The 72,089-nt window shown below is 35.4% G+C and overlaps 2 protein-coding genes and 1 non-coding gene across 3 annotated transcripts; all 3 read right to left on the bottom strand.

The window, feature by feature from the left end:
• Nucleotides 1-32,904: 32,904 nt before the first annotated feature.
• On the bottom strand, nt 32,905-34,251 carry LOC113737690 (G-type lectin S-receptor-like serine/threonine-protein kinase LECRK3). Its single transcript, XM_072084349.1, has one exon. The coding sequence runs from the start codon at nt 34,249-34,251 to the stop codon at nt 32,905-32,907; it is 1,347 nt and encodes a 448-aa protein (XP_071940450.1).
• A 4,959-nt stretch (nt 34,252-39,210) lies between these two features.
• LOC140038850 (uncharacterized) lies at nt 39,211-40,662 on the bottom strand. Its single transcript, XM_072084343.1, has 2 exons — nt 40,299-40,662; nt 39,211-39,956 (listed from the first exon to the last, which is right to left on the bottom strand). The coding sequence occupies exons 1-2, from the start codon at nt 40,660-40,662 to the stop codon at nt 39,211-39,213; spliced, it is 1,110 nt and encodes a 369-aa protein (XP_071940444.1).
• Nucleotides 40,663-61,596: 20,934 nt separating this feature from the next.
• On the bottom strand, nt 61,597-61,703 carry LOC113743794 (small nucleolar RNA R71). The gene has a single exon (XR_003461207.1). It is a non-coding gene; the product is annotated as a small nucleolar RNA R71 (small nucleolar RNA).
• Between the last annotated feature and the right edge of the window lie 10,386 nt (nt 61,704-72,089).

The raw sequence follows: 72,089 nt of genomic DNA, 5'->3' as shown, positions 1-72,089 counted from the left end.
TACCTTCTTAGATGCTAAAGGTCAGATTTTTTACCACAAGAAAGCTCCAAGAAATCGTAGAAATGAAGCTCTTCTCCTTGCCTAAGTGAATCTCCAAGTGGTCTTGAGTTTAAGTTGCAAGTTTGGAGTGAAATGGATGGTTGGATTGGGAGAAATGAAGAAGAAAGTTTCTTGCTCCTTCTTGCTTGAGAGAGTCGGCTGTCTTGAGGGAGAAAGGAGATAGAAATGGCTGGTGGAAAAGCTTCTTGAAGAAGCTTAAGTGTGTGACCAAAAATGTTTCAAATGTCAACCAATCAATAGTGCGCGTTCGCACGCGTTTCATGCTCGATTCCTCTCGGATTCGTTTCACTAGTGCACTAAACCTCTAATGCACTTCCTTCCATACTATTATTATTCTCTTTTAATAGTCTAAAAATAAAGGTCTAAAGTCTCTCAATTAATTGCGCACGCAAAAACGCGTATTTCCGATTTGTATGCGATAAAGTGAAATTTTCAAGAAATTCTTATAACGATAGTTTCACTAACTAGTAATTGAACACTTAAACGTAAAAATACCTATTTCAAGACTAATGTACAAGTCTCCAATTTTTCAAACTTATTGTATTCTCGAATCGATTATTGTCTCCAAACGCGTATTCACTATTCTCACTTAACGAGATTTCAAAAATTAAATTTTGAAACGAGTCATTTTAAAAATATAATAAGTCATAATTCCATGTATTTGGGTCTAAAAAGGTTGAAATAAAATATTCGGAGTAAACGGGCATTTAAATATTTAAATAAGCCAGTAATAGGAATTTAAAATAAGTAAATTTGCGAATCCTCACATGTTATTTATCAGAGAATTAATCACAAAATTTCAAGAGTTTCTTCTCTTGATTTCTACGAAAGCTTCTTGAACATCTTAGAGCAACCTTAGGTGTCCATCAACTTATCAATCAAAGATTGTGTTTGATTGTGGTGTCTTCTACCATATACCAAAGTTTGTTAACCATGTGATTAACGGGTTGAGGTTTTCCACTTCTAAACTTTGATACTCACTTCTAGATCTTTGGACTTGTCTTTTATAGGTTTCGTCACAAGATTGGCAATGTTCGTATCACTATCTCCTTGCAATGGAAATACTCAGACTATGAAACCCAGAAAGCAGATTTTATGGGCTAATAGATTGTTCTCTTTCATCTTTGATTTCCTATTTCCCAAGGAAAAGAAAAAGAAAAGCCTACATTCCTAGGAAACGTATTGGACATCATAAGTTGAATAGGGACAAAATCATATCTAGAAATTAGTTTTTTATATAAAAATGCCTTGGTTGGGAGATAATACATGGTACGGCTGAGAATAATCTGATGGCTACCCATCATTTTGGGGAAAAATCATTGATTTTGTGAGGGAGCAATAAACCTAATATCACAAAAAGTCCCACAATTGACTCTTTCAGAGTACAATTATCATGTAGGCAACCAATTTGTGTAAAAACAATTAAAGAGAAATGGCTTTGATTTGACATCGAAGAAACAAGAAAACATTGAACTATGTCTGCAAGAGTAGTTCATCTACTTTGTTTTTAGTATGAGACAACAGTGGAAGAAAGGAAACATGCAGAGGAACAGAGAAGGAGCATGTGTTTTTCTATATAGGTAGGATATATCATCCTACAGAAGATGTTAGTAGTAAGTTTTATTACAATTATGTTATTATATGCATATTGTCTTGGGATCGAAGATGCAAAACAAACGACTATTGAAATATCAAGTATACAACAATTTAATAACAAACAAACCACAAGTATGAAAGATAAATGACATATAAGATTCAATGTGGTTCAGCTCTACCATTGAGCTTCCGTCTATGGAGAGGAAACCTATATAAGAATACAACTTGAACCCGAGTCCAACCCTTGTATACCATCTCCCATCTCTCATCTCTCAAGAACTCTCTCTTACCCCATGTATAACGTTACATGTTGCCCTTGTGTGCTCTTGTGTGTCATCTTATAGTATGCCAATCCCATCTATTTATAAGTTACATTACTTGGGCAAAATCCAAGTAATAACAAAAAATAACTGCTATTTCCTTATCTCCTACAAAATTACTCATACACATAGGAAATTTCTTGACTACTATTTCAAGTAACTAAAACTAATTATGAAATTAATTACTTCCACACAAAACAAAAACCTACCTAAAAGAAATTAAACCAATTTCCTTTAGCAATCATTTGTCTTCAACTACCAAATAATATGATACAAAACTACATATCCGAATCAATGAAATCCTGATACTAAATTGATTCAATTGGCAAATGAACATATGTAATTATCCCGAATCTAACCTCCTATTGACTCAAGAGAAGGTGTCTCAATTCACAATCTCCCTTCATAGAATTTTTTCTTACTACCGCTTGCAACTCAGGATTCCCTTCTATTAGTTCTATTTCTAACTTTAAAAATAATGAATCGTAATATAAATAGAGTTCAGGATTGAATTCCATAATAAATTCCATAGAATTGATAATAGAGATGGGATTATCTATAATGATATATAAATGAAAGACCTTCTCAACTATTATGAATTCCATTGATTTCAGTTATTTCAACTACATTAAATAATTTTTCAAATTGGTCAAGACTCCCTAGTTTATGGCCACTTCTCTACGGTACCGGTTGTTGTTTCATTGAATTTGCTTCACTAATAGTAATAGAAATACATGTCCTATTGAGACAAAATTTGTAACTTGCTATTCTCTTGCCTAACAAGCAAAGATTTACCTTCGTGGAAAGGATGATTCATTCAGATCGACATGAGAGTCCAACTATATTACATTGCCAGAATCCATGTTGTATATTTGAAAGAGGTTGACCTCCTTGCTTGTTTTATGGCACACCCCTCTTCCCGTCAAGCCTTCTTTCTCCTTGGTCCCCAAAGATAAAATATAGGATGGGTGCCAACACTTCATCACGGAAGAAGGGACTCACTAAGTCAGGATTACCACTAATACTAATCTAATAGAATATAAAATACTAATAGAATAGAAGAATAAAAAAGAGTTGTATTTTCTGTATACTTTCCCCGATTCTGTTGCTACTGCGGGCCGATCATCGAATTAGATAGACATCCCTTCAACATAGGTTATCAAAAGGATTTCGAAAACCCACCAAAGTATGAAATTTAGGATCTTTCAAAAAATGGATTCCTATTCAAAGAATGCACAACCACATGGATAAACTCAAACTAACCCAACAATTTGGAATCCAATTCGAGATTTTCCTTGGGAAATATCATGAAAGAATTGGAATGGAATAATAAGGATTCATATAGAAGAAAAGATTCTCTATTAATTCAAACACTGTACCCATGGTATAAGGATAGAAGGAGAGGAAAAATCGAAGATTTCATATAGTACTTTTGATCGAAAAATCAATCTGATTTATTTCGTACCTCTTGTTGAATGATAAATAGGTCAAATTCTACAGGATCAAACCTATGGGACTTAAGCAATGATATAAAAAAAAAGAGGAAAAATATTAAATTTAAATAAAAATGTTAAATAAACATAAAGTAGAAGAACTTAGATTTCAAATGAACAAATTCCAATTTGAAAAGGATCTTTCTAATTCTCGAAAGAATAAGGGCAAAGATCTCTTGTTTTTATTATAAGATTGTGATTGGATCCGTATATGTTTGTTAAAGAGAATAATCTTCTCCTTTGAGAATAATAAAAGATGGAAAGTGTTTAATTGGAACATGAAAAGATGATACAATTGGTCCTAGTTACTTTACTCTTCAGGACGGAGTGGAAAAAGGAATGGTGTGATACCCCAAATTTTAGAATACTATTTTTGTTTAATCTCAAAAGAAAAGATTACGGTTTCTTTATTTTATTTTTATTTTAAAGCATTGTTTTATTTTAAAGACTAGAAACCCTACTTGTACTTTAAAACCCTAGTTTACTTGTGACTAACAGGTTGTGTTTAAATCCCTCATATTTGACTCAAAACCCTAATTTTATTCCATGGAATTGTAAAATTAATCACATTTTTCCTTAAAATTCCCTTTTATTTGAAATACATTACCTTATTATAGCTACACTACTTATTTACATCCTCAAGGGTTGGAATAAAGAATAGAATTAAGAGTTTTACCCTTAGTTTTATAGTTCGGGTAAATTAGAGTTTTCACGTATTTTGGTAATATGATTAAGTGTGGAGGGTTGTGTACTAAATTTTGTAATTAAGAGTGAGTTTTAGATGAGAAATAATATGAGATTAGAAGTGAGAATAATAAGTTAGTAAATTATAAGTAAAAAGCCTAGTACGTGCGAGTTAAGGAAAAATGGGTAGAACCGACGTGCACCGTTTGTTACCGAGTGAGTGCACAATGTGAACACCACTTTATTACCTTAATACCCTTGCTATTAATTGAGTTAAATCAGCCCCAAAATATCTGATAAAGCAGCCGAAAAGTTGGACAAAAAAACAAGAGAGAGAAAAGAAAATTTTGACCACCAATCAAATTGTGACATGTGTTAAACTTTGACCAAGCCTTTTTCTTGCTTTCTTATCTTTCCTTGGGCTGCATTTGTGAGAACCCGTAAATTCCTCTTAATAATTTTCCTAGGGTTTATCCCCTTTAATGGCATGTTTTCTGCATTTTCTGGCTTAGGAAAAATTTTTCCTGGTGAATATTATGAGTAATTATGTTTTTAGATGATTTTTCTAGTATTGGAGAGTTTTTGAAAAATTAAGGATATATATCGGACGTGGGACCCACTAGTGCGAAAAGTTCGAAAAAATTCGGCCAATTAGGTTAAATTTCGGATACTGGTTGAAATTTATCGGGTGTTAAGAGATAAGTAGAGGATGTGAAGTGATTGATGTGAGAGGAAAAGAAAGGGATAGGAATGCATTTAATAAAGTGACAAGTGTCACTCTTCCATTGGTTGGACTTGGTGGACAACTATTCACCTTTTGACTTTTTTTTTGACTAATTGATTAAATACCCCAAAAATCACAAAAAATTCACTCTTTTCTTCTCCTTGTTGGTCAGCTCTCTCTCTCTAGCAAAGGAAGGAAGAAAACTCTTCAAAGGTTGGCATCCATCTAGCTCAAATCATCCCAAGCAATCCCTTAAACTTGTTTCTACTCCATAAAACCTCTTCATTTGGTGTTGTTTAGTGGTTTGGTGAAGTTTTTGGAGGAGTTAAGGTGTCCTACAACTCTCCCTCTCTTGTTTACTAGGTGAGTGGTGATTGAACTTCCTCCTACACTTAATGAAGCTTAAGTTATGCCTAGTGGGAGCTAAAGTGCTGAAATTTGTGGTTTATTTCTTCGTTTGAGATGAATTGGTGAAGTTTTTAATTTATTGATGATTTTTCTGGTTTAACTTGATCATGATTGTGTGGCTATATATGATGATTGGAAATGGTATATAATGATTCTAGAAGGTGGAAAAAGTGGAAGATTGCAAGTAATTTCTGTTTTGGAAGAAATCTGGAAAATTAGGGTTCCTTGGTTCTTCATTCTGTCCGAAATTTTAGGTCATATATAGAGGCCGAATTGGCCTTAGCTCAAAACATGAAAGTTGTAGGGAATGATATTTTATAGAAGTCTACAAAATTTCAGGTCAATCGGAGTAGTGTAGAATGAGATAAGTTGAAATTACTATTGCTGTTCTGGTTTTACCCGAAATTGAGATGTGCGACTGTAATTGGGTGTTTTGGTCTGAATTGCTTCCGAATTGGTTGTTGAGGACTTCTGATGAAATTTAGCCCTTTTTCTTAGCTTTCAGCTGGTTTTGGAATTTTTGGATTTGGACTTGTAGAGCCTGAGTTATGATGTTTCCGCTAGAATGCGTTTTGGTGAATCTGTTTTACGTTTTTGATGTGGTATCTAGCATTTTTGACCTGTTTGCACTCAAAACTGGGTTGAGTGACCTTCTGTGATGTTGTAGCCCTGTCTTTTAGCTTCGAAATGGTGGGTCTTTTACCTTCATCCGATAATTCTAGGGCATTTGGTGCCATTACCGCAAAAAGAGGTCAAAAACTGTTTTTTTCAAGGCCAAAGCTAATTGCATTTCCGAATTTTCTGGTTTTCTCTAATGTTTGTATATGTTTATGGAACCCTATTGGGGTCATATTTGGCATTGATTTATGATTAGTTATCGAGTCCCATTGTACTTGTTTGTATGTTTTAAGGCTTACTTTTATTCCGGTCATTTCCTAGTTAACTTTTACTTTGAGCCTAGTGAATGGCTTTTGGAAATGAGGTGAATTTTGTGTGAGATGTTGTGACTGATTCGAGGAAATAATGAAGCCTTAATGGCTGGAAAAATAAGAAATTTAGGGGAAGTGCTGCCCGATTTTCTAGGCCGTTTGGTTCTTTTAAGTTGGATTTGCCTTTTGGCAGAAATAAAAGGGCTTTTGGGTTGTTGAACCTAGGTCTTTATGCTATCTTTTTGTTCCCAAAAATCATGTTTTGTACCCTTGCATTAGTAATTATTTGGCGAGGCATACGACTAGTAGTCGAGCCTCATGTGCATTTTGTTTACTCGATTATGGATGTGAAACCTTCAATTGGTTTATTTTGGTTATTTTAGGGTTTCTTGGCGATTAAGGCCAATCTGAAGTGAAACTTTTTGAAGTTGAGCCTGTGAGTGTACCACTCCCCTCCATTGCTGTTTAACTTGATTTCTGCTCTGCAATCTGTTTATTTGTTTGAGACGAGGGTGTACTTTATCACACTCGTTCTCTTGTCTGTTCATATGCCAATTTACTATGCAAAATTTGAATCTGTTATCTGTGTCTGCATCTGTTCGGATTTCTATGACCTATGAGTTCAATCCTGTGGCTAAGTTATTCGAGTCGGACCGGCAAGGGCCTAGACGATTAGATAACGAACCACGGTAGTCTGTTCGGAGATTTTGGGTATTGAGACCCTTGATTCCGGGTATACTCGAGTATTACCATTTTATTTGTTTGAGGTGAGCGGGCCCGGTAAAGGGGTGTTTGGTGGACGGAATTCGGTGCGAAGTGGGTCTACGGACGCATTGGTTTTATATACGTTGACGGAGAGTCAACCGGTTTGGATCAAGTACTGCGCTGGAAATTTGGCTCCTGAGAGCCACCTGTATCCTTCCTATGTGAATCATTAGTTACTTTACTTTACATCTGGCATGTGTATCTGATTTGTTAAATGTGAAATGCCATGATTTTTCTGCTATATGTTTGGTACCTCATTGAGCGCAAGCTCACTCCTTTCTGTTCCTTTTGTTTTCCTTACAGGAAAATAAATACTTTTGGACTGGATTTGACAAATGGCTGCCAAATTGAGCAAGTTGAACATATCTTTTGTATAGCTCATGTATTAAATTCTTAAATGTACTTTTGGGAACTGTTTTCCTTTTGATTTGGCAAACCAGACATGTATCCACTTTTGAATACTTTTGTATGCCACTTTGGCTTGTAAATGCTAAGTTTCAAGATGGGAATGTTTGCTTGGTATTTGGTTGGGTTCTGACGGGTCGGTTACTATTCATAGCCGACTTCGATTTTATTTTATTATTTTATTTTTTTACCCTCGTTGGTAAGTTTCAGGATGTATTAGCTCGTTTTATACCGAACCGTTAGTCCTGACGAGAGCTGGGCAGGCGACCCGCCGAACCCTCTGGTTCGCCTTAGGGGGAGGTGGGGCCGTCACAGCATTTCTTCTTCATTTTCTGCACATTTGGCCGTGAGAGTGAGGAGAGAAAAGGAGAGAAAGAAACACTTCATTCCATATTGATTTCTTGCTCAATCTTGCAAACTAACCGATAGATTCACCAAATAATCCATGTAAGTTGCTTAGGAAGGTGGATTGCCATCTTGGAGTGGAGAGTTTTGGTGGTTCAAGCTTCCTAGAGGTTGTTGTGCTTCTCCACTACTAGGTAAGGAAGGTATTAGTTCATGGTTGTACTACTTAATGGTTTACAAGTGAAAGTTATGGTTTGTTGGGTAGATCTCATGGTTTAGTAGTAGACTTGGTCAATTCCAGCTTTGTAATGTAAAATTTCAGCTTTGGGTTTGAATGATTTTCTTCTTATACTTGCTGTATGGATGGTATATGATATATATAAGCTTGTATATGAGGTTGTAGTGCTGGTTTCAAGCTTAAAATGAGAGTTATACCTTGAATGGAGCAAATTTCCAGAATATCGGTTTCTTATGCTTCAGTTCTGTCCGGTTTCAGTGCCCTATGTTAGAGGCCGAATTAGGCTTGGTACAAAACTTGAAAGTTGTAGAGAATGATATTTTATAGTAGCCTATATAATTTCAGCTCAATCGGAATAACGTAGCTTATAAAAAGACTGAAATACCCCTGCTACCCTGTTTCTATCCGAACATACTAATCAGCTTCTATAATTAGTTGTTTTGACCAGGAATACTACTGTTTTGGCTGTCGATGTCTTCTTAAGACTTATAGCCTTGTATCTTAGCTTTCAAATGGCTTTGAAATCACTTGAATTGGAGTTGTATATTCTGAGATATGACTGAATGAGTCAGGACTGCCATAATAAACTTTGAATTGGAAAATCTGGAGTTGTTTTGTTAAATTTGACCTAGATACATTGCAAACTGGACTGAGTGGCCTTCTTCAACCGTGTAGTCCCCTATCTTAGCTTCGAAATGGTATAAGTTTACCTCAATCCGATAAGCGTAGCCTCGGATGTGCTCATTCCGCAAAAACCCGTCAAAACTATCTTTTGTAAATTTCGTTTCCACACTTGTTGTTAGCTTAAATTTTGTCCTTGTATTGTCTTGAGCATATTGAGTGGCCGTTTATGTTGTGTGTAATGTTGGGATTGATTGAGAAAAATAATGAAGCAATAAATGGCTGGAAAATAGGTAAATACAAAGGGCGTGCTGCCCAAATTTTCGCTCGAGGACTAATTTTCTATTTGAACTTGTATATTTTCGTTTGGCAAATACTATGACCATTTTTCCATCTTAAAACGTGGTCCTTCTTCAATTGGAAACTCCAAATGTCTGCTTACTCTTACCAAATAAAGAGAAGTTGTTTAGGGTTTTCTTGGGTACTTTGTTCTCCTTTTTACATGAATTTCATTAAGACTTTTAGTTTATAAAATCTACTTGAATATGAGATGATTTTGAACCATATAAACGATTTCGAAAACAATATTTCTTAACCTATCTAGTTGGATTCCGACTTGTCTTTAGTTTAAGTGTTTCCATTAGAAAATTTTAAAACCCTTTTAAGTTTGGTTTTACGTTTGGTCTATGAAACCCTAGTTATTTTTGTCCACGGGTCCAAATGTTCTCGTTTCACTTTAAAGTCTTTTTATACGTTCTACTCATCATTTGTCGAGTTTCTTTGATTTCACCTAATTGTTTGTGCTAGATGAGCTGTAATATTCTTTTCGTTTAATCTTAGGTTTTCTCGGTGACTAAAGATAATATCCGGAAGGATATTTTGCACGTTGTTTTGCGTACATAGGTGAGTGTTCTATATACGTTTTGTTTCTATGACTATGTGGATTGTTGTGACTATGTGATTATTTGTGAATATTTGATTAAATGTTAATTGTTTTCTATGATTTCTAAAATGAACTTTTGCTAGGTGAGTGTGTACTTTACCGCACTCGACCTAAATAAATATGAAATTTTCGGTGATTAAATGTTGAAATACTAGTTGCGCATGAATGTAAGTCTTTTGGTTGAACTGGACCCTTGCCCTTGTTACTGATCGACTCAAGCCAGAAGCGGATTCGGTCGGGCGATTTGGTGACTTAGGTGAACATTTGGTATTCCCAAGTATTACCTTGTAGTCCGGACAACGTTCGGATGGGTGGAACATGGCCAATGGTCGGGAAGGGGGTGAATGAACGAACGAAAGAACAAACGAGGAATTTTACTTACAAAAATGCATTTTTAAACGATTGGAGGAATAAGGGGAAATGTCAGAAGAACGAACGAACAAACAAATTGCTCCTTGTGAGCCGTATCCTTTTAATGAATGTGTTACTATCGCTTTCCATTGTAAATGTTTCTTGAATTATTGATGCTCCATGTTTCATATATTGAAATGATTATTTGATTATGTATTCGGAATCTCACTGAGCTTTTAATTCACCCCTTTAGTTTTGTTTTCCTTAACAGGGGACGGCGAGCAGGATGAGAGTATAGACTAGCCTAGTCTAGTTCTTTTGTTTTTTTTTTTGTAATGGTTCTCGCTCCAGTGCTTGGCACGAGCTGGACGTATGAAGGATTGAGAATCTTTGTATATTCGATGTTTATACTCTCTTTTGGGTTGGCAATGTATATAAGTTCCGCTTTAAGTTTTGGATTGTTGTATGTTATTCCTTTGGTTGTATTCCGAATTTGATTAAGGAACGACTGAGTCCCGGCAAGAGTGTGGCAGGCGACCCACCGAACCCTTTGGTACGCCTTAGGGGAAGGTGGGGCCGTCACAGGTGGTATCAGAGCATGGACTTCAGATCTCTGTGTTGTATCCTAGGCTAAAATTTAGGATGCCGGACTGTGGGGTTTGATTTGATTTGAAAGTTAAGTAATTGAGGGATAAAACATATAGCTGCTTCGCGTGGTCTCTGCGCGGAGTGAGCTTGGGCCAAGTGGTGAATAAGTACGAAGGATTAAGTGCTCGTTGAGTTTAAGCTATGGAGTCATGAATTGTTATTAGGCCTTAAATCTTTCTTGTGACATGTGAGGTCAATGGATAGGTACGTCAGGAAGGAATTTCGATTGAAGATAGTTTGCTCTTGGGACTGGCCAGCTCGAGATGTGAATTATCTTATTTCGGATTCTCGTGCATGAGTATTTCAGAGTTAAGTACTTGAAACTTGCATTTTGGGAACACGAACAGGATTTGTCTGGCTAGAGTGAGTACAAGAGATCAACGGGCGCCTTGGGAAGTGGAGTAAGGAACCAGACGGGGGTGATTTCCATTGAGTGTGGGACGACAAGTTGCGTTTTCTTTCATTTTGCCCTTGCATTGTCCCTACATGTCATTTACTTGTGGTATGTTAATGCCAACATATATAATACTTGCTGTACTTAACCTTGTCTAACTTGAAATGTCTCTCGGTGTACATGGTGCTTTATATTGTGTATATGTCTCCTTGTGTATTTGGTGTGTTATATCTTATTGTTTTAGTCAATTTACTGTGTTACATACTAAATCACCTTTTGAAAAAAAAATGTCGAGGACGACATTCCTTGAAGGAGGGGAGATTGTGATACCCCAAATTTTAGGATACTATTTTTGTTTAATCTCAAAAGAAAAGATTACGGTTTCTTTATTTTATTTTTATTTTAAAACATTGTTTTATTTTAAAGACTAGAAACCCTACTTGTACTTTAAAACCCTAGTTTACTTGTGACTAACAGGTTGTGTTTAAATCCCTCATATTTGACTCAAAACCCTAATTTTATTCTATGGAATTGTAAAATTCATCACATTTTTCCTTAAAATTCCCTTTTATTTGAAATACATTACCTTATTATAGCTACACTACTTATTTACATCCTCAAGGGTTGGAATAAAGAATAGAATTAAGAGTTTTACCCTTAGTTTTATAGTTCAGGTAAATTAGAGTTTTCACGTATTTTGGTAATGTGATTAAGTGTGGAGGGTTGTGTACTAAATTTTGTAATTAAGAGTGAGTTTTAGATGAGAAATAATATGAGATAAGAAGTGAGAATAATAAGTTAGTAAATTATAAGTAAAAAGCCTAGTACGTGCGAGTTAAAGAAAAACGGGTAGAACCGACGTGCACCGTTTGTTACCGAGTGAGTGCACAATGTGAACACCACTTTATTACCTTAATACCCTTGCTATTAATTGAGTTAAATCAGCCCCAAAATATCTGATAAAGCAGCCGAAAAGTTGGACCAAAAAACAAGAGAGAGAAAAGAAAATTTTGACCACCAATCAAATTGTGACATGTGTTAAACTTTGACCAAGCATTTTTCTTGCTTTCTTATCTTTCCTTGGGCTGCATTTCTTCTTCATTTTCTGCACATTTGGCCATGAGAGTGAGGAGAGAAAAGGAGAGAAAGAAACACTTCATTCCATCTTGATTTCTTGCTCAATCTTGCAAACTAACCGATAGATTCACCAAATAATCTATGGAAGTTGCTTAGGAAGGTGGATTGCCATCTTGGAGTAGAGAGTTTTGGTGGTTCAAGCTTCCTAGAGGCTGTTGTGCTTCTCCAATACTAGGTAAGGAAGGTATTAGTTCATGGTTGTACTACTTAATGGTTTACAAGTGAAAGTTATGGTTTGTTGGGTAGATCTCATGGTTTAGTAGTAGATTTGGTCAATTCCAACTTTGTAGTGTAAAATTTCAGCTTTGGGTTTGAATGCTTTTCTTCTTATACTTGCTGTATGGATGGTATATGATATATATAAGTTTGTATATGAGGTTGTAGTGCTGGTTTCAAGCTTAAAATGAGAGTTATACCTTGAATGGAGCAAATTTCCAGAATATCGGTTTCTTATGCTTCAGTTCTGTCCGGTTTCAGTGCCCTATGTTAGAGGCCGAATTATACAAGGTACAAAACATGAAAGTTGTAGAGAATAATATTTTATAGTAGCCTACAAAATTTTAGCTTAATCGGAGTAACGTAGCCAATGAAAAGGCTGAAATACCCCTGCTGCCCTGTTTCTATCCGAACATACTAATTAGCTTCTATAATTAGTTGTTTTGACCCGGAATACTACTGTTTTGGCTGTTAATGTCTTCTTAAGACTTATAGCCTTGTATCTTAGCTTTCAAATGGCTTTGGAATAACTTGAATTGGAGTTGTATATTCTGAGATATGACTGAATGAGTCAGAACTGCCATAATAAACTTCGAATTGGAAAATCTGGAGTTATTTTGATAAATTTCACCTTGATACATTGCAAACTGGACTGAGTGGCCTTCTTCAACCTTGTAGCCCCCTATCTTAGCTTCGAAATGGTATAATTTTCAACTCAATCATATAAGCGTAGCATCGAATGTGCCCATTCCGCAAAAACCCGTCAAAACTATCTTTTGTAAACTTCGTTTCCACACTTGTTGTTAGCTTAAATTTTGTCCTTGTATTGTCTTGAGCATATTGAGTGGCTATTTATGTTATGTGTAATGTTGGGATTGATTGAGAAAAACAATGAAGCAATAAATGGCTGGAAAATAGGTAAATACAAAGGGTGTGCTGCCCAAATTTTCGCTCGAGGACTAATTTTCTATTTGAACTTGTATATTTTCATTTGGCAAATACTATGACCATTTTCCATCTTAAAACGTGGTCCTTCTTCAATTGAAAACTCCAAATGTCTGCTTACTCTTACCAAATAAAGAGAAGTTGTTTAGGGTTTTCTTGGGTACTTTGTTCTCCTTTTTACATAAATTTCATTAAGACTTTTAGTTTATAAAATCTACTTGAATATGAGATGATTTTGAACCATATAAACGATTTCGAAAACAATATTTCTTAACCTATCTAGTTGGATTCCGACTTGTCTTTAGTTCAAGTGTTTCCATTAGAAAATTTTATAACCCTTTTAAGTTTGGTTTTACGTTTGGTCTACGAAACCCTAGTTATTTTGTCCACGGGTCCAAATGTTCTCGTTTCACTTTAAAGTCTTTTTATACGTTCTACTCATCATTTGTCGAGTTTCTTTGATTTCACCTAATTGTTTGTGCTAGATGAGCTTTAATATTCTTTTCGTTTAATCTTAGGTTTTCTCGGTGACTAAAGATAATATCCGGAAGGATATTTTGCACGTTGTTTTGCGTACATAGGTGAGTGTTCTATATACGTTTTGTTTCTATGACTATGTGGATTGTTGTGACTATGTGATTATTTGTGAATATTTGATTAAATGTTAATTGTTTTCTATGATTTCTAAAATGAACTTTTGCTAGGTGAGTGTGTACTTTACCGCACTCGACCTAAATAAATATGAAATTTTCGGTGATTAAATGTTGAAATACTAGTTGCGCATGAATGTAAGCCTTTTGGCTGAATTGGGCCCTTGCCCTCGTTACTGATCGACTCGAGTCAAAAGCGGACTCGGTCGGGCGATTTGGTGACCTGGGTGAACGTTTGGTATATTCGAGTATTACCTTGTAGTCCGGACAACGTTCGGATGGGTGGAGCCTGGCCAATGGTCGGGAAGGGGATGAATGAACGAATGAAAGAACAAACGAGGGATTTTACTTACAAAAATGCATTTTTAAACGATTGGTGGAATAAGGGGAAATGTCAGAAGAACGAACGAACAAACAAATTGCTCCTTGTGAGCCGTATCCTTTTAATGAATGTGTTACTATCGCTTTCCATTGTAAATGTTTCTTGAATTATTGATATTCCATGTTTCATGTATTGAAATGATTATTTAATTATATGTTCGGAACCTCACTGAACTTTTAGCTCACCCCTTTAGTTTTGTTTTCTTTAACAGGGGACGGCGAGCTGGATGAGAGCATAGACTAGCCTAGTCTAGTTCTTTTATTTTTTTTTGTAATGGTTCTCGCCCCAGTGCTTGGTACGGGCTGGACGTATGAAGGATTGAGAACCTTTGTATATTCGATGTTTATACTCTCTTTTGGGTTGGCAATGTATATAAGTTCCGCTTTAAGTTTTGGATTATTGTATGTTATTCCTTTGGTTGTATTCCGAATTTGATTAAGGAACGACTGAGTCCCGACGAGAGTTGGGCAGGCAACCCGCCGAACCCTTTGGTACACCTTAGGGGAAGGTGGGGCCGTCACAAATGGGATTCTCGAACACGGAAAGGGATCCAATGAATTCGAAAGAATTGAACAAGGAGCCGTATGAGGTGAAAATCTCACGTACGGTTCTGTAGAGTGGCAGTAAGAGTGGCTTATCTATCAACTTTTTCACTATTATCCCCAAAAAATCAAACTCTGCCTTATATAAAGTTGCCAGACTAAGATTAACATTTGGATTTGAAACGCTGCTTATATACCTGGTTTTGGCCATAATTTACGAGAATATTCTATAGTCTTAAAGGGGGAAGGGTTAAGGATTTGCTCGGTGTGATATATCACATTGTTCGAGAAACCCTAGATGCTATTGGAGTAAAGGATCGTCAACAAGGGCGTTATAGTGCATTGTAGATTCTTATCCAAGACTTCTATCATTTGATGATGCCATGTGAATCGCTAGAAACATGTGAAGTGTATGGCTAACCCAATAATGAAAGTTTCATAAGAGAACTGGAGCAAGCTACCATGAGACCACAAATCTTCTTTCTAAAGAGATTCAATTCAGAACTCTTATATGTCCAAGGTTCAATATTGAAATAATTTTAGAGGCTATCCTTGACTTTGTCCATGTCAACAAACAATTCGAAATACCTCGACCTTTTTCGAATCGGTCTGAGTCAAATAGCAATGATTCTAAGCACTTCTTTTTACATTGTTTCGGAAACCTAAGGATTCAATCGTATGGATATGGAAAATACAGAATTTCCAATCCTAACAGAAGATAGATACTCAATTTAAAGTGAGTAAATAGAATTCCATACTCGATCTCATAGATGCATATAGAATTTTGCAAAAAGCCGTATTCAATGAAAGCGGTATTCCGATTCAATTTATCGCAATCGTTGTTGGTTAACCGTATTCTAAAACACGAAAAAAAAATCATTGGCTTATCAAATTATCTATCGAGCCATGAAAAAGACTCAACAAAAGATAGAAACAAATCGACTATCTATTTTACATCAAGCAATATGTGGAGTACCTCCCAATATAACAGTAAAAGCAAGACGTGTAGGTGAATCGATTCATCAAGTTCCCATTGAAATAGGATCCATACAAGGAAAAGCACTTGCCATTCATTGGTTATTAGCAGCATCCCAAAAACATCCGGGTCGAAATATGGCTTTCAAATTAAGTTCTAAATTAGTGGATGCTACCAAAGGGAGCGGTGATGCCATACGCAAAAAGGAAGATACTCATAGAGTGGCAGGGGCAAATAGAGTTTTTGCAAATTTTCATTAATCCATCAATAGGATCTATACATATTGACCGGAAAACAATCAAGAGAAAAAGAAAGAATCAGAATTGATCGATAGATCTCTTGAAACAAATGAAAAGGAAACGAAAGATGAAACATAAATCATGGATCAACTATGCCCTATCGGAGACTTTCTTAAATTAAAGAGGAACCATGTAAATACCATGGAATAGGGGTTGATCCTATTCATGGAGATTCCATAAATATTCCATTCAAAAAATGGAAAGTTTGACATAATTGGGATTTTTTTTGAAAATTGGATGCAGTTACTAATTCATGATCTGGCATGTACAGAATGAAAAATTCATTCTTGATTCTACGAGAATATCTATGAAAGCCTTTCATTTGCTTCTCTTCGATGGAAGTTTGATTTTCCCAGAATGTATTCAAATTTTTGGCCTAATTCTTCTTCTGATGATCGATTCATCCTTGAATCAAAAAGATATACCTTGGTTATATTTCATCTCTTCAACAAGTTTAGTAATGAGTATAATGGCTCCGTTGTTCCGATGGAGAGAAGAACCTATGATTAGCTTTTCGCGAAATTTCCAAAAGAACAATTTCAATGAAATCTTTCAATGTTTATTTTACTATGTTCAACTCTATGTATTCCTCTATTCGTAGAGTACATTGAATGTATAAAAATGGCTATAACAGAGTTTCTCTTATTCGTATTAACAGCTACTACTCTAGGAGGAATATTTTTATGCGGTGCTAACGATTTTATAACTATCTTTGTAGTTCCAGAATGTTTCAATTTATGCTCCTAACTATTATCTAGATATACCAAGAAAGATGTACTGTCTAACGAGGCTACTATGAAATATTTACTCATGGGTGGGGCAAGCTCTTCTATTCTAATTCATGGTTTCTCTTGGCTATATGGTTCATCTTGGGGAGAGATCGAGAATCAAGAAATAGTGGTCTTATCAATATACAAATGTATAACTCCCCAAGAATTTTAATTGTGCTCATATTAATCACGTAGGAATTGGGTTCAAGCTTTCCCCAGGCCCTTCTCATCAACGGACTCCTAACGTATATGAAGGAGTGCAATTCGTTCGAGAAATTTCTACCTCTCTATCTATTTCTAAAATGTTTGGATTTTTCAAAACTCCATGGACATGCAGAAGAGAGATGCTATCCCTACTCGAACCAAGACAGAACTTTTACTTGTTCAAATAACAATTAAGGTGAAATAGGGTCAAGAACGCCGAATCTCTTTATGATAAACAGATACATTTTGTAAATTCATTATTGCGGGTAGTTCCTACAAAGGATTGGACTAATGATGTATGCAATACTTGAATTCCCGATGTAGATGCCACATAATTGGTGCTCATCCTTTAGAGATTACGAGTGTAATAGGAGTATCCGTTGACAAAAGGAGCACCTTAAGATGATCATCTCATGGCTATTCAGAACGAATTAAATCAAATGGTTCTATTTCTGCATCTTTCTGACTTGCTTTGCTCTTACAGAACCAAGGTCGAAAAGATTGAAAAAATAAATTAGGCATTCACAACCACTGATGAAGAATTCCTCGAAAAGTTAAGGATTAGTAATCCTTTTTAGAAAGTTACAAATCAAATGGATTCAGTCTTATACATATGCGAGAAAGGTAATAAAAAAAGAACGAAGAATTCTTAGGACTGTCTTGCCATGTATGGTTTCAGAACTCTAGCTAAAATGAAAAACTTGAAACTGTCAAAGTCTTCTAGCACTTGGAAATTAGATCCATTTGTTTCTTTATGACGCATGCCACACCACCTAAAGAACATAATGGGGACATAAAAACTATTCGACATGAAGTATCAACCGTTGGAGTTATAAGAAAGTCTCCATCGATTCTGTGACGCCCCGAAAGAATGAGTGTGAGAACCCGAAAATTTTTATATATTTTCGAGACATTATTTTGTTTCCTTGTCTATAATTTTATGCTTTTCTTTAATATATTAATTTCCTATACATTTTTATAAGGGAATATAGTTTTCAAATCATTTCCTTGATACAAGTTAGTCCACCTTAAGTTTGAAGTGTATTATGGACGTGGGACCCGCTAGTGCGGTAAATACGATATATTTTTTACAACTTATTGGAGTTTTGTATTAAGTGATATTATTTTATAAGGTGTTAAGAGATAATTAGAGGTTAGCTAGATTAATTAGTATGGAGAGACAAGAGGATAAGATTAAACATATAAGGTGCCACATGTCGCGTTTCTATTCGAGGGTGGACTTTTGACCAAGATATTTTTACCTTTTTAAAACTAATTTTGACCAAAATATTTCTTCATTCTTAGCCCCTTTGGACGAGCTTCTAGGGAGAGAAAAGAAGAAAAAAACCTCCAACTTTCTTCATCCAATCTTGCTCAATCTCACAATCCAACCGTTAAAACCTTGATTTGCTCCATAAAAACCCTTCTCTTAGTAGTATTGAAGTAGTTGGTGGAGTTGTTTTGAGAGAAAGAAACCTAAGCTACTATCTTTCTTGAGTTGTAAAGGTAAATTGCTAAGAAATTTCCTTTTTGTTCTTAATAAAGATAGATTAGTGATTTCTAGTGGCTTAACATGTTAATTTGTGGAAGACTTCATGGGTTTAAGTAGTGTTTGTTAAATTTCTGATTTAATGGAGATTTTTCTGATTTTATATGATGATCATGTATTAATCATGGTATTAAGGCTTGTAATGGTGTAAACTGAAACTTGTATACGTTAGTTGCGATTATTTGCGGAAAATTTCAGTTTTGTGCGGAAAATTTCAGGTTAGGGTTTCAAATCTGCCCTGTTCTGACCGGATTTATTTGAGCATGTTAGAAGCCGAATTAGGCTTAGGTTAAAACATAAAAGTTGTAGAAAATGGTATTAAATAGCTACCTGCAAAATTTCAGCTCAATCGTAGTACTGTAGCATGTAAAATGACCAAAATACCCTTGACTGCTCATGAGCCCTGTTTTGCGCCCAGATTTCTGTCTTCATGGAGTTTTCCATTTTTGACCATGAAAATACATGATTTGGCTTTGGAGGTCTTCATAAGAAATGTAGGGTTATGTTTTGGCTTCGAAACGCCATAAGATTTGTTTCAATCCGATAAGTGTAGCTTCAGTTATGGATATTGTGCCGAAAGGTGTATTGGATAGTCTATGATGTGTATGTGATTGATTTGAGATGAAATGGTGTTGCTTGTAGGATGGAAAAGTAAGGAAATGTAAGGGAAATGCTGTCTGATCTTTGAAAGCATTTGATTGCTTTGAGTTTGAGTTGAAGGCCTTGGATTTGATCGAGGAAACTATCTATGATGGATGAAGATTATGAGCCGTGGTTGGTGAGTGACCCCTCAACTATTTCCAAAGTTACTTTTGAATTATTTCTTGCATCGCTTACCTGATTGCATAACTAATTCTTGCATTGGTCGCTCAATTTACATATCATTTGTGTATGCGTGTATGTCATGACATAACTTGACTCCGATGGGTTCTTGGGAAATCTTGTGATTAGAACCAACGTCTCTACTACTGTTTAGTTGGAGCAATCGTCTCCCTTGTACTATTTGACTTTTCTGGATCCGTTGGAGCGTTGGAATTCTAAGTACAATGATTTCACTAGTTCACATGAGCATTAAATGTATATTTGATCACTGATTCATGTCATCATCTAAATGCACTATTGTGAAGTTTATTTGATTTCTGATTTTACGGGTTACTCACTGAGCTTTTAGCTCACTCCCAATTATTTTCTTCTCCCCATAGGGATTGAGACAAAGGAAGAACTTGTATTTGGTTCTTTGTGTGACTGGAAGGCGTATATCTTGTATAGTTTAGATTTGGATTTATTCTATGTACTAGTTGGACTTGTACAAATATTTGGATTTGAAATGGATGTATGTGTACGTTCCACGCTTAGAATTAGTTTCCGCTTCACTTATGATATGTAATTCTTGGGGAATTTGATGTAATATTTGAGATTATATTGTAATTTGTTTGAGGACTGTAGTGAGTGACTGAGTCTCGGCGAGAGCTGGACAGGCGGTCCGCCGAACCCTTTGGTTCGCCTTAGGGGGAGGTGGAGCTGTCACAGATTCACATTCAAAATCAACATTGGACTTCACCTTTTTCTTAACCCTTGAATCACCTATTTAGATTCACCGTCAAGTGTTTCCATACTTTTCAACTTCTCATCCTTTACCTTCAATGTTTCTTGCCAACCTCTTGAAACAAGCATACCACTCATTAAATTGTTCAATTGATAATAGCCATCAACCCATTTCATCTTAATAGTCAATCAGGATCCAATCATGAACCATGCTCTGATACTAATTTGTTGGGATCCAATATACGAAACAAACGACTATTGAGATATTAAGTATACAACAAGTTAATAACAAATAAGCCACAAGAATAAAAAATAAACGACACACAAGATTTAATGTGGTTCGCCACTACTATTGAGCCTGTGTCCATGGAGAGAAGACCCGCTCTTTATTATGAGAGGAAAATCCTATACAATAATACAATTTGAACCCAAATTCAGCCCTTATATACCATCTCTCATCTCTTAAGAACCTTCTATCACCACATGCATAAGGCTACATGTTGCCCTTGTGTGCTCATGTGTCATCTTGTATTATACCAACACCCCACCTATTTATAAGTTATATTAGCTTGGCCAACATCCAAATTATAACAGGAAATAACTGCTAATTCCTTATCTCATATGGAATAACTAATACAAATAGAAAATTTTTTGGTTACTACTTCAAGTAACTAAAACCAATTAGGAAACTAGTTACTTTCACACAAAACAAAAAATCTATCTAAACAAAATTACGTCAATTTCCTGACATATTGGAATTAGAAATATGGGATTGTTGCCAACGCATTGATTCAGTATTTCTAGCTTCCCTATTTTTGATGAATTTTCTAGTGAAATCATCCAATATCATCAATAGAAAAGAAATTTGGTGAAAAAAATAGTAAAGGCTTTGACGTAAGTATTGATATGTTGAATGGTATATGTAACATCAGTTGATGACTTCTTTGTTTTTGGTTTTCATTACTATTTTGCTAAGAGAAACAAATTATAATAGTGCAATCAGAGTGGATTTAATAACTACAAAAGAAGTATATGAACAGTTGCTTTTTTTTTGTGACCTAAATTGTCATACAAAGTAAAACTCATTAATCTTTTGCATGAATGTTGTTTGAAAGCTCTACCATTATTACATTCATTTGAGTTAAATTTATTAGGGCTTTGATAAAATTATTCAATATGAGGTGAGTTGCAGGTTTTTAAAGGTTCAATAAATTTATGTTTTTGAGTATAAACTCTTTGCATTCTTTCGAGTGTCCAATAGTGCCACCCAAGTTATCCACCATATTTAATTATTTCTGGCTGGCTATTTATTATTGATAAACTGAAATTCCATTAGCAAACATAGCTGCATATTTTTTTAATCTTTTAAAATTCCATTGGCTGCATATTTTAGATAGGAGTTGTGTTTCATTTCAAGGGGTTATATCAGTTCACACCCTTAACCTTTACTGACTCTATCACTATTTTATTATTGACTCTACCACTTTAGTCGCCAAGGTTATTTTCCGGTAACTAAACCCCTCTGGCTCTCTCTAATATGCCAACATTGTAAAATGACATTCATGCCCTTTTCACCCTTTAGCTCCTTTAACGGTTCTTTAGTTATGTGCTTCTTAACTTTTTGTTTATTCACTTTTCCTTACTACTCTTCTTGTCATCCCCAAATTAACACAAAATGAAACAAATTAATTTTAGATCAAAATGTTCCTTATGGCAAGTAGAACAAAAAATTAACAACAATTAACGAAAATTCAATAAAAGCCTAGGTTAAATAGTGTATTGAAGCCATAGAAAGTTTTCACCAATTAAAATAATGCATACGTTCAGCGTAACATGTCAGCAGAATGGACATGATTAAACACCACAATCACATGAAATCCTGCATTAACAAAGAATTTAGAAAATCAATAATGAAGGTTAAAAGTTAACTCGGGGTCAATTTCAATAGGAGGAGAATTGGGTTGGATGGTAGAATGAGAAGGGTCATAAGTAAGAGGATTTATGTTGAAGTCCTCTCACTTAAAAATTAAAGTCAATTTCAATATCTAATTCTGAAGAATTATACATCAAACGAGTCCTCGTATGACGCAAGCATTCCAATGGTGTATGTATGTTGGTTCCTAAATTTCTCCATCAAAATTTATTTTTTCCCTAAAACTTGTTCTTGATTTTCTCAATTTTAGTTGAAGAAAAATGACATTAGAGACTAAAGAGTTTGAGAAGCTAAAGGTTAGGGCTTAAAGTGACAAAAACTCTTTCTTAATTAGACGCCATATTTGGCTTTTTACTAAAATGCTGGACAACTTAAACAGAGCATTGTCCTAGGTTGTTAAATGACAAAAAATAATATCAGAGAAAAAAGGCACTAAATGTTATGGTGGTATGTGTTAACAATATTCCTCTTAGATGAAGGAATTTTAGTTATAATCAAAACCAAGACAACATTTTGCTAATATTTTAAATTACCAAGACTTATAATACTTTGTTGAAGAGAGCAAAGATTAACTGTAATTGATACGAGTGAAACATCTAATTAACCACACAAACCCAACGGTGCTATGTTTATATTATCCATAAATTTTAGTTGTGCGCACCCTAAATATTATACTCTTTCACACAGTTTTATTAAAATCATAGGCGGCAAAGAGAAAACTGCACTCAGGTGATAGAGAGTACTAATAAAATTATTAGTATGTTGGTAACACTAAAATCCACACTTTTCCATAATTCTATACTATTACTTTTTCCATAGAGATTTTGGTTCTAAATATTTAGAGTATGAGCATTTCGAATCCCTATAGTTTGAGCGAAGGCAAATGTAGTCTCCAAAGTTTAAATTTCTAAGTAGATTTAGTCCTAATGTTGATTTTTACCAATTACTACTAGCATCAAGTCACATGCTACCAACTAATTTTTTAAAATAATTGAAATGGAGATAAAATATTGTTAACCATAATCTATAATAAAAGATGACTAACCAATTACCCACATATTGATTACATGAGTAATTAGTTTTAAACCTATAATTCTTTTGTCAATCGAATTTTTGTATTCTATGCTAAAGTTTAATTACTAATGTGATCGACGTGATTAGTCATTCTATTCTACAATTTATAGCTAACAATATTTTTTCCATATTTTAAATTTTTTTAGAAAATTAGGTGCTGACATATAACAATATGTGATCAGATTCCGATAGCAATTGGTAAAAATCAGCCAATAAATCTAAATACTCTTAAAAATTTACACATTGTGGACTACTTTTACTTTCATGGCTAATTCCTTCAATTATTGTCCAAAAAATAAAAAATTGGAACAATGTTATTCTAACATGAGTATAGTATGAAACTATGCCTGCCATGCTTAATCAACCCGACAGGAAAAATTTTTTTTTTAAAATGTTGGGTTGCAGCCTGGCAGCAAAGAAAATTTTCTTCTTTAAAAATGCTGGGCTGCCGGATTGACTAACCTCGGTAGCCAAGCTGAAATTTTTTTTCTTTTTTAAATATGATGGCCTTTGTGCGCATCTTTGATTCCTTGTTTGCTAGTAAACAAGAATTGATCGTAAGAAAGAAATCGAACAATTTTTTTTTAAAAAAAAAAAAGATCAAATTTGCCGGTGCAGAAACTGTAAAGTGTGTAAATGCTTGTCAAGGTTCGGGACCCCACCTCGTCATCATCATCTTCCCAATCTGTCTTCTCTCTCTATTACAGAGAGAAAATTTTCTTTGCTGACGGGGTTAGTCCAGCATTTAAAAAAAAAAAAAAAAACCTTTCCTACTGGGCTTAGTGCATAGTTTCATACCCTACCCTTGTTACAACAAAATTGTTCCGAATTTTATTTTTTGGGTAATAATTGAAGGAATTCCCCTACTTTCATCCAATCTTTAAAGACTAAAAGCACTTATAATCCCAAATATTTAGAACTAAAACTGCAATTCTCTCTTTCCTACATATTAGGTTGGATAAGCAAAACCGAAAAAGGTTATCATTTTCTTTGCTTGTCTTACTTCAGTTATGCCCAACCATCCCAACAGGACCTACTAATTAAGAAAATCATATAAATTGGAAAAAAGAAGAAAAAAAGAAATTAAAAAGATGAAAAACAGCACAAAACTCTCCCAAGCTCTATGCTATTTAACCCATCTTCCTCCAAGGCAACATTGATTGAGGCAGCATTACTGTTGCAAATTCTTATGCAAGTATTCCACAAGCATGTTTTGACTTTTGGTTAGACATGAGAGACTACATTAGACACTAAAAACTGAAGTTCCACAGATTATAATTATGTCAATTAGACAAAGAGAAGGTTGAAAAACCAACATAACAACAGGATTAATATTTGTAAAGGTCTATTTAACTTTGTAGTAAAGATATTGTATATACTACAACTTAAGCTGCTCTAGCACAGATAATTTTGGCCTCAAGATTCTTTTCAAAGTGAATTGGCAACACCTCATATGCGCAAAGTTGGAAAAATAGCTTCTACAAAAAATATTTTAGCAAAGAGTTACATACCATACATGGAATCAATGATTTTAGAGAATCTGGAAGACAAATGCTACAAGAAAGAAGATAAAAAGTTGTTCGAAGTTAGTGGAGCGATATGTATTTCATCACCGAAAGACAAAAGAAAACTGGCGGTCTCAATTGAAACTCAGAAATAGGTAAGCGAAGAAATTAGGCCTTTGAAAAGTCATACTGCTGTGCAGGGCGTGACCAGTACGACAGTCAATGAGGTTGGGGAGTGGGGTGGAATTGGGGAGGGAGCCGGGAAGAGAGGATAAATGGGATATCTCAAATTTGAAACCTTTTTATTTATATTAAAAAATAAATTAAAAAATGGACAGTAAAGAATAACAGGGACACAATAAATAGACCATTATGCCCTCCAAGAAATGAAAAATATCCCAATTTACATAGGTTACCGTACAACTTACTTAGGTGGCTAAGATTGATAAGACCTAAAGATTCTGGATTTAATTTTTCGTGTCCTACTTAAATTCTATCCTTCTCCTATTAAAAAAAATTAAAAAAAAGGATTAAAAAAAAGAAGCTTGAGTATGTGGAATTCCTATATTTATATACTCCCTCCTTTTCATCTTGATAGTCTTGATTTTTTCTACAAGGTTTAAGAAAAATTAGTTAATTTTATTAAAAAAGTTTATTTTACTATTTTTCTAAAATACCCTTTGTCATGCCCCGAACCCGCACGTGTCAGTCATGTGACATCCGCCGTATCCTTAAGTTTCGCTCAAGAATACAAGGCAACATCATACTATACTAAACTTTAAAAGTACTAAATAATATAACTAAATAAAGTGCGATACAAATCTCATATGAAAGATAGTCTAAGAATATCCAATAAGTTCGTGCATTTATTCTCTGGTTGAAACAGCGGAAACAAAAATAAATAAAACTAATAACTACAAATAGCTAGCTTGCTAACTTCTATTCACTTAAAAACTAATGAAAGTCGTCCTCAAGGTCTTCTACGTAAATCAGCTCATGCTCTTCAGAATCTGCAAAGATGATAAAAAGTAGGTTAAGTGACAAGTCGCTCAGTAGGTAATATCTACTCCTCTGTTGGACCATACATTCATAACTTTATAGATACTTATATAGATATAAATCAAAATCGTTTGCACATCGTTCACATCCATAATCATGAAAGTGATGTCGTTTATAAAACAATCAGTAGTAACGAGTGACAAGCAATTTAAAAGCATCTTATTGATAACTATACATAAAAAATCATAAGGTCATAAATCATTTCATATCAATTCATAAGTCTCTTCATATCAGTTCATAACAAATATATGTAATGACCGGCTACTGAGTACTCAACCTAGAGATTAAACCCCTTCTAGATGGGCAATCAATATGTTTCATGACTACCGATTGGTCTCATTACATACATGGGTCAATTGGCCGGACTCTATATCAAGCTACCATGACCTTGTCAATCGGCCGGATTCTATACCAGGCTACCATGATCATTAGACAGGACTATAGCTCCTACCATCTATTCCATGACTGTTTTGAGCTTTTCTTGACATAAATTCATTTCACACGTCACATGCATAGTTCTTGATTTCATAAAAGATACAACTCATTTGGTATATAACAACATATGAAGAAGTTTCAAATAAGTCACATGGTCCATCTTTGTATAGTAAAAATAGAACTTGCATAAATATTCAAGTAAATCATTTTATCAAATACATTTCAAATTAACACATCAAAATATGATTGTCAACAAAAATTTTACTTTGCACTTTTGAAATCTCAGAAGGGTAAGTACCCCCTACCTTTGTTTGGCTGCTTGAGTGGAACTATTTTAGGTCTTTTAAACTTGTATCGCACCCATCAAATGCATAGGTTTCCTAATTAGTTGATATTTTCGATAGATGCATAAATATACAAACTCTGAACGAGTCGAATATTCATGTCTAGACCATTATATGAACCCTAGTAGCATTTTCTCAAATTGAACGAATTCTACTTTTGGAAAGTTTCCTAAATTGGAAAGCTTCTATTTTTAGAAAGTTTCTTAATTTGGAAAGTTCTCCTTTTTGTAAAATTTCCTCATTTAGAAGAAAATAATTATTAATAATCATATTTATTATCTGGACTATTATCTTACTATACATATATATTTTTGTTATTATTTTATTGCTATTCATTATTATTGTTATCGTCTATGTCATTACTATTTTATTTTAGGGCAAATTATCCAATTGGCCCTTGAACTCTTTATCTAGGTAAAAATAAGCCCCTCATCTATTTTTTGCTGACTTTAAGCCCTCGAACTTGTAAAATTGGGCACCCGTGACCCTTTTACCTGATTTCTCCGGTTTTGCAACCGGAAGGTCAATTCACACGAATGTCAGTGTGCTTCTTCAAAGGGCATTTTTGTCCGCATCTTCTAAGTAAAAAGGAACAACTCCTCCTTCCCTCAATTTTTGCAAAACCCTCGCCGCCGCCGCTGTCTCAACCTGACCCTCATCTGATTTTTAACCTTGCTTTGCCTTGAGATACATCAGCTCCACCACTGGAAAAATCAAGCCGTACAAAGCCAGGCGGCAAGAAGGGCAGCGAGGAGGATGAGAGAGAGGGGGTTGGTGAGGAGAGAAACGGCGACGACATCGGTGATGACGGCGAGGTAATTGACGCGGAAGTAGGCGTAATTCTTGCGGATGCGTTGGGTGGCATCGGAGATGGAGTCAGGCTTGGAGAAAGCGGAGCGATCAGCGAGCTCAGACCAGGGGCGGCGGCTGGCGAGGCCGTTGCGGACGGTATCGCTGATATGATTTATAAAAGCACGGAAGGCGGAGGGGTCCAGACGACTGAATGGAGTCGGTTGTGGTGGTGGTGGCGGCGGCGGAGGGCTGAGGGTTGGTGATTGGAAGGATGGCGGGCGACGAGGAAGCCATTCCAATTCCCAATTTCTGATCTGAGGCCTCTGCTACTTTTCTTCTCTTATTATTGTTATTATTATTTTAAAGCTGTGTTTCTTTTTCAGAGGGAGGGAGAAATAGACAAAAGGCAATCTACTACTAACTAAAGGGGGAATGGGATGAACTTGAGGGTCAGGTTGAGAAAGCGGCGGCGGCGAGGGTTTTGCAAAAATTGAGGGAAGGAGGAGTTGTTCCTTTTTACTTAGAATATGCGGACAAAAATGCCCTTTGAAGAAGCACACTGACATTCGTGTGAATTGACCTTGACATTCGTGTGAATTGACCTTCCGGTTGCAAAACCGGAGAAACCAGGTAAAAGGGTCACGGATGTCCAATTTTACAAGTTTGAGGGCTTAAAGTCAGCAAAAAATAGATGAGGGGCTTATTTTTATCTAGACAAAGAGTTCAAGGGCCAATTGGATAATTTGCCCTTTATTTTATTACCATTTATATATACTTGTTAATTAATTACTATTATCTTTTGCTTTACTCCCATTTTTGTGCACGTGTAGGTGTTATTATTATTTATGTGTACATGTATATATATATTGACTTATTATTATAATTATCATCTTAACTTATTCCACTTGTATTTATATTTTTATTTTCGTTTATATCCTTAATTTGTTTCATCCATATTATTATTATTATTCTTATTATTACTATTATTTTAAGCATTTCGTTCAACAATCTAGAGCATATCTTACATTGTATAACTTAATCTAATAAGGCTAGGTTAAGATGTTTTAGATTTCTTTTTAACTATCCTAGACTTAATTAATTAAGTATAAGCTTAAATGACTAATTTTTAACTCCAAAAATTATCTTTAGGTTGGGTTTTGAAATTTAGTTCCTATGTTAGTCCATAAAGATGGCCTAGTTATTTCTAAATTTTATTTGCTGAATATCTACTAAGCCTATACTATATTTCTAACCCAAATATACTTGTCATTTTATATATATATATATATATATATATATTATAGTGTATCTTTATTTTTTTCCTTGGCCAGCTTCTTGCCCGACCCTTTCGTTTCTTACCTTCACTTGGCGTTGCCAAGGCTTTTGTTAAGCTTTGGCAGCGCCGCAATTCTTGACTTCTATTTTTTTTTTTTTTTGGTTTCTCGGGTTGGCCGTGGAGTGGTTCCCGTCGCCGGCCATGTGCTGGCGACTTCCTCTCCTTTTTTTTTTTTTTTGGGCCAACCCATTCATGTCGCCAGCCATGCGCTCTTAAACAGCAGCAGCGGGGCCGCTGCTCCAGCCCCCTCTTGTCTTTTTTTTTTTTTTTTTTTTTAACAGAATGAAGATTTCAATTCCATCCTATCCCATAACTAATATTTAGCACCCTATTTCTGTGGATCCAAATGTATATCTTCCTAAATGTCTTCTACAGGCCTAAATATATCATAATGCATATATGCACGAAATTTTTTAAAATAATTCATGGAATTAAATAGACTTAAGAGAAAGAATTTTAGCATACATTCGAAACTTACAGGTCTAAGCGTTTAATTGTCTTTTTGTTCGACGGTGACGTCCGCTTCTTCTCCTCTACTCTCAGTTGATTCTTGCTCTAGGGGAGGCAGACAAGGGAGAGGCAGGAATGGTGTTAACTTTTTTTTTTTTTTCTCTCTATTGCTTTGATAAAATTCTAAACCCTAGCAACTACCCACTAGTAGGTGGTTTAGGTATGAGTTTTACTTTATGATGAACTCTTATCTCACCTCATCTCCTTACTAACCCTAATTACTCCTCTACCCTATCCTACTAATAAATTTTATATTATTATTATTTTCTTTCGCCCATAGTAATTTTGCCTTTTTAATTAATTGAACAAAATAAACTAATAAAAAAATGAGCCAGGATGTGGGCTTTACACCCTTACATTAATATTCGTAGTATAACTAACAATTATACTTTTACATTAATTGTAACAACAGTATTAATAAAAAGTTTCAACGTATAAGGTATGAATCAAAGCAATTAATAAATAAAATAGTTTATATTTATTGATAACAAAATACATTAAATAAGGTCATTTTACAAAAGTTAAAAGTCAACTATACTCTTCAATTGAAAAAATAGACCATAATTTGGGATTAATGAAAAAGAAAAAATAAGACCATTAAAGCAGAATGAAGGAAATATTTAAGATTAAGAATAAGATTCATCATGGAACATCTCGTCCGTTGTATCTAACATTATCAGTGCAACAGCACTGTTTCTGGATCTGATTTGCATGTCACCTTTACGGTACTTGAGGAACGAGTAGTATCAGTTGAAAGACTGTTTTTGACTATGAATTATATACCTTGTAGTGAATGTTGTTTCTCAGCGGTAGCTCTTGACTTTGAAGTAATCTAAATTTATTGTTCTTGAACTTTTGATCGGATTGAAATGCTTTGACAGTCTATTTACCACTATATTAGTACGGTAACATATGCCAAAAAAGAAAATTATTAAAGTTTTTGATAAATTGAAATTAAAAAAAAAACAACGTTGAACCAAATATGTTTATCTTTTTCTGTCTTGTAAACAATTCTATGAAACAAATATGTTTATGTTCTGTTCTTATTTTTTTTTAAAAAAAAATAGAGCTAGTGTTTTGTTTTGTTCTTATATGAAAACAAAAATGGAAGAGCATGAACTTACCAAACGGCCCTAAAAATGATTTGTTTGGTTCATGGGATGACACAGGATTAGATTAATCATCATATGTCAACCCATATTTGGTTGTATTTTATATATTGGATGACACATTCCAACTAACAGAATTAATCCCCTATTCGTGGGATAAAATAATCCCATGGGAGAGGTGATATTAGACATCTCAAAATAACTAACAAATAGGATGATAACATTTTAAACTAATTTATCCTTAAAAATAATACAAATTTATACTCTCATAATTATATAACCCTACTCCCACACAATAATATAACATGAATGGACTAATTTGCCCTTACTAATTAATTTTGAAGTTTTTTTGACTAATATGTCCTTACTACCAACATAACAATAACTAATAATTGGGCTAATTTTCCCTTGTGAATGATACGAATTCATACTAACTACTATATAACCATATTCTCACATAATAACATGATAATAAATGGATTAATTAGCCCCTACTAATTATATTAAAATTTCTTGACTAATTTGCCCCCATTCATTATTTAAATTTTTTTACTAATTTACACCTATTAATTAATTTAAATTTTTTAACTAATTTGCCCATACTACATCATATTAAAAGGACTATATTGCCCTTGAATTAAATTACCCTTACTAAGCGTATTTTCTCAACCACATTCTCTATAAATACACAATCCTATGAATTGGGCTTTCTAAATGAGGACTTCAATAAGTTTAAACTTGGCACAAAGAAAAATCTTCTATATTGGTTTTAGTTCAGCTCATTTAAAGCTCTTAAATAGGTTAGGTGTTAATCGTAAGCGTATTTTCTCAACGACATTCTTTATAAATACACAATCCTATGAGTTGGGCTTTCTAAATGAGGACTTCAATAAGTTTAAACTTGGCACAAAGAAAAATCTTCTATATTGGTTTTAGTTCAGCTCATTTAAAGCTCTTAAATGGGTTAGGTCTTAACCGATTTAACTCTAATTTAGCCAAAACTTGGCCCATCATTTAATTAGATTTCAAATCTAGATTCAAAAACACAATCAAAAAATATTTTTAAGGTCTCGAATGGGCTAAGTTTGAGTGAATCCAAACTTTTATATGTCAAAATTCTTGATTTACTTTATAATTCCAAATTTTCAAACTACTCTATTTTAATAAAAGTTATAAATATTAAATTTTTATTAAATTATTTTAATGATATTCTATAAAATATTAAATTATTTTTATTAAAAAATCTACAAATGAAAGGATACTTTAGTTATTAAAATAGTAATCCTATCTCATCCAATCTTCAACTAAACATAGGATATGATTATTTCTCAACATAACCTATCTATTCGAGAACCAACCAAACACTAGATAATTTGGATTATTGATCCGAGGATGACTCAGCTCAGGATTAATAATCCGAGGATGAATCATCCCATCTCATCCAGTCTGTGAACCAAACGGACCTAAAGGAATTGGAAATTAAACTAAAGACATAATGCAAATGGAAAGAGAAGACGAAAATTCTAATTAAGGAGACTTTACAAGTTAAGGAGCTTCCATCCATGTGTTTGGTTCCTTGAACATTATTTATAGGCAATTAGTTATAAATCTCTAACTATTTTAGAAGAGCAAGTGATGGAGTCAAGCTTCATCATATGTCTTAACTCATGTTTGCCTCGTCATCCCTCCCTTGGAAACAATGGAAGACAAAGCCTAATTAATCTCTTAATAGATAAGATTTGGTCAAATAAATATGTGTCTTATTTTCTTCACACTCATCTCTTCTTTCTCCTTTGTTGCTGTAAGACTTTTCAGAGTCATTTTTTACCGGAAAACTGGCTATGGGTGCCAACCAATACCATTACCCTCCCAAACACTTTGCCAAGGGCATCAATCAGCTTCCCCAACGTGGCTATACTAGAAATTGGTTGCCCCTTAGGGTCCCATTGATCATTTGGATGCCAACCTGTTAATTGTTTCTCAAAAGCTTTTTGCATATAAAAATTCGAATGTTGGAAATTACATTTCCTGAGCCGTGGGATCGGTCCCTTGGAATATATTGCCCAAGAAGTGGGTACCATTCGTGTATTTGTATGCGTACGCGGAAATTTTCAGATTCCACAAATTCACGCGGCCTAGTGGATAAAATGTTACCTATCTCTTTATTTTCGTGTATTTGTTCAGGTAAGATTATCACAAAAACTGGATATATGTACCAATACAAGCAGTGGCATCAGATGTCAAGTTTATTAAACAAGAGCTGCTTATCAAAATTCCTCGGTTTTTGGCTTTGATTGTTGGAAAATCTTTAAACCTACCCAATTTGAACAAACGAGTTAATTAAACAAGGCACAAGAAACCGGAGGCATATAAATTGTGGAAAGGAAAGAAATAGAAACAAGCCGAAGACCTTCTGGTTTGGAGGCAACTGGATACATATGTCTGTGTTGCACATAACCTCACCTCTCATATCATATACAGGACATATATTTATAGACTCTCAACGTCGGAACTTAGCCGACTAACCAAACGCAAAGACAAAAGAAACTGATCGATGTGATCGAACATCCAGGCTTAAGAAAGCCATAATTCTGTGCACCGAAATTGGACCAGTGCATTAATTTAGCCCACAACCAACTAAATTAAGAAACTAGCTCGGTTTAAAGCATTAAGATATCGATCCTACTGGAACTGGACGAAAAGTTTGATGTACTGAGGGGGCATCACTTTTGCGATATTTGATGAAAGCTTTTGACCGAAGACTAGTGTCCACCCTCCCATTAGAAAGTGGCAGCTTCTTCTTCCAGCAACTGTTGTCTCTGAAAATGGCCACAACACAGAAACAATCCTGCAAGCAAGCTTGCTCACAAACAGTTTCATTTGAAGGATATATTTGCTCGAAGTCAGACAGTGGCCAATCTATGTCATTGATCACCACAAAATCATAAAGGTTTTCTGCAGAGCCCTCCTTTACTGCACCACAGCCGAGAGAAGAGTTTGGCAAGCAGCTGCCGTACTTGTCGTCTGGATCAAGCAGTATATACCCTTCTGGACACGCACAAGCCGGTCTCCCGTGTTCAAGGTGGCAAATACTGTTAAATCCACAAGCTCCGCTCCCCTTTTCTCCAGTAATGAAACATATATTCTCCGGCAAATACCAAAGAACCTTCCAGTTCGGATTTCCAGTAAATGTCCTAGGATGGAAATAATATGTGAATACCCCATCAAAATCTATTGTGGCCCTATGATAATATTCTGATGCTGGTGGTATTGAAACTGGACTCAGCTCTTTTGTCTCGTTGTTCCTTTTCCTTATGTACAGGGCTCCTCTGCCATCAAACGTAACTTGGTAACCAGAATTCAACAAAACTGTAGGATCAGAAGTCTGACTATTATAGTACTCAGCATCATCATACACATTGGTTGGCACACTTCGGGTAGCAAGCACTAGATTTCCGTCATAAAGAAAACGGAGATAAAATCTTCCTTGGGAAAATTTTGTTGCTGACTGTCGAGAACTAAGAGAATCGCCAAGTATCAAATCTTGATATGGCAATATTGTATCAGCAGGAAATCTAAAGCTTTCCCAGAGCCGGCTATCATCACTCCCCTTGAGGATAAAATTGCCGGTATCATTCATAAAACCATGGTCAACTTGACTAGAATTGACATCGGCACTCCAAAGTTGTAAGCCTTGAGGATCACGGAGCACAAGCCCACTCCGAGCATCAAGCTTTAGAGTTGATCCTCGTGGCACTAGATCTATTGAATAAACAAACCAAACTACGGTTTTGTCTGGTATCTTGTAATACCATATGGAAAACAAGAACAGATCCTTATCCTGAAATTGTCGGAACCCAAATGCAAAATCACCAGAAGGTGAAAGCCAAGAACTAGCAGATGTTTCACCTGCGGTCAAAGTACTGCCCAAAGGCACAATACCATTTTTTTGAGCCAAAGCAGATATTGGGAAGAGAAATAGGAAGAAGATGAGGTGTATGCATAGGTATGCCATTGCAATAGATAGTTTAGTCCTATTAAGTTGAATATACATTACCAATTACTCGTTTTAAACCACATATGTTGCTGGAATCTGGTTACCGCCATTAATGGTCCTGCCTTCTAGTCCAGTGATCAACTACAAGGTCCACCTATGTGGGGCTCCTTGAAGGTCCACCGATGTGTAAAATCTTGGTTTAATCTACCATTTAAAATGCCAAAAAATTCTGAAAAACTAACGTGGTTTGAATAACATACTATATACCACACCCGTTTCTTTGTCGAAACTCTGACTCAGGAAGATTACAGCAAACCGTCAATTCAATTTGAAGTGGACACAAGGGTATCAGGATGAGCAAGACAAAACTTGTCAATCAGCCTCTCAAAGTTAGTCAAACAATAATTAGCATCGTTCATTTTGTTATTAGCGTCGAACGGCACAGGAGATTCAGAGTACACAATAATTTTTGTGGAAATATACTTATTTTTTCTGCAAAAGGCAGGAAATTCTTCGCTCTCACAATAATTTGCATGTAAAAGCCAACAGGTACTACGAATAATGCATCCAAGAAAACTAGAAATATTCAAGAAAAATTTTGGATATACACTACGCTGCTCTAATTGTCGTGTTAAAGACTCTTTGTTTGATAAAATAGTATCAAAAGACAAAATTACACTACAAAATGAAATCTTGGCCAATTTATCATTGAATGAAAGAAAAAGTTAATTTCTACATGATCAGTGGAAATTTTTTTTTGTAAAAACAAACTTAAAGCCAATAAATAGAAAAGGATTATGGTATAAAAGGAAGAAGAAAATTGATTAGTGAAAAGATAATATATAGACGAAAAATATAAATAGACATATGCATAAAAGGATAAAAAAATTTAATGGGTGAAAAAATTATGTTTATGAATACAAAATGATTAGAAATATAAATAGTCCCACTATAAATGCAAGGAAAAATTCTTACGAGAGAATGCATACGTAAACAAAATTCATGAAATTTAAAATGATTACAGCTTAAAAGGGGGAAATTTTTTATGAGAGAAAAGTTTATTTTAGAAATAAAAAATTATTGAAATTGAACATACTCAAAGCAAGAATCGAAGGAATGGTTTTGATCATAGAAAAATTTAATGTAAAGAATAGTCATACGATGAAAGGAAGAAAAATTTTTAGAGAGATAAAAACTTAATATCTAAAGGAAGAAAAATGAAAAATGAAAGTACTTTAATTAATAAAATGAAAAAAAAAGTGATGACTAGAAATATAAATATCAAAATAAAGAATTGAAAAAATTCAAATTAGTCAAAATATAAGTGCAAGGAAAAAAAATTGACAAATGAAGCCTTCGGTATGTAACTAAAAATCAAGGAAAATAGAAATACTTGTGGTATAAAAGAACAAAAAGAATTTGAAGAGAGTAAACTTATTATCTAAAGAAAGAAAAATAAGTAAAAAAAATGAATATAACATAGCATAGAAATCAAGGAAAAAAGGTTTGATGACTAAAGAAAAAAATTCACATTTGAAAAAGGAACCATAAAGGGAGTACAATAATTGTGTGTGCAAAAGAATTTAAGATTATCGGAAGGTATGATTGTTCACAATTTTTAACAATCAAAATGGAATATTCCTATAGGTGTAAAGTATATATTGTTTGCATTCAGCGGAGTAAAGTACTGGTAAGTCCCACATTCAGGGAGGCAAACTATAATCAATCACTAAATTGGCAACAATTGAATAATAATGTACAAATATTGAGTTGAACAAATTGTTAAAGAAGAGGAGACTTCTAATTTTAATATATATTTGTTCAAACTTGGGGTTTCGGTCGCTTCATACGGTTATTGATTCCTTCTCAATGAAGCTCTGGTGGAAGTTGAGATCTAACGATTCAGTTTCAGCAACCTTCATGCATGCTAAGTCTAATCATCTCATGGTGATCTTTGTGAGGAATTATAGAGACATGCACAATGAAAATTTTAAATTTTTTTAAAAAATTTTTATCAAGTTTTGATTAAATTCATGTGACATGAAGTTATTCAAAAAAATTATTTTATTCCATGGAGATCTTCTTAAATCAGTGGAGATCTGACGCAAAGAGGTATAGTGATCCACGTAGCTGCACAAGTGTTCTGCCTCTAATGGTGATCCATAGGAATCTCTTTAGGTAGAATCACCTAGGTCGAATTAGTTTAAACTAGATTAGTGCTAACTATTGCTAAGACATCTACTACAAATTGATTGAGAAAAACCTAGTTTTCCACCATGAAGTCGAATTAGTTTAAACTAAATTAGTTCTAGTTATTATCAGGGCACCTCCTACAAATTGGTTGAGAAAAACGTTTTCCACCATGAAAAACTTGCCCAATGAGAGAAATAGAGGTGTAATTTTTCCCTTATTTTCTTGGGCTAATTTTTGGTATTTTTGTCTCAAGATTTTTCTCAAAAATCTCATAAGGCAATTTATGTATTGGTTAGTCTTGCTAGCAAAAACTTATTGAGTATTTGCAGAAAAATAAGTTGTCCCCATCCCTATGAAAATTTGAAACCAGTTTTCAATAGGATTTCGTTTCTTTATTCTAATATAAGTCTTGTATTTGGAAGACTTAAACTTATTTGCACTATAAGCCCCTCAAGTTTAATCTATCTCACAAATTAAACTATAAGTTATAAAACTTATCTTTCAAGTGCACACTTGAAATTCATTTAATACAACTAAAGAAGTTTTTAATGTATTTGAGCTATTAGGTTCTCATATACGTTAGTAATAACTATGAGTTATAATTATTAATAAATGAGAATTAAATAAATTAATTTTTTTTAATTTATCAGTGATTCTACTAATCAGTCAACTCACTCTTATAAATCAAGATTGGCATTAGATGACTTCTCCTTTTTAGTAAACATTTACCATGTAATTAATATCCTTTTAGGGTAAAATACATAAAACTCCCATGTGGTTAAGGAAATTGACACGAAACTTCCTCATTGTTTAGAAACACCCACTTAACCCCCCGGTGCTTTGGACTTCTGAGGATTTTACCTATTAACCGGCTGGGAAGCTAGCGAGTGATCTTGATGCGACCTAATGGTAACTTGTGACTAGAAGAAACTCGTTTCATTCCAATTTTGCCCTCCATGTCTCTTACAAATGAAACCCACCATAGTTGTAGTTCTGCAAATGAAAAAATTCGATAGAGAAATGCAAAACGAAGACAAAAAAACGTAAGAGCGCATCGCAGCTTTGGATTGGAAAAAAAGAGCTTTGGAGGCGCTAAATCAGCTATCATTTCAAGGGAGAACCCAAAATGTCAAGCTCTCAAAATTTTGGCGGTGGATTGAAGGACCTAAGGTACCAAAACCGGCGATGTTTCTGCAACAATAAAGCAAAGATTAAGATAGTAGAATCTGAAAAACTATCAAAAGATATGTTGTATTATGTATGTGAAACTGGTGCTTGTTCATTTTGGGCATGGTGCAACCCAATTAGTAGAGAGAGAGGCACTAATGAATCATCCTGCCAAAGTCCATACATGGAAGGGGTTTCACCAATTGGACCTGCAACCGCGGAAAGATTTATCATGTCTGGGCAAGGAATGGAAAGTAATAACTATAACAATATTATGGGATTACAATCAAAGATTCACAATGTCGAAGCAACGATAGGGCTGATGAAGATGATGATGATGCTGACTGTACTTGTGTCTCTTTTGTCACTGGTTGTTATATGTATGAGATGAATTTTGGGCAAAAATTGTAATGTAAAAGTAGTGTAATAGAATCTGGAGTTGGAACAAATTGCAGTGCAAAAACCACATTCTGGTTTCAATCTGGAGTTGATTTTCATGTTTCAATTATAAATGTGCGAAAGAAGCTGCTTTCTGTGCGAATGTGCCATCCATAAACACTTGTCAGATTTGGTCATCTTCAGCAAAGATATGGCCAGTAATATTGCCATCCATATTAGCACAACCAGACATAAGAAATCAGCAAAGATGTGGCCAGTAATATTGCCATCCATAAACACAAAAACGCGACATATTACCACAACCATACCACAATGGTATCCTACCATAACATGGCCAAAAGGTTAACTAGCAATACAGTCACAAATGCCACAGTCAACCAAAACATAGCAAAAAAATTTGAGTATAATACCACAATGGCATCAGTCAACCAAAAGATAGCCACAGTCAACCAAAACATAGCCAAAAAATCTGAGACAAAAAATTCATAATGGTATCAGCACCCTAAAAGATAGCCAAAGTCAACCAAAACATAGCCAAAAAATCAGAGTACAATACCCATGAAAGTATCAGTCAACCAAAAGATAGCCAAAAATCTGAGTATAATGAAAAATATTGCAACATCCATACCATAATGGTACCAGTACATTTTACCAATAAAATTGACATATTCTACTTAGCATAACCAGTATATTCAACCAATAAAATCGAGAAAATAGCAGTTCATTTTCTTGGTCTCTTGGAGCCACAATGCCGCAGCCTTGACATCCTTGCAGCCGGTTGCTTTCTCTCTGAGGATCTACTTTGCTAGCTTTCTTGGTTGGTACCACTTATAGGCTGATTTGACTCCTGTATATAAGTCCTCATGGTTAGTATGTATGTAAGTATATTCCAGCACCCAAAAATAGACAATTACCATAATGTATCTGTGAAAGTGTAGTACTGGTAGTACTTGAGACACTAGCCTGAGTTGCAGAAGCTACGGATGTTGCATTTGAAATTGTTGGACCAACTTTAGGTGCCTACAATTTAAATCGAAATGAATTAGTAGGTGAAAGTAGCAACAAAACACACTAAAGCATAGTTTTGATTCTAAAATTTTACATTACTTTGTAAAGTTTAGACTGAGGGTGAATCGCTGATTTGCAAGTTCTTATGTTATGTTCAGATTTCAAACACCTCCGACAGTAAACTGCAAGACCTTTCCTACTTGCTTTCTGCTAATATGTAGGCTCTTCTGGACCCTTCTTCCTCTGCTTTTTTGGCCTACTAGGCTGTTTTTTCACCAATAGTAGGTTCAAATATTGCATTTTGCTATCTACCCAAAACTGCTTCGAAGGAACGGGACCAATTGTGAAGTTATAGACCCTTAAATATGCTTCCCTATAGTACCAAGCATCAACATATTCCTCAAATTTCAACTTTCTGCTCTGAATGCAGGCAACCACATGCACGCAAGGAATGCCACTAAGCTGAAAATGACCACAGGTGCATGTTTTCATCTCCAAATTGACAACATTTGTCCTTCCATAGCCATCAACTTCCAAATTCCCATTTCCTTCATAAACCGCAACACAATTTCTTGCCCTTATCTTAAGTTTCTCTAACTTCTCATAAATGTTTGGACATAAAGTGCCACCATGTTTTAGCATGCCCCCTCGTTTGGTTACCAACCTTTGCATTAATCTCCTCCGCATCCACTCAAGCATTGTTATTATTGGCTCCCCTCTAGCTTTTAGAGTGTAATTATTCCATAATTCACTCATGTTGTTAACACAAGTGTCACTCCTACAAGCTGTACTAAAGTGAGTTCTGGACCATAATTTTGGAGGCAACCGTTTGAACCATCCCACAGCTGTTAGCTTGTCACCTTCCTGTGGATCAGCCCTTTCAAGATTTGCTAGGGCAGTTTCATGCTTTGGCAGCAACTTCCCAAAACATGTCTCTAAGGTCTTGATTCTTGAATCTTTGTTTGAAGTTCTTGAACATATGTTTCAAACAGAATCTGTGCTCTGATTTAGGAAACAATTCTTCAATTGCATGGACAAGACCCTTTTGCCTATCCCAAATGAAAGTGTAAGCCACTCCTTTGTTTCCTCTTTCAATTTGGCTAATTAATTCCCGCAAAAATCAACTCCAACTGTCGTAATTCTCTACCTCAACAACAGCAAAGGAAATAGAGAACATATTTTCATTGGCATCCCTACCCAAGGCTATAAGCAGCTGACCTCTAAAGGGACTCTTGAGGAAGCAGCCATCTAGTCCTATGATAGGTCTATATCCTTCTAGGAAACCATTTTTCAAGCACCTAAACCATAATATATCTGTTGAAATGTAGCCCTTTCCTCAACATTTCGCCAGTCAATTTGCAATGAAATATGACTATTAGGATTGGAATTTTTAACAGTAGCTACATAATCCCAAAGTCTGTGGTATTGCTCCATGTCATTGTCCCTAAGTGCCTCTAATGCTTTTTGCTTTGTTCTGGCAGCTTTTTTCTGACTAATGTCTAGCATAAACAATCTTCTTGTTTCATTCACTATGCCAAGAATACTGCACCCAAGATCATCCCTTACTTTGGCTTGAAATTTATTACTCGGATATGTTGAAGTGGCATGTCGATTGCTGTAATCCCTGCCACAATGGTGCTCTCCCTTAAGAGTTTTGATCATAAATGTCTTTGTTTTCTGAATTCTGCTTGCATGAATTCTCCAACTACACCCCTTTGCACATTTAGTTGTGATTCGAGAGCCTTCATTTCTGATGTAGTTGTGCTCATATCCATCCCTAATTTCCTATTCCACTAAAGCCTCTCTAAATTTATAGAAGCTAGTAAATTTATGGCCAACCTTTAGTTCATAGTGTTCTTTCCTAAACTCTTCATCCACATTGAAGTAACTGTAGACAGGGATGCTTTCATCATCATATCCTATTCTTCTGTCAAACAGGCTTTCATCATCTCCTACTGCCTCATTCCAATTCTCTTCCTATTGATTGGCATGACATCTATCATCCCTCCCTGATGTTGGTTGACTTCCTACTTCATGTTGTTTTTTGGATTGGGTTTGCTGTTGATGTTGTCCCAAATCAGCTTGTTTTGTATCTTTTGGTTGCTGGTTTTCTTGTTGCCATTGATGTTCATCTAAATCAACTATATTTGTAGCTTTTGCTTGCTGAGTTTCTTGTTGCTGTTGATGTTCATCTAAATCAGTTTGTTTTGTAGCTTTTGCTTGCTAATTTTCTCATTGCTACTCAGAACCAATACCAACCGAATTTCCAGATCCAACATTTATAGATGTCTATGTTGATCCTTGACCATGTAAACTTGCAAATATGTCATCATCTTCAGGCAGTTCTGCTGCTTCTCTTAGCCAGTTAGGAAGATCTAAATAATCTGGTATGACTTCATCTTCTTCTCCGCCTTCATGAACTGTTCTTTCTCCCCTACAATCAGTCTACTCTTCTGTTGGATCTCTCTCTGTTTGTGTTGTTTCTTCTGCTGACTTCCTTGTAGGAGACTGCCGGAGCTCTAAGGATGTATCACCTTCTTCTTTGTCTTTAAATAACCGCCTGACTGACTTCCTTGCACTTAACTTTACTCTTTGCAACTTAGATTTTTTATCATTTGTTGTCTTCTTTCTCTTGGACTTGTTACCAGAATCGTGTATCTTCTCTCTATGTAGTCCCATAAAAGTTGGATCCGACTCCATTTGTGATGACTCTTCTTCACAGATGTCCTTTGCTCTACAGTTAATGTGTGGATTGTCATTATTGTCCTCACTCCCAATTACTAAAGGGTCAATGTCATCCCTGCCTTTAATAGCTGAGGACTAACTAATCTCAGCCTGCCAGCCATCATGATATGGAAGTGCAAGTACGCCATCACCAGTTACTCTCTCGTACAGTAATTTTCCTTTCGGGGACACAACTTCAATGGGATCAGGCACCCTCTCAGCATATATGTGCATTTCTGTAAGCCCCTCATAATATGTTGTCAATAATTCGATGTCGACATCATCCTTGATGCTAACCACACCAACATCAAGGTCATGATATGGAATAGAGTACCAGAAATTCATATTTGTTACGCTGTGCTCAATTGTTTGGTACATTTTTTGAAACTCAAATACAGATAATTCATCAGGGTCCCATCCACAAAATACCCTCATGTGTTCACCAGTGTATCTAATTCTCAGTTTCCATTTGAAATATCCACCATAATGCATGTGTATGTCTATGGTTTGCCATGGATTATCTCCCATTCTTATGCACCCAACCCAAAGTAACCGAGATTAATTTACTAATTCAATTTTCAGATGTATCAAAAAATAGAGATTAATTTACTCATTTGCTTTTTAGATGTATCAAAAAGGACAAGCAATATTTCAGACACTTGGTTTCAAAAAATAAAAAATCAATATTAACACACTTATCTAGAAGGATAAAAAACATAATCAATACCAGTATGGATCACAATAGTCTTGATTACTCCAAAAAGACCCATACTTTTTGCAGTATATTGCAATTTTTTAAAAAATATCCCCTAAAGATTGTCAGAAAAGCTTCTGACTAAGTCAAACCTTGACATTTTGCGTATTTAGCAATTTTAAACAAAATTTTCCCACAAACATTGTCAGAAGATTGTTGGAAAAGCTTCTGACCAAGCCAAAACTGACATTTTGCATATTTACCAAATTTTAAAAAAAATTTCCCACAAGCATTGTCGGAGAAACTTCTGACTAAGCCAAAACTGACTATGGTGGTTCTTTTACCAAGTTTCAAAATATCCCCAATAATTTACTACCAAAACACCTGCCATCAAACAAATCAACTCGTCCGATCTACACAATGCTTTAAGGTTCAGATATGTATTTTACCTGGTCAATAGCTATGCTCAATGCATTGCGACTCTCGACCGATTTGCACAGAAACGCCGACCTATGTTCACTATAACTCTGACCGATCTGCAACCTAGAAACACCTTCTTGGCTGAAGGTTTAGGGTTTCTCTCTCAAAACATGAAATGTAGCTCAAGCCCGACTGATCTTCACCATAACTCACACCGCTCTGCACAGAAACACCTTCTTCTTGGTTGGAGGTTTAGGGTTTCTCTCTCATTTTCAGAAGTCCGCTCCAGATTGACTAATTGCATCTGTAACTTTTCACATATTATATATGAGGGTATTTTTGGTATTTCATATTATTACCGGCTTCCCAGTCGGTAAGGAGGTAAAATCCTAAGAAGTCCAAAGCACAGGGGGGTTAAGTGGGTGTTTTTAAACAATAAGGAAGTTTCGTATCAATTTCCTTAACCACAAGGGGGTTTTGTGTATTTACCCCTATCCTTTTACCACAATTATCTCACAATAATCTTGGAATAAGTTATGCTTATTCCAATGTGTAATTAATGCTGATTTCTTGTACCAAAATACAACTCCAATTAAGAAATCTATAGAAACACTTTTAAGAATCTTCCACTTGATACTAAGAATTTCGAATTATACTTCTATAATTGGTCAGACATGAAATAACTTGTCTTTCATAAGAGGTGGTTGACGAGATTCTACCATACATCAAATTTTAATAAAACTTATTTACCCCATTTTCTAGAAGTATACAAATCGTTTGTTGAGTATAGGGATATTAGGTGTCGATCCCATCGGGAAGATTGTCAATTGTCGATGATTTTTGAACTCTTTTATTATTTAGACTGCCACAAATGCAAGAGATTAAATATACACTACAAACATGAAATAAAAATAATAATAAAAAGCTCCTACGGCTATGGAATTCCTCACTACTCTTGCAAGTGAAATTACAGATTAATTGAATATTATTATCATGACTAGTTATGACATAATTTTCTAATATATGTGAAACCCACTCTCGTAGTGAATCAACTATACTTGTAACTCATCCATACCTACTCTCGTAGTTATGAAATTAACTATAAACCCATTTCTTTTATGAATTACATAGAACAAGTCATTAAAACCACAAAGGTTCACTTCTACTCCATAAGTGTAATTCCCTAGGTTTAGCACTTCTTTAAACTAGTGTTAAATTCTAATTCTCACTATAAACTTCACAATTTGAAATTATCACAATTAATGGCCAATTAATTATGATTAGAAAAGCAAGAATGCTGTTCAAAAATATAACTCAAACAACTATGAAAAGATTACATAACAATCATAGAAGTTCATCCACATCCTAGGTGCAAAAATTAGCAAAACATGAAAGATATGAAAACAAGATCCAAACTTGTATTATAGCCAAACATTAGAATCGATGCAAGAAATAAAGTGATAGGAGAAATGTTACCCTTATCACATGAGCTCCAAGCTCTCCATCTTCATCCTCAACTTCATCTATGCTTAGTTACATACAAAATTTGAATGAAACAAATTATACTAATCTACCCTAACTAAAGAACTAAGGAAATTCTAGTGAAAAACTACATTTTTGCGTATTTTTTCTAAGCTCCAAAGTTATGAAAAATGTTCTCGAAGACCTTTATTTATAGGTGAATCAATCTCCAATCAATCACGTTAAATTTGTGTAACTTGTGTTTTGAAATTACCAAAAGATGATTCTTCAAGTTTCTAATATTACTTCTACGGAAACTAGCCAAAATTGATCTATAAATGAACTAAAAATGCTGTGTGAAAACTAAGCAAGTGGCTATACAATTAGAATACGCATGCTCAAGATTGCATATTAAGGGTGCGTATTGCTTTCCCTGTATATTTTTGTCTTTTTCTACTCCACCTTCATGAAGGAGATAAAAATAGAGATGTGATCCCTTGTTGGCCTAGTATTCTCCAAATCATCTTTGATCGCAGCTAATATTATTGCATGAATCTTTCGTGATCCAAAATTATCATTAATTTTCAAATTCCACAAATGCAACAAGTTTTGCACATTAAACTGCTCAAATACAAGTTTTGGCTATAAAATGAAACTTGTGAAAATAGAGGCTTAAAAGAGCAAGTTTCATCCTTAAAAACCCTGAAATCACACCAAAAGTAAACAAATAAACATACTTAAAAATATGTAAAATAAAAATTATCAGTGGTAAATCTTTATAGGTTATTCACCATCTTTCCATACTTCAAATATATACTTATTTGCTAATAATATGAGCATTCCCTATTACAAGAACAATCATAGAGCAAACAAAGTATAACCATCCGTACTCATGATACTTTGATAACTTTAAATCTAAGGATCACTTACACAAACAACATTTAGAGATTAATCCTTTGGAACTTAAAGGATATCTCCATACAGATCAATTTATGGAACTTGATTATCCTATCAAGCACTCATATACTAGTTTAGATGCCTCACACATCATAATAGATGAAGTCTACTATTTCTCATAGAAAAGTGTCATAGTATATGCCAGTCTAACCGTATTAACAATGTTACTACCCTGTCTTGTTAATATTTTGGCTACAAATATTTAAAAGTAAAATTTATGTATAATCGACTGAACTTCACCATTATAACTCTTATGATTTCATTGATTAAATTTATTCTAAGGAATTTATCATATTTATATAAATATATAAGCAATTAATATGATGAAGATATCATTTTATATAATATAAATAGTTCAAATGCATATTAAATCCTAAAAGTTGATTGACTTTAGGGTATACACACTTTTAAGTTTCAAACGAAGGTGGGATCTTTGACATGGGCTAGGCTGTTGCGAAATCGAGAGGGCTGAGAAGCATATTTTTTGGAACCGTGGGGCTGGAATGCTGGAATTTTTTAGGGTTAAATGGGCTACGGAGGAACCTTTTCAAGTCCTGCGGGATGTTCAAAATCCAACTCCTCTTTTCGTAGCAGAGTTTTATTCGAATAACATCTGGAATGTAGAGCGGTTGGCACGATGGCTACCGCCTTGGTCAGCTGCTTTGCGTGTGAGGTTTCCTTTAGGTCGATGGAGGAGAATTTTCCTGGATGGAATGCCTCTTCTAATTGCTGGTTTTCTGTTTCTTCGGCTTGTGATTTGCTTAGGAACAGAAGGCTTATTTCTATGTTTAGTGCCATTAAAAATGTTTTTTCTATGTTGGAGAATCTTTAGTAAATTCTTCCCGGTTGATGAGTTGTTGGTAAATCGAGGCTTCACGTTGGATTCTAGGTGTGCATGTTGTAGTTCGGTTGAGACAAATTAGACATATGTTTTTGATGGGGATTCTTCCCAGTGTGTGTGGAGATTTTATGCTAGGATTTTGGGAATTATTCACTTTTCATCTAGTGGTATCTCCGCTACAATCATGACTTGCGACTTGTCTGTTGCTCCCTCTGGGATGGATCACATTCGATATATCTTACCAATTGTTATTTTATGGTTCCTGTGGTCTACCAGAAATGAACCCAATTCCAAGATATTCGGTTTTCTTCAGCAAGGGTCATTCATAATATTAATCAATTTCTTATTTTGTTAGGGAAGAGCTTGGTACTGAGACCGGAGCAGATTTTTTGGAGATAAAAATTCTTTGAATGGGTCGTAGTTTACTTTGAGGCCACCTGATCATTTTTGTTTGATGCCTTTTATGTGGGAAGCTCCTCCTTCGGAGGTTAAAGTGAATTCAATAATTCACACTTCGTGCTAAATGATCATATAAGGGAAAAGTAGAGCCGTAACGTTAACGTGCCCCAAAGGACAATACCACTTTTTTGAGCCAAAGCAGAAATTGGGAAGAAAAGTAGGAAGAAGATGAGCTGTACGCACAGGTATGCCATCGCAATAGATGGTTCGGTGACCGTATGCACAGGTATACCATCAAGGAGAACAAACATTACATGTTATATACGTTGAAAAGTAGGTAAGAAAGGCTTTGGAGTCAACTCTTATTGGTGACCACCTATTTGCATTTCTATCACCATTTTACACGTATGGACCCACATCCACATATATAGTTGGAATTTGGCTGCACTCATTAACGGTCTTTGCCTTCTAGTCCAGTGGTCAAGCTCCAAGGTCCGTCAATGTGGGGTTCCTTGAAGGTTCATCGATGTGTTAAAAGTTGGTTCTAACATTTAATATGCCAAGAACATCAATGTTGTAAACTCCAACACTGGAGAATTACAGCAAACCATCACCAGTGTTTTGAAAACCGGACCGGACCGGCCGGTTCGACCGGTTGAATCACGAACCGGCCATGGCTCCGGTCCGGTTCACTGCCAGGTTTGACTTTGTCAAGAAACCGGTCAAAAACCGGTCGGACCGCGAAACCCGCTGAACCGGATTTGAACCGGTTATTTCCGGTTTTTGAGTTTTCCTTTTTTTTTTTTTTTTTTTTTTTTGCAAAATGTAGTTATCAAGATTCGAACTCAAGACCTTTGTAATAGAAGACTAATGTAGTAACCATTGCACTATCACATCTTATTAGTTTTTTTGGTAACTTATTTATATAAAACAAACACTCATATTTCTTTTGTTCCATTTTTTTTACAAAATATCATCCTTTCATGACTCTTTCTTTTTAATCTTCAACACACACACACACACACTCTCTCTCTATCATCTTTTCTTTTGCCACTCATTTTTTAATCAAATCTCTTTATTTTTAATTTATTGATGTTTTCTTCCATATTTTAATTTTGTTTTTGTCCATTAAATTTAAAAAAGTTAAAAAAGAATTATTTTTCTTTAACCCAATTTATTTAATACCACAACCACTCACTTTTATCTCATTTTTTGTTTCTTATCAAATTTGCATTTCTATTTTCAATTCTCTTGATTTTCTTCGAACTCCAAACTTCCTTTTTTAAATTGTAAATTTAAATTCCAAAATGTAAATTAAAATTTAAGTTCACAATGTCTAAATTTCATAGACGTGAATTTTGTATAATTTCAAATATTGTGATATTTTTGGATTATATTTAAGATTTTTTTGGTAGATATAATTGAAATTGAGATGAAATTTATTTGTTTTAACTTATAATTTAAAAATTTTATTTTTAAAAATCCAAGTTATTCAAAAATAGTAAACTTTTCATCATATAAAGTATTAAATTATCCATTACATGTCTTATTTTGTGCACATATATATTTATATAAATTATTTTTTAAAAAATTCATTGAACCGAGGTTGAACCGGTCCGACCGGTTGAACCTCGACCCTTTCATTTCACCGGTTCGATTAAAGGTCCGGTTTTTAAAACATTGACCATCACATTCTAATTGAAGTGGGCATAAAGGCATTAGAATTTCCAGAGTATCGAATTATCAATCAGAACTCTCAAAGTACAAAGATGCACCTGCAGAGGACTTTTAACGGCCGAGACTGGCCCATCTGATCTTGGGTTGATCTCTACCATTGATTTGAATTTTATTTGAAACTCAAACCAATCAGCCTGAAGTCAGATGGGCCGAGATTAGCCCGAAGTTGGATTTTGGCCATTAAAAGTGCCAACTGTCCTCCAGATCCAACTATTAAAGTATGTGTTTGGATTCAAGATTACCTGTACAACTTCGTTGTTGTGATTCACTTCAACTTTTTCATTATGTGATTTATTTCCAATAGCTGATGGTCGTAGCAATTGCTCCGTCAACTTAGTTAATTTAAGCAGTGCTAAAACTACAAAACTTTGAGATAAAGATGGGGAAATGTAACTATTAAGGTTGTGGATCCTCTACAGTTACAAGTGCACCGTAGATAACTTTTAATAGTTGAGATCAGCTAATCTGATCCCTAAATCAACGGGTAAGATCAACCTGAGATCGGAGAGGCTAATCTCGACTGTTAAAAGTGCGAACCGTTCTTTGCGATTGAACTCGCAATTGCAGAGGACCCACTCCAACTGTTAACGTGTGTGTTTGGAATCAACTTATTTGGACAACTTCGTTGTTATTATTCACTACAGCTTGTGATTTGATGTATTTGCAATAGTGAAAAGGCAAAAGGATGATTTAAAAAAGAAAGCCATGTATAGAAAGATGTTGTTTTAAGAGCTTGTAAAAAGAAAAAAAAAAACAAGAATTAAAAGATTTGGAGCAAAAAAAAAAAAAAGGAAACAGGGTGCAGCATTTGGAGTAAAAAAACAAAGGAAACAACAAAGCGGGGTCTTGGAAAGAATTAGTAAAATAGAGATTAGGATGGCTTTGATGATGTCGCAAGACTATATTGGTGGGTGAATTCAAGAGTTTCTCAGCAAGGGAGGAGGGAAGGATGCATTTGGTGGTACGGGAGAAAGGAACGTAAGTAAGAGGTTTCAAACAAGAGATCTCTCGCTTATAATGAAAAAAAAAGAGTTATTAGGATCATCACGATATGGGCAAAAAACCTGGGCGGCCATTAAACTTTTCTCAACATCATGTTTTGACCATCGAACTATTTTTTGTCAATTATTGACCACTAAACAACTTAATCAGTCCACCCGTGCCCATTTCGTCGGTAATGGCTGTTAATTTCTGAAATTAGCATTACACGCGGCAAACCACAGGGGCAATTTTGTCCGTCAATCCACTGACCGTTCCCTTACATTAATACATCAACTGAAAAGAAAAAAAGAGCGGTAGAAACAAGCCAATCAAACAAACTGAAGTGTCTGGTCTTGTGGAGGAAACAATTGGGACTCAATTTCCAGCCCTAAATCCTGTGTCAGAAATCGAAGAAGCCAAAGAATGTCGAGACGCTCTCCTAAACCCATACCTAGATGCTCCTGCGGATTAACAGCAATGGTGAAGACCTCATGGACAAATTGGAACCCAGCAAGAAGATTTGTGGTCTGCACTTTAGGAGAGGTAAGATCTTAGAGAGGTAAGATGTTAGATTTGTAATGGAAATGTTATAACAAGAGGATTTAGTCTTGGAAAATGTAAATTGCAGGATGAGGGATGTGGTTTTTGGGAATGGTATGATCCAACAATGTGTGAAAGATCAACTCAAGTGATTCCTGGTTTGCTGCGAAGAATGAATAGAATGGAAAGTAATATGGAGGAATTAGAAACTTCAGCAAGAAGATGGGAAAATAAAGCTCAAAAATTGGAACTTAAAGTTGCAAAATTGGAGGGTGAAGTGAAAAAGTACAAGACCAGAGAGCACTGTCTCAAAAGAGCTCTTCTCGGTACATGGGCATTTCTATTGCTGTATTGTTTTTGCTGCTATCTGAAGACTGTTATTAAGAGTGACCATATGTTGGCCATCAAGGGATAGTTAATGTTGTTGGGTGATTGTGATGAAATGAGAGTAGTAAGGTTGAGTGGAGACAGCTTTTGGTGGTAGTGTCCGTAGCAATAGCAGACCAAAGATTCCCATGTTGTATTTTGTAGTGATTTTTTCATTGGTTTGCTTTCTTATGTAATGGAATCCCTACTGTAATTGTGTTACTTTTTACTGAATGAATGGATGCAAGTTTTTTGTAGTTTCTGATGAATGCGGCATTATAACACAGAAAATTAAGACAAAAGGACCATTTCCATTAGATAAAACCAACTAGAAAAGTTTCCAATTTGCAAAAATACACAGCTTTCTGTTGAATAAGCAAAAAGATAGTGGATGAAAAACAAAAGGCATCCACCATAACAAAACAAAAGCCATCCACTATCAACATGAAGTGGATCCCATCAACTTAAATAAACTATTATAAGTCAAAAGACTTATGTACATATCAGTCACCATCATCAACATCTCGGATCACATCTAAAACTGTATCCAATTCCATCTAACTTGCACCTGCACTTCTGCCTCTTGTAGATCTAGATCTAGATCTACCAGCATTTGCACCTCTTCTACCCCTCCACCTACCAACCTTGAAGGGTGGTTCCTTTCCCAAGTAGGCATAATTAGCATTAATCATCCCTTTGTCAGCATCAGTCAAGGGCCGTTTACCATTTCTGTTGAATTTCATGCCAGATCTAGAACTTGTAGCTGCTGGATCTGGTTGCTGAACTACTGGTATTGGCTGTTGAAGTGGTGGAGTTGGGTGTTGGGACATTAGATCTGATTGCTGAGTTGCAGATGCGATTGGTTGGCTTGGTTGGCTAGCTAATGGAGTTTCCTGTTGCTGTAGCCCTTGGGTCTCTATACCTTGTGACTGGACTACTTTTGCTTGCTGTTTTCTTCTAGAAACCTTATACAAATGCCAGTTGATTAGAGACTATATGTATGTATACTATATGACATTTGAAATACATTGAATTGTATGTATACTCACATGTTTTTTCTTCTTTGGCTGGCCAGATTGTTGGTGCTCAGTCACCTCTTTGCATGTTGCAGCATTGTGCCCTGTTTTACCACATTTTCTGCAATGCATAGTGACATTTTTTCTAAGTTTTCTTCCATGGTTCTTCCCTTCTGTCTCATCTCTTCTCCTTGCCTTTTTTGGCCTCCCAGGCTGGACAGTGGGAATTGGAGGATCAAGTTGAAGCATGCTGGACTCAGGCCACAGTACTTGGCTGCTGATGGGTTGTAAGACATTATTATAAATCTGTAAAAATAAGCTCTTGTAGTAATATTCCACAATCATTTCATGTGGATCATCCTCAGTTTGCTTTATTGCTGCAATGGCATGGGTACAAGGTAAACCAGATAATTCCCAGATTCGACAAGTGCAACTCTTCATTCTCAAATTCACAGCAAACTGGGAATTTCTTGGACCTTTTACCTGATAACCATCAATCCCATTGAACTGTGGGAACCACTGGAAAGATTCTTCAATTCTGTCCTCAACAATTTTTCTGATCAGAGGACCAGTTGAGTGTGGATATCTAGTCATGGCAGCCTTTCTTTTTTGAATTCTTTCCATCATCAGTTCTCTAATATTCTCCAAGCAAGATATAATTGGTTTATCCCTGGCCTCTAGTATATGTGAATTGAAAGATTCGCACAGATTATTGACAATCATGTCACATTTAGTGTGAGGAGAAAAGTAAGCCTTACACCAATGCATCGGATGAGGAGCCTTCTCCACCCACTTGTATGCTTCATTGTCATACTCTTTCAAGTCCTCAACAGCTTTCTTGTACATCTCAATTGTGCTGCTCCTAGCTATCGCCCACAGCATCCCTTTAAGTGCCTTTCCAGGATGTTTCTTCTTGAAATTTTGATACATATGCTGCACACAATATCTATGCTCAGAGTTGGGTAGCACCTCGGATAATGCTCTGTCCAATCCCTGCACAAAAACAAATGAATTATTGGTTCAAGCAGCCACAAGTCTCACATCAAATGTTGGATAATAAGATCCATACCTTTTGTTGATCAGAGATGAAAGTATAGTGACACTGATTATCTATTTCCAGATCTGCTTGGAGAAGTTGTAAGAACCATTTCCACTGTATTGTAGCTTCCTTCTCCACTATGGCCCAAGCAATAGGCCACCAACCATTGTTGGGATCAACTGCCACTGCTGATAACAGTTGACCAGGGTAAGGCCCTTTTATATGGCAGCCATCAAGTCCAATCACAGGTCTACACATTTTGAATCCTTCTTTTAGTGCACCTAAACAACAGTACAGTCTCATGAACCTAGGATTCGAACCTGGATCTCTAAATGGAGTGAACTCGACCACCATGGTAGAATTAGTATGAGTCTTCTTAATCTCCTCACAATATTCCCATATATGCTTATACTGTTCGACTGCACAACCTTTGATTCTGTCAACAGCTATACCTCTAGCATTTCTGGCTATTGTTTTCGATATTTGTATCTTGTACTCCTCATGCACTGTCTGCCTTAAAGCATGGACTGGAATGTTCATATTGGCCCTAATTTTGTCCTCATATCTCTCAGCAACCCATTTAGCAGTCATCATTTTATTTTTCCAGGCATGACTGCAGTTTGAGTGTACATCATAAAGGGTCTTAATCACCAAATCATTCGGCCCAATTGCTTTCTCTTGAGAAGCATAACACTCCCAGTTGCATGGATCCTTGCACCTTACTCTTACTCTCAATTCCTCATTAGTGTAGTACCAAACAGGTTTACCATTAGCAATAGAATAATTCTGCATTGCGGCCTTAAACTCAGCTGATGATGCAAATCGCATCCCAACCTGGAAATGTGGATTTCTCATGTCCTTTTCAGCATTGAAGTCAACATATTTGATTCCCTTCTGCACTTCATCATCTTCATCAGAAGAACCATCAATGCTATGCAGGTCATCCTCCATCATGTTGTCATGCAACACATCTTCATCAGCAGCTTCTTCCATTTCCTCAGCAGCTTCCTGTGATGATGTGTTATTAACAGCCTGTGCTGATGATGTCTTCTCCCTTCTTGCTGATCTCTTTCTCTTTCCTCTTGTTGTTTTTCTAGGATACTTTTTCTTTGCTCTCTTACTGCCACCAGATGATCCTTTAGTTGCCTGTGATTGTTTTTCAGCTTGGACATCATGTTGACCATCTCCATGTGTACCACTTTCCAAGCCATTTACATCTTGGCTCTCATGGAGTATAGATTCAGTAGTTCTCCTCATAACAGGAGGGGATATTTCAACTGTGGGAGTTGGTTTCTCACTCCCAAGCATTTGATCATCTTTGCAAAACTCTTCGTCATCAGTGAAATGCTCCCCTTCTGAGCTGCTGTCATCTTTATTATCTTCTTCACCTGCCCTTGCATTCACATCAGTTTTATCTCCTTGACTCCTACTCTTTACACCAGTCCCACTAGCTTCTCCCTCAATGACAACACTTACTCTTACACCTTCACCTCTACTTGTACCTCCCATTGCTGCTCCAGGGGCAGTCATATTTGTACTAACAAAAGAGCTACCAAACAGGTTTTTTCTAACCACCAATTGTTTATCAAGTTCTACAACTCCACTGCCATGTTCATCTACAACTACACTACCATGTTCATCAATTTCTTCAATTACAACCCCTGTTTTTTTCTTACTACCTAACAGTGGGGAATGTGACTGGATGTCAAGAATTTCATGTAAAGGCCTATGGTCACAATAAACATCTATCAGTTTGTGCTCGTACGCCCATTTGCACATTGCCACTATATCTGCATCTCCTTGTAACTCTCTTAATCCCTTATTCAAATCACTCCCAGGTTCTAAGTAATAGTAAAGCATTGTACCATTATGTCCTAAATCCTGAACCATCTCATTTATCTCATGGACAGACATTCTCTCCGCATCACATGCATCAACATAATCTATTTCACCACCAACGTATGTTTTATACTGACGCCCACTAAATCTACCACCATGAAACATTCTAATACTGAATAGTTCAGAATTAGGCACTGCAATGAAATGGGAAAAAAAAAAGGAATCACTTCATTTGAAAAAACAAGGCTGAAAAAAACACTTGTTTATTTCAAAATTTTCCACTTTTACAACCGGCAGTTGGATGAAAACCCTAACATTTAAACCCCATAATGCTGCTACATATTCACAACCCACAAATAAGCACCTTCGATTTCAGACACAAACTTGAGTAATACACCCATTACATTTAGTTTAAAGTATAGTTTCAGTTCATTCACATGATTTTCTCCGAAAAATAACTTACCGTAAATTTCATATGGATCAATGTCGACGTCTCTTCTCCTGATGATCCACTCCATAGATTCACCACGATTTTCCCTTCTCTTCGATCTTCAAAACCCTTCTCTTTGATCTTCCTACAACGATTTTGAGAACTTCAGTTTGTTTGATTGACTTGTTTCTACCGCTCTTTTTTTCTTTTCAGTTGATGTATTAATGTAAGGGAACGGTCAGTGGATTGACGGACAAAATTGCCCCTGTGGTTTGCCGCGTGTAATGCTAATTTCAGAAATTAACAGCCATTACCGACGAAATGGGCACGGGTGGACTGATTAAGTTGTTTAGTGGTCAATAATTGACAAAAAATAGTTCGATGGTCAAAACATGATGTTGAGAAAAGTTTAATGGCCGCCCAGGTTTTTTGCCCTCACGATATACTTTTTACTCTATGTAAAAACTTGGGTATCATGTAAAAAGGAGATTCGAGGCCTCACAAGTTGGAATTTTGTCCAATTCAAATCAATTTATGTAAGTTTATAATTTTTGTTAATTTTTGTTGTGAACTTGTACAATTTATATAACCATGAATTTTTATAACTACTTAATTGTTTATGTTGATAAATTAAAGTTTACAACTAAGTTGTACAACTTTACATTATAAGTTGCAATAATTATATCAACCAATTTCAACCAGACAAAACTCAACTTGTCGAGCCCCAAATCTATATAGATGTCAAATTTTCATCTCTTGAACATTGTTGTTTGAAGAATGTGGACATTCTGCTACCATTTAAGATTTTAGTAGAAAAATACAACTACTGAATTCACTATATATATATATATATATACACACATATATATATATATATGAAAGTAGCTATTTTAATTAGAGTTATTTTTCACTCCTACGTATCATGCCTAACTGAAGAGAATTAATGAGTTACGGGTCACTTGGGTTTTACCCATACATCCTATTTGAATTATATTATATGTTTAATAATTATCTCTAATTTTAAAATAACTTTAAAAAATAACTAATCTTATCTTAATTATATTGCTTTAAAAAACTATTAATCTTATCTTAATGATTCTGTTTTCTATCAAATTGTTACATATAGAACTGTAGCAAAACCTTTTTCAAATCACAATTATTAAAATCTTACATATCCCAAATTATTTCCTTAATCACACTTATTGAAATCTTACATATCTCAAATTACTTCCTTTCACTACCATACCATTGATTGGTATTCAAATTGTCCATCATTTCTTCTCTAAATTTTGAATTAACTTAGTGTAAAAAAGAGAATTAACTATTACACCGACAGATTTACCAATATTATTGAAAACTAAATATTTATTGATGAAGAAAAATGAATTGCTGGATTTTTTCTATTTAATTAAATGTGAATATATAGTTCTAGATTTATGATCATCATAAAAATTTAAATTATCTAAAAGAATATTTGTAAAAAAAGAATAGCTACTAAGTTTTTGATATGGGGTACATGATTTGATGTATACTATCATATTATAGCGAAAGTATGTAAATAAATTTTTAAAAATTAGTAAATAATTGGACGTTTAAAATACATTAATTTTTTAAAGTTAATATAGATGAATGTGTAGGATTGTTGTTAATTTTTGTATTTAAATTATTTATATTTGTATAAAATCACAATAAATAAAGAAAAAGACCATACTAAGGCAGATGCAAAATTCTAGTGCTATTGGAAAAATAAACATTAGACATCTGGATAAGAAAGTGGATTACCACATGTTGAAATTGTCAAACAAGAAGACAAATCCAACAAAATATCAGCCTCTCAATTATGAAGTCAGTCAATCAAAATTGCATGGTTCTTTTAATTGCTAACCCACAACAAAGAAAATAGACCAAAACTTCACCAAATGAAGGTTGGGAGTTGGAACTTTTATCCTAGAAGTTAATTTAAGTAGAGCTAAAAACTGTTACTTTGGGATAAAGATGGGCATTGACCCTCTCTCAGTTCCGTTCCCCACGAAATGTAACAATTAAGGATGCGGATCCTCTGCTGTTGCACCTGCAACCGTAGAGGACTTTTAATAGCTGAGGGCTGTCCATTTCACATCGAACTAATTTGAGCCATTAACTTTAAATGAAATTCAAGACAATGGCTGATATCAGTCCGAAGTCGGATTGACCAATCTCAGCCAATAAAAGTTCCAACCTTCTTTTGCGGTTGTACCTGCAACCGCAGAGGGCACAGATCCAACTTTAACGTGTGTGCTTGGAGTCAAGATTAACTAAACAATTTCATTGTTATTGTTTGTTGTACACTTTTCGTGATGTGATGTATATGCAAGATGGTTAAAAGGGCAAAAGAATTTTAAAAATAAAAAAAAAACAAGATTTATAGAAAAATGTAATGATTATTCCATGTTGTCTCAATTATTTGCTGTTCAAATTTGTTAGAATAGCCTTGTTTGGCAGACAAGTTTTTTTATCAAGTTTGTCTGCTACAAGTTTTTTAAGACTTTAACTATTGTAATCTCAAAAAAAATTTTAAAAATTTTAAATTTTACATTTCAAAATATTCAAAAAAAAAAATACAGTTCAAAAATTTTTTAAAAAACTTCTACAGTAAAGTTTTAGACAAACACCCAAAAAACTCACTTGCCAAACGGAGCCAAAAAGTCCTAGAAAGTAGAAATTCATTGTACAAATTGCCCTTGAAGATAAGGACAATCGACTCTTGCTATATATTTGCTAATTCAAATGTTTAAATTTTGCTAATTCATTTTTTACCCAAAGTAACTCAACTTTCTTTTACACCAATACTTTGTTTTACAATTCTTGGTATGCCTTTTCGCCAATACCACCACAAGTCCACAACCTAGCTAGATGTTCCATTGACTCCAAAGCCAGGATGACGAATGTAATTTGTTGGTCATAGGTCGATTTTTTTCATCTTTATTTTTCTTTACAAAATTAATAATTTTTTAGTATATTTGAACAACATAAAGAAAGGATGACAAAAAGAAGAAAACAATAGGATGATGATTGAAAATTCTTGCGGGCATGCATAAGCTTGAGTGGGTAGGAGTGATCAGATTGTTTTTTTAAGTTGGATTTCATTGTTGGTAGATTCATTAAAGCAGGTAAGTTTTCTTATGAACTCTTTTTTTTTAATCTTTTTAAACAACCCAATTACGAATTTCTGTTGTTCAAGTATGGTCGAAAGGAGAAATAGAGGTTGCTAGGTTGAGAAGAAGAAAGGGACGCGTTGGATTTGAAGAGGGTTTAGGAGGAAGTAGGGTGTAATAATTGCTTATGAGGTTTGGATCACTTGTAACATATGAAACTGTAATATACTTTTTTCAATATTCATGAACCAATAGTTCATGCGGTGCCTGTAATCTGAGTGGGACTCTTGGTTAACCAGTATTGTCATTTGAACACTATGCATTTATAACCCAATTTTGAAAGTAATAAGGATAGTTGTACGTTTGAATTGAAATGCTTCCCTTGTGACCCTTCCTTTTTCAAGGCTGAGCTTGTTCAATTGAATTATTGCATGATGACCAGCGCCTTCACGAGCGACTAGGTCACTTCTACTGTCTAAATAAAAATTAAATTAAACATACTCGATCAAGAGTATAAGTCAATCCATGAATTTTCTAGCCAGTTACTTTAGGAGGAAGTTTGTCCAATATATTCTTTTCATTTGGGTCATAACATGTCTTAACAAGAAGTTTGTATATACTTGGATCAAAACCTTCTTGAGTTCGAGTGATTAGTAATGAATTATATTCCAATGCAGGCTCTTTCCTTGGACAAACAAATCCCTCAATGACAATTTTTTCGTTCTTGATTATTTCAATTTTGGTCAGTGGAATATTTAATTCTTTAAATGTGTCACAACCAACAAAAGGAGCTTGACTTTCCTCTTTTGTTGTTTTGGAACATAACACAAAATAGGTGCTTTAGACTTTCAAATTTTTTCTTTTACTGATTATTTTATTCTTATCTTACCTTGGGGATAAAATTTGGCATCAGTAAAATGTGCTTTGATTTCAGTGAATGCCTTATCATCTACAACAACTTTCTTGATGATGCCATCACGAGAATATTTAAAACATTAATGTAGAGTAGATGGTACAATTTCATTCCTGTGAATTCACGGTCTCTTCAAAAGCATGTTGTAGGAAGTTTTGGCATCAATAATATGGAAAAACGTATTTAAATATAACTCATCAATAAGCAATTCAACCCTTATGAAACCACTTGCTTTTTGCCCCCCTGATTAAATCCTTGAATCATGAGACAGTTTTGGAAGATATCATTACTTGAAATTTTAAATTCTTTTATTGCACGTAAAGGCATGATGTTGACAGTTGATCCTCCATGGATGAGTATCCTATTTATTTTTTGTTTCCAGGCATACCCACTGACAAATAGGATTTGGAACCAAGTAAAAGATCATCATTGTCAAATATGATGATTGTTGCACGTTGAACAGTAATTTTGAATTTTTATTCTAGTTCAACATTCATTTGTGCAACTTGAATATTTTTGGGTTTGGTGATGTTACAAGATGCATAGTCATCATCATCACTTAAATATCTATTAGTCATGAATTCTCTTAATGTCACAAGCTGACAGACATTTTGGAGCGGTGGATCTCTTGAAATAATTGACACCTTAATCACACTTTTTGATTTCTGTATAGTGTTTTGCTTTTTCATAACTTTGAATTTTGGTAGAGGGGTGCTTTTCTTCACCTTTTGCCTGCGATTCTTGTTTTGAGTAACGAGGGTCCATTCTTCATTACAATTTTCATTGACATTTTGGTTTGAAGATTTTTTAATTCTCTCATTTGCAAATGAAATATTGCTTGATAAAGATTGACGATGAGGAAGTTCTATTGAATGGCACAAAGAATCAAATATTATTGCGGTTTGGTTTGCAAATACTTTATCTTTTTCAAGAAGAATTTTACCTTGACGGGCTAAATCTACGATTTTGTCTTTAAAAACAAATTGATAGGTTGCAATTTTGTCATTTATTTTATAATTAATTTCCCCTATTACCTTACTAAATGTGGATTAATTGTCAGATTTTACTCACTTTTGGAAATTTGTATTTATTGTAGGGAATGGAACAAAATACCATAAAACGGTGCAATTTGACGGTAGTTAGTAGAAAAGTTTGAGTGGTAACAGGAGACACAAGACCAATTGAAGACAAAATTTGAGATTGTTTCCTTATCTGATAATGGAAGTACAGCAGATTAGTAGCAGTAGGACTCTTTCCTTTTATTTGCTCTTGGTAGCCGTATCGGAGGAGGATTTTTATGGAGGAAAAAGAGCCGACATTCTTGACTCCTTTTTGGGAGATTTTGACCTTGTCGTCTTTGATGTGATTTTCTCCTTGGCATGTCAGAAGGAAGTAGAAACAATTAGTCATTCTTTGTAGTTTTGGTTTTCTTCCTTAATCCAGCGAATTGAATCATCACAATCGAAGACAATGTCCGTGACTAGTATTTCTGCAATTTCACATGGGATTCTCTCCCTAGAGATGAACTAAATCTTTTTTTCTCGTCAAGGAATAACGGAGGCGTTGGTTCATCTAAAAATTGTGAGATCAAATTAATTTTATCTATTTCTCTTATTTTCTGGTAATTGCATATTCTCTAATTGTAGTATTTATGGTTGTTATATTAATTAATTATCTTGGATTCGGTTGTCAAATTAATTTAGCAATCTAGTGTCATTTGGAGCGTTAAATCCGTAATTGTTTAATTACTCTAAAATAGTGGCAAGTGGAATGATTGGATTTGTGTCAGGGGAATACGCGGGTTAATTTAAAATAACCCTGGTAGTGTGTTATTTAGTTAGAATAGGGCATCTCTAATACGTAAGGCAATAATTGGGGAATTAAATCTTACGAGTGTACCTAGGATTATTTCTCAATTAGAGCAGTGATTAACGGACGTACCTTAATCACCGACACAGTAAGGAGGGGTTGACTATCATCGCTTGTTTGGTAGTTATAACCTATTTATTAGTAAATAATTAGAATTACCTTTGCATCGATGATCAATTAGGTGAACCATTGTTGAAATTATTTCTTGACTAGATTTTTAGTTATTGTTAATCTGATTTGAGTAAATTGTCATTTAATTTTTAGTTAGTTATTTGTTTTTATTTGAATTGTTTTAATTGTCATCATTTTTACAAAATCACCCCCTTGTTACCTTGAATTTTGAAAGAGACAAATATCCCCAATCCCTGAGAAGACGATCTTATTTGCCCTTTATATAAATTAATAATTTCTTGTGAATAAACAATTCCATTCTGATATATCGGATTAAGCAAACTCTTCGGAAACAGGGTGAATCAAGTAACACATTGCACATCTAAACTCCCTACTCTAATACTTAGAATTGAGTTATAATTGTTTTAATTGGCAAGTAGGTTTATTTTTATTATTATATAGGCTCGACATCCTATCAATTTTTGGCACCATTGCCGGGGACTGGCATTAGTTAATTTATTTCTTTTAAGTTCAGTTTCGTTTTAATTTTCTAGTGTATGTCTCGTTCCTCTCGTATAGACGAATTAATTTTCGATCCTGAAATAGAGAAGAGTGCGCGCCAAATGTGAAAAGAGACTAGACAATTCAGAGAAGAGCAATCTAGTGCTGCATCTTAGAGACTTGATCTAGAAGTTAAATCAACAAGCTCACTTGGTGATATTCCGAGTGACCCGAATAGAGAAAAAATCACTATGGCTAATACACAGATATTGAGGGAGTTCGCTGCTCCTAATTTAAACCAGCAATCCTTATGCATTACTTTTTCGAATTTAAATGATAACACTCCATTTGAGTTAAAATCTGGTCTAATTCATCTTTTACCATCTTTTCATGGTTTACCAGGTGAGGAGCTTCATAAGCACTTGCAAGAATTCGATATTGTTTTGCAATAGTATGAAGCCTTCGAAAATTACAGAAGAACAAATAAAAATGAGGGCATTTCCCTTCTCTCTTAAAGACTCGATCAAAGACTGACTGTACTACTTACCTCCGGGTAGTATCACCAGGTGGGAACAATTGAAGAAAAAATTCTTGAAAAAATATTTTCTTACATCTCGAGTTGCAAGTCTGAGAAAGGAGATATATAGTATCAAGCAACATCCGGGAGAGTCGCTCTATGATTATTGGGAGCGATTCAAGAAATTATGCATCAAATGCCCTCATCACCCAATAAGTGGCAATTGCTCATCTAATACTTTTACGAAGGGCTGCTTTTTAGAGACAAGAGCATTATTGATGCTGCAAGTAGAGAGGCATTAGTGAATAAAACTCCTCAAGAAGCATGGGAGTTGATCGAAGGGATGGCCGAGAATTCGCAACAGTTTGGTACAAGAGACGATGTCCCGATACATAAAGTGAATGAGGTACAGACATCCGCTATCCAATAACAATTGACCGAATTAACCTTATTTTTTAGGCAATTGGTTGTAGAAATGCTCCACAAGCCAAGATGTGTGGGATTTGCACTGCTTTGGGTCGTCCTACAGAAATGTACCTAATGATTCAAGAAAAAAGTGTAGAGCAAGTAAACATGGTTGGTTATACGCCCGCGCCAAAAAAGCCATATGATCCGTACTCGAACACATACAATCCAAGTTAGAAAGATTACCCTAAGTTTAGCTATGAAGGAAATAGGCAATCAAATTTTGCAATGAATAGACAGCAACGGTACCAACAGTAATACCAATCTCGGCATCCACCACCTCCTCCAAACTCTAGCCCGTCTCTAGAAGAGATGATGAAGTAGTTAATTACTAATCAACAAAAGATGGATTCTAACCTAATATAAGGAATTAAATGGGACAGATGCAATTAATGCAGAGTCAGATGAGTCAGATGGCAATAGCAATCAACCGCCTGGAATCCCAAGTTCAAGGAAAATTGCCGTCCCAACTCGAACTAAACCCGAAGAATGTAAGTGCAATGACCTTAAGAAGCGGAAAGGAAATTCAAGGACCCGAACTCGTGAGTACAAAGGACAAGGATGAAGAAAAAATCGAGAAAGAGCTTGAGGAAGAGAATAGAAACAACAAAAATTTAGTGATACTCCCTGACCCAATCATTGAAGTTAAAACTAATCCACCTCCCTTTCTTAGCAGGTTGGAGAAACTGAAGAAACAGGACAAGGAAAAAAAGACTTTAGAGGTATTCTACAAAGTAGAAATCAACATTTCCCTATTAGACGCAATCAAATAAGTGCCGAAGTATGTAAAATTTTTTAGGAATTTGTGCGTCAACGAAGAAGGTTGAGGGGAGAGAAAAGAATTATTGTGGGGAAGAACGTGTCAGCAATTCTACAGACTCTCTCTGAAATGCGAGGATCCAAGTATGTTTATTATCCCCTATAGGATAGGTAATATTTTGATTAGAAATGCCATGTTGGACTTAGGAGCATTTATCAATGTAATGTCTAAATCTATCTATACTTCCTTGAACCTAGATCCATTAAAAGAAACTGCGATAATAATCCAATTAACTGACCGAACTAATACGTATTCTGATGGGTTGATCGAAGATATGTTGGTTAAAATTAATGAATTGGTATTCCCAACTGACTTTTATGTACTTGACATTGATGATAATCATTCTCCCAACCCCTCACCTTTGCTATTGGGTAGATCCTTTTTTAGCACAACCCAGACTAAATTTGATGTTAATAAAGGTACCTTATCCATGAAATTTGATAAAAAATTGTTCATTTTAATATCTTTGAAATCATGAAATATCCCTCAAACTCTAATTTCAACTCTATTTTTTCTGTGAATACTATTGATCTTGCGGTGCAGGAAGTGTTTGAAATTATTGGTAGGGACAAGTTGGTGGTTGTTTTAACCAAGCATCTCGAGTTGAAAACAACTCTTGAGGTAGAGTTGAGTGAAGAGTTGAAGTGTACAGTTGAGGCGTTGCAATCGCTGCCAATCACGACGACAAGGTATGAACTCGCATCTATTTTCATATCCGAACCTCATTAAAGGGTATTACCGTATGTGGTGCAGGCACCTATGTTAAAATGGAAATCTCTGCCGAAACACTTGAAATATGCATATTTGGCGAAAAGGAAACACTCCAGGTGATTATCTCAGTAGGACTATCGTAAATCCAGGAGGATAAATTAATTCAAATTTTTAGAGAGCATAAGGAGGCAATAGAATGGGCCATCATCGACATTAAGGGAATCAACCCTTCTATTTGTATGCATCGAATAAAGGTTGAAAAAGATGCTAAACCTGTACGGCAAATCAAAGGAGGTTCAGTCCTCTCATGATGGAAGTGGTAATGAAAGAAATATTGAAGTTGTTAGATGTGGGAATTATTCATGTAATATCAGAGAGTCTCTAGGTGAACCCAATGCAGGTAGTTCCAAAGAGTGCAAGAGTGACAGTGGAGGCCAACCAGAAGGGTGAGCTTGTGCCAGTACGCAAACTTACTGGGTGGCGACAATGTATCGACTACGAAAAATTAAACGCTGTCACGAAAAAGAACCATTTTTTCTTTCCTTTTATTGACCAAATGGTTGAGTGGTTAGCTTGTCAGGCTTACTATTATTTTTGGATGAATTTTCGAGATATTTTCAAATTGCAATTGCACCAGAGGATCAAGAGGAGATTACTTTCACGTGCCGATTTGAAACTTTTGCATATAGACGGATGCTATTCGAGTTATGTAACACTCCTGCGACATTCCAGAGATATATGGCGAGTTATGTTGACAAAATTATTGAGATTTTCATGGATGACTTTAGTGTATATGGTGATAGTTTTGATAATTGTCTAGATAATCTGAAATTGATCTCGTTGAGATGTATAGAAACTAATCTCATGCTTAACTGGAAAAAATTTCATTTTATAGTTGAACATAGGATGGTTCTGGGCCATGTATTGTCCTCTAAGGGTATTGAGATCGATCATGCTAAAATAGACATTATATCTATTTTGCTTTACCCTGTGAGTGTGCGGGAAGTGCGCTCGTTTCTTGGACATACAGGTTTTTACCGAAAAAGTTCATCAAAGATTTCTCAAAAATTGGAACCCCTCTGTTCAAACTCTTACAAAAAGATTCGGCCTTCGAGTTCGATTTCGAGTGTGAGAGAGCATTCGACAAGTTAAAGGAGCTACTAACATCGCCACCGATCATCTAACCTTCTGACTGGAACCTCCCATTTGAGATCATGTGCGATACAAGTGACTATGCAGTGGGAGCTATGTTAGGGCAAAGAATAGAAAAAACAGTTCACGCCATCTACTACGTATCCCGAGCCTTGAATAGAGTTTAACTAAATTACTCTACCACTGAAAAAGAGCTCATTGCAGTTATTTTTACTTTAAAAAAATTCAAGTCATATTTATTAGATGCTAAAGTTATTGTATTTTCTGATTATGCAGCATTGAGGTACCTAATGACAAAAAAAGATGCAAAATCGAGGCTAATAAGGTGGATATTGTTCTTGCAAGAATTCGACCTAGAGATAATAGATAAAACGGGTTCAGAGAATTTGATAGTTGACCATTTAAGACGCATACCAGTTGGAGAGGAGAACGTGCCATTGAGGGATACATTTCTTGATGAACAATTATTTTTTTTAAATTCTCAAGTGCCTTTGTATGCTGATCTAGTTAACTACCTAGTAAATGATAATTTCCCTGCAGGTTGGCCTAGAGTGAGGAAGGACAAGTTGAAGAGCAATGCCAAGTACTTCATATGGGATGACCCTTATTTGTGGAAGAGATGCGCAAATCAGATAATGAGGAGATGCGTAAGTGAAATTGAATACCAGTCAATATTAACTTTTTGTTATACTTTTGCACGCTGAGGTCATTTTGGACCAAAGCGGACTGCGCATAAGGTATTGGAGAATGGGTTTTACTGGACTTCGTTGTTTAAAGATGCATATTTATTTTGTAAATCCTGTGATCAATGTCAAAGGGTAGGTAATATAGCCCATAGAGACCATATGCCCCAAGTCTCAATGATTTTTGTATAAATTTTTTGGGGTCTTTCCTACATCGTTTGGTTTTATATATATATTGTTGACAGTTGATTATATTTTCAAATGGGTGAAAGCTAAAGTCACCGGAAATAATGATTCGAAAGTGGTTGCAGATTTTATTAAGTCCAATATTTTTGTACGCTTTGGAATGCCAAGAGCCACTGTTAATGACAGGGGGATGCACTTCTGCAATAAGACCATAGCTGCGCTATTTCGAAGGTATGGTATACTCCACAAGATCTCAACATCATACCATCCTCAGACCAATGGTCAAGCAAGGTTTCGAATAGGGAGATTAAATCAATACTGGAGAAAATGATTTATCCCAATAGGAAGGATTGGAGTCAAAGGTTGAAAGATGTACTTTGAGCCTATCGGGCTGCGTATAAAATTCCTATAGGAATGTCACCCTACAGATTGGCATTCGAGAAGTCGTACCACCTCCCAGTGGAATTCGAGCACAAGGTCTTTTGGGCAATAAAGCAGTGTAATATAAATTTAGAGGAGGCCGGTGCCCATCAAAAGTTGGATTTGCAAGAATTGGAGGAGATCCAGAATGAATCGTATGAGAATTCAGTGATTTATAAGGATAGGAGTAAGGCGTTCTATGACCAACAAATCTCTAGAACGACCTTTCAAATTGGTTAAAAGGTTCTCCTATACTAATCCAGGTTTAAACTATTCTCAGGTAAGTTACGTTCCCATTGGATTGACCCTTTTATTATTACCATGTCTTTCTCTATGGTGCAGTAGAAATTCAGAGCACTAAGACGGACAGCAAGTTTGTGATCAATAGATATCGTCTCAAAAACTATTATGAGGGTTTTCCAAGTGGAGAAGTGGAGATGATACGTCTGGATGCACCAAATTGTTCCAATTAACAACACATAGCCATGTCTAACCAAAGACGTTAAAAAAAGGCGCTTATTGGAAGACAACCCAATTTTTTTTAGTTATTTGTGCAGTTTTATTTGATCATTTTAATATGTTTTTATAGGGTTTGTCCAGATTTGTTGTTTAATTTTTCGTTTTTAATGATTAGTATGTGCCCCCTGACATTAAGCGCCCGCGTCGCCCAGGTGCGTGGTAACATGCACTTCCCAGGTGCTTCATCAGAAGGGTTTCCACTCTCATGACACCACCGCGTCAACCAGGTGCGTAGTAACTTTTAATTCAACGACTCTTCATCAGAAGAGTTCTAAAAGTCATGAAGCGCCCGCGTCACTAGGACGCGTGATAATGAGCAATGCAACGAGTCATGATCAGAAGGGTTTGCATCAAGAGGGCGCGCGATAACTTTCAAATCTTAACTTCTTAATCAGAAGGATTCCTGCCTTCACAACGTGCCCGCGTCATGTCCGAGGGAAAGGTATGCATAAATATATAAAAAAATTAAAAATATAAATAAATAAATATTTTTTTTTCATTTAAATTTCAAAATTTGAATTGAAGACAAAAAGAAATCGAAAACTCCTTTTTCTTTTTTTCCTTTTCTATTCTTTCTTTCTCTTTTCTTCCCTTCTTCTTCCCCGATTCTTCCCTCCTTCTCTTTCAGCCTAAAACCCTTTGCATGGCAACGCTGCCCTCGCGCACCCCAAGTCCGACGCTATCCTCTCTCGCTCGATCTCCTCCCTTTCCCCACGCCGCTGCTTCTTGGGCCTGCTATTTGTGTGCCGCCGCCTCCAAACCCACACCATGCGACGCCACTCCCTGAGACACCATCGCACCGCCCATCTCTTTTGCTGTACGCCGCTGCTGCCTCTCTTACTCTCTCTCTCTCTCTCTCCCGCGCTCGCCAACGGCGTCGAGCCTCCGCCGTCCTCTCCATCCGCACGCCGCCACCCTTAGCTCCTTACTATCCGCGCGCCTGAGTTCCTCGCCACGCATCGTCCCTTCCTACTGCCGCTCCACTCCCCTCTCTCTCACCTGAGACCGCACGTGACTGTCCGCCACCTTGCCGTGTCTCTTCCTCCCCTTGCGTCTTCCTCTTTCTCATAATGGTGAAGGTATTCACCCTTCTCAGCTGTTACCTAATCAGTTGGAGCATAATTTGCTGGGTTTGATTATTGGACTCAATTGAGGAATCCTCTACTGGAAATATTTGCATCGAAGTACATTACTTAAAATTATCTTCATAATGATTCAACTGCTGATTGACATGAGTATTTGTTGAGTTTGTTCGCTCATGTGTGCTTCTAACAATTCAATTGAGCAATAACGGCAATTATTCAATTGATTGTTGCAGTAGACATAGTTGCTATCCCTAGGTTCTTTGATTCGTCTATTCAGTAGACTTTTAGTCCTCTGTTGAATTTCTGTGGGCATTGCAATTTCTGTTGTTTGGGTTGATATTTTAGGGGCACTGGTGGCTATTCATTTGCTTCTTGACTTCACTGGAGGCTCTTGATTTGCTATTGATTTGAAATTGTTGGTTTCTATATTTGTTGCAAATACTGTCTCTTGTTGGTTGGGTTGACTGCTAGCGACTATGATGTGACCAAAGTCCACTTCTAGGTCTAGAACCTCTCAACCTCAGCCTACTCTACCCCAACCCATCATTCCTGTAAATGAACCTACCAACCAACCTTCTTCCTCAAGGGTACGAACACGTTTAGGTAGGGGTAGGGGTGTTCATGTGGTTACACCCCCTCACTTTGGATGGCATTTAAACTTCACTAGAACTGCCGATCAGTAGCAATATGCTAAGTGTTGTGAACGGCGTATCATTCCCTGCAAATGTTATAAGAAACTTGTCATGGATGCACTGGGTATTAGGGAGGAGGTTGAGCGGATGTTTACTGCCATTGGATGGCGTCCTTATCTTGATATTTTCTGTCCCGCTTTTGTCGAACTTGTTAGGGAGTTTATTCCACATTTGAGTTTAAATTGCCTACGGGGTATACTGTCGATACTCCAAATGTGATTCATTTCCGTCTAATGGGTCAGGAGTTTAATTTCTCCATTACTTAGTTCAATTTGACCTTCGGATTCATCACTAGGGAGTATGCTGAGACTAGCAAGTACGCTGAGAGTGCGTGTGACTAAGTAGAACCATATTTCTCTTACTACCCCGACATTTGGAGAGAAATGTCTGTCAACGGGGACCATTATGACCCTTCTAGATCTTAGAGTTCTTATCTTAAGGACCCCAGTGCTCGGTTTGTTCAGCGATTCTTGGCTTATAGTTACTCAGATCGTAAGGATAGTTCGAGTATACTTTCTCGACCCAAGTTCTTCTTTATCTGGTGTATTAAGAACAATATCAAGGTAAATTTGGGGTATTGGTTGGCAGCACAATTCAAGACTGTTTTGGCCAAAAAAATCAAAACCTTGATACTCGGGTCATATATCACACACCTGGCAATCCAGTTGGGGGTTCTTAATCTACAGGACTACGATCTCCATTTGACTTTTAACATGGAGTTTTTGGACGTGGACTATCTTGAGAAAATGGGAGTTGTAGAACGGGTCGATGATACTCTCCGATTTACACTCCCGAGACCTATTCAAGCGCCAAGTCAACGCCCTTCTACACGAGTAGGGTCCTCTTCAGCTCCTAGATCAGCCGACGACACTGTCGGCCCTTCTTCTTCTGCACCTTCTCCACCAATGGCCTCTGATACTGAGTAGTGCCACTTACGAGCATAGGTTCACCATGTAGATGAGCGGTTGACGAATATCGCCAATCAAGTAGCACAGATGTCTCAGAACTTGGCCACGTACTTCCAGCATATCGGTTTTACTCCACCGTTCCTGCCTATCCCTTAGCTACCCGCGAGGAAAGTTTTGTTGTCCTCTTTGCTTTATTTGCTTTATTACCTTCATTGAAGACAATGTAAGATTTAGGTGTTAAGGGGGAAGCTGTGGTAGAGCTAGTATTTCTAGTTTTTAGTTTTTAGATGTTTTTTCCTTTATTTTTTTGTTATTTGTTCTATTTTTTTATTTTTTTGTTATTTGTTCTATTTTTTTTTTGTTTATTTTCTTTTTACTTTTATTAGTGATCAGCTCTTCTGTGACTACTAAAGTTTGATGATAGTTGTTGATTCTAATTCTACTATTATCAAGTTTTAGTAATAAAAGTATATCAAGTTAATTCGGTTGAGTCCAAAAATATCTCTTTGGTGAATATTGATGATTTGGTGACCCTTATAATTTCTGGTTAATTTTTCTAGGCATAAGGAATAACTGCTTGGCATTTTCATATGAATTAGTCAAATTATTAATTTTAGTTCTCCATGTTCGAGGAATTGAGGCTGGCTATTGTTATTTTATATGATAACTTGAGTTATTTTGCTGTCTGGTTGTGAATAAATATGGTTGTACTTCGCTAGTTATTGCTGCTAAGTAACCAAGGGTCTGCACCAAAAATGTCGACTCTCGTATCAAAAAATAGTAATTTCTATGAGTACGTAGTCATATAACGATAGGAACTGAGTAACCTGACTCCTTCATCTGAAAAATGTTGGAGTTCGCATCAAAAAGCTCTAATGGCTAGAGACTAAGCCTATTATTACACCAAAAGAAAACAAAAAGGAAAAAAATCATAAAAACAAAAAGAAGTGTGAAAGTTGTGTAAATGTGTGTCTAAAGTTAGCCTTCTGATTTATGGATTTTATATTGAGATTTTGGTTAATAGTTGAACAATTTGCTAATAAATATTGATCGACCATTTCTTTTTCTTAGAATAGTTAGCCATAAATTGAAAGAGTCTACGGTTTAGATGCTAATCGAGGTGATATTTCTTGAATCTCGACCATTGAGGCTTGATATGTGTTTTTATAGTATCTTGGCAATAAGGTAGATGGAGCAATAGCCATTGTCAAAAATTGGTGTTTGTTTGCTATTTTCATACTTGAGAACAAGCATGGTCTAGGTGTGGGGGGAATTGATAGGTTACAATTTGTCATTATTTAATAATTAATTTTTCCTATTACCTTACCAAATGTGGATTAATTGTCAGATTCTACTCACTTTTGAAAATTTGTATTTATTGCAGGGAATGGAACAAAATACCATAAAACGGTGCCAATTTGACAGTAGTTAGCAGAAGAGTTTGACTGGTAACAGAAGACACGAGACCAATTGAAGACAAAATTTGAGATTGTTTCCTTATCTAATAATGGAAGTATGGAAAATTAGTAGCAGTAGGACTCTTTCCTTTTATTTGCTCTTGGTAGCCGTATAGGAGAAGGAGTTTTAGGGAGGAAAAAGAGCCGACATTCTTGACTCTTTTTTGTGAGATTTTGGCCTTTTCGTCTTTGATATGATTTCCTTCTTGGCATGTCAGACAAAAAGTATAAACAATTAGTCATTCTTTGTAGTTTTTTGCTTTTCTTCCTTATTCCAACGAATTGAATCATCTCAATCAAAGACAATATCCGTGACTAGTATTTCTGCAATTTCATGTGGGATTATGTCCACAGAGATGAACTAAATCTCTTTTTTTAGTCAAGAAATAACGGAGATATTGGTTCATCTAAAAATTGTGAGATCGAATTAATATTATTTATTCCTCTTATTTACTGGTATTTACATATTCTCTGATCGCAGTGCTTATAGTTGTTTTATTAATTGATTATCTTGGATCCGGTTGTCGAATTAATTTAGCAATCTAATGTCATTTGGAGCGTTAAATCCGTAATTGTTTAATTATTTTAAAATAGTGGCAATTGGCATGATTGGATTTGTGTTAAGAGAATACGTGGGCTAATTTAAAATAACCCTGGTAGTTGTTATTTGGTTAGAATAGGGCTCCTCTAATACATAAGGCAATTAAAAAATTAAATCTTACGGGCGTACTTGGGATTATTTTTCAATTAGATCAGTGATTAACAGGCGTACCTTAATCACCGACACAGTAAGGAGGGTTTGACTGTCATCGCTTGTTTGGCAGCTATAACCTATTTATTAGTAAATAATTGAAATTACCTTTGCATCGATGTTCAATTAGGTGAACCATTGCTGAAGTTGTTTCTTGGTTAGATCTTTAGTTGTTATGAATCTGATTTGAGTAAATTGTTATTTAATTTTTAGTTAGCTATTTGTTTTTATTTGAACTATTTTAATTGTTATTACTTTTACAAAATCACCCCCTTGGTACTTTGAATTTTGAAAGAGACAAATATCTCCAGTCCCTGAGGAGATGACTTTACTTGCCGTTTATACAAATCAATAATTTCTTGTGAATAAACAATTCCATTTTGGTATATCGGATTAAACAAACTCTTCAAAAACAAGGTGAATCAAGTAACCTATTGCACATCCAGAGTCCCTGCTCCAGTACTTAGAATTGGGTTATTATTGTTTTAATTGGCAACTAAGTTTATTTTTATTATTGCACAGGTTCGACACCCTGTCACAAAACATTTTGTAAGAGAATGACCAATCAACTGATGAACAGCAATAATTTGGGTCATTGACTCGGCCAACTTCCTCAGGACATTTCATCTCAAGAAGTTTAATGAGTTTTGTCTTGTAAAGATGATCAAACATTCCTTATAATTAGACTCAAGGAAAGGGTATTCTTTCTCTTGCATTTCTTTTAAAGTGGGTTTTCTTGTTGATTTATTTT

The sequence above is a fragment of the Coffea arabica genome, chromosome 1c (assembly GCF_036785885.1).
Source record: "Coffea arabica cultivar ET-39 chromosome 1c, Coffea Arabica ET-39 HiFi, whole genome shotgun sequence".
Classification (NCBI taxonomy): Eukaryota; Viridiplantae; Streptophyta; class Magnoliopsida; order Gentianales; family Rubiaceae; genus Coffea; species Coffea arabica.
Note: the sequence above shows the minus strand (reverse complement) of the source record. Positions and strands in the feature narration are given on the sequence as shown.

Excerpts from the sequence above, each read along its gene's own strand:
- LOC140038850 (XM_072084343.1), bottom strand. The coding sequence starts at position 40,662 with ATGATCAAAACTCTTAAGGGAGAGCACCATTGTGGCAGGGATTACAGC. Across the intron at positions 39,957-40,298 it reads ACAGATATATTATGGTTTAG|ATTCAAGAATCAAGACCTTA; the intron begins GTGCTTGAAAAA and ends CTTCAAACAAAG.
- LOC113737690 (XM_072084349.1), bottom strand. The coding sequence starts at position 34,251 with ATGGCATACCTATGCATACACCTCATCTTCTTCCTATTTCTCTTCCCA.